The sequence below is a fragment of the Hetaerina americana genome, unplaced genomic scaffold, assembly GCF_022747635.1.
Source record: "Hetaerina americana unplaced genomic scaffold, ioHetAmer1.1.p SCAF_12, whole genome shotgun sequence".
NCBI classification, from domain to species: domain Eukaryota; kingdom Metazoa; phylum Arthropoda; class Insecta; order Odonata; family Calopterygidae; genus Hetaerina; species Hetaerina americana.
Window position 1 is genome coordinate 14,763,372 of NW_027286292.1, and position 72,089 is coordinate 14,835,460.

Below are 72,089 nucleotides of genomic sequence, written 5' to 3' on the forward strand. Positions count from 1 at the left end.
TTAGCATTTGTATAGTTTTTAATAATATAAATCATCACTGACCTCCTAATGTGTTAGTTATACCTTCCAAAGTGATTTCTTTTTTTAGAATACAATTTTATGGACGGCATTGAGAAATGCCTTCCAATTTGCAAATACTGAATTTATTAATAAAAAGGTCAAAGTTATTATTAAATTGTCCAGAATTGTCTATGTGGCCTTGACATCTGGGGTGATTAGTGAGCAGTCAAAGATCAAATACATCTGTGACAAAATTTATAATTTCAGCTGAGTGCCATTTTTATAATAGAAGCTGAAATGTTTAATATCTGCCTCTTGCAGAACTTTCCTGATTAATTGTTACTTTCATGTATCATCCTCATAAAAGAGCAAATGAAATATCCTTTGATAGAACTTGTTACTTCAAGTCAAAATTGTTTGAAATTATTATTATTATCATCAAGGATGAAGCTTAACTTATTCTTCCGAGTTACAAGTGAGAAGCTCTGCTTTTCCTTTAGAATACTTACAAGTATTTTTGGAAACTTGATCATTAGCCTTAGAGATGGATCATTGATAAATATGATTGAGTGAGAATAATTCTCTTACTAAATCACCAACATTTAATTGCATCTCATTTTCACTTTAAATGTGATTTCAACATATGGCAGGCTGTAGTACCTCAGAATAAGTTAATCTTCTTCAATCTGATTAACTTTGAGAAATTATTTCGAAAAAAGTCCTTTTTATCTTATCATCATAGTTTTTTCCACTCAGAAGCTTATACCCTCATCTATACTCACTGTAATATATTTCTTGTTACCTTAGGAAAAAATAAAAATATATTTCATAAATAAACATTTCATTGAATATTTCAAGTGATGTGTTTTTTTCTAGAATGGGTGAATCTCAAGTATGGCAACTTTAACAAAAGCTTGTAGGATAACTGAAATATCAAAGCTTGTACCATTTTTGCTATTTTTAAATTTTGTTGCTTTGTAAAATAGCATGAACTCTTAGAATCCATCCTGTTACCACTCAAAAGAATCAGCGCAGTGGTAATCAACATTAAGGGATATTCCCTTCAAGTCCAATAAGTGTTATACACACCTTTTGAAGTTATCACTGCTGGGCTGTGGAAATTGTGTATTCAAAACCTGCATTATTGTTTCGATAATCCTTGAAAACAACTTTTATCAAATGAGAAGGTCATTTTCTTGGCATTCAAATTCTGTGATGAGCTCAAAATACCAGAACTTTGCCATTGAAATGTCCACCAGTAAACAGCAATAATTCCACTAAAATAGCTACTACACATCTTTTATCAAATGTTCTCTATCCTACCCTATCTTCAACTGCAGGCCCTAGACAGTACAATTATAGTTCTGTAAATTGAGCTTTATTGTCAATTTACGCCATTGTCTCAAAACTGTTGATACCCAGAGACCTTCCAGGCTAAAACAAATACTTAGAAACTCCAGCATGTCAAAACCTTCCACAAATAATTAAATGGTACCCTTTCCATTGGAGCCACCTCCATTCCAGGTTTATCTGTATTCAAAAGCCTTATCCTTACCAACCAGAACACCATAAGCAATATAGTCCCTTAATATCCCGGCATTGCATTTAGATAACCCACTCTGATTTCTTGCAGTTGAGACAGGTGTGAAACTTGTCCTATCTTGACCACTCCTTACAACCCCAAATGAGCTCACCAACATTCTTTCTCCTTGCACCTCCAACATTATCAATAATCGCATGGAATGTAAAGCCTTCCCTGGCAATGCACTTTACCCCTCAATATATGCACACGTCAACAATCAGCATGCCTGTGAGTACATTTCTTCCTCATTATACTTCCCCCAGTTCCCAAACATTCCTTTCATTAATGTTTCCCTTAATGATTTTTTCAGTGATTCAATTGGTCATTCCACCATGTAAAAAAGCAGTAGCAATACCAATGTAAATAACATTTCTGCATCATGTTATTATCATTGACCTTCATGAGAAAAAAAATGAAGACATGCTTCCAAAATGAGGCCAAATAGCCAAGATTTATTGGTTATATTACAAATTCCAGGAATAATTCCTTAGCTACAATGGGCTGTGTCCATAAGATTCCATGGGAAGGCTTCAGTGGTGTGCAGATGTTGTAGGTCTAAGTCTTCCAGAATTTACTCTTCTGTAGATGCCAATGCCAGCAAACTGTTGTCCCAGAGATATGGACCAACACAGATTAAATCCTAGAAGACTTAGATCTTCAGTCTCCGTAGGACTTGGTTTGGTAATTCCTCATAACCTGTTGCTTTCTGAGTTGGAGGTAACTTTGAATTTTGTAAGCTCATCTAACATGAACGTGAATTCTTTGGTTTCTCTACTCTGCTAATGTAACAAGACTCCCTGATGTGATATAGTTAATCACTCTCTTGATGACATCAGCAAGGTCCTCTGCCATTTTATCCAAGTGTACTACTGGCTTTTTAATTGAAACTTATTTATTAGTGAGGTGGTCAGTATTTACCTTTTAAAATTTTTCCCAGTTGGCTGAACCAAAGCAGTTTCTGAGTTTTGGCTCAATTAAAATATATGTTCCATGTATAGCATCACTAGATAATGGCCACTGCTGAAGTTATTGCATTGACTGGCCTGTTATATATTTTTTATAGGATAAATTAATCAGAGCCTTTCCAGAGATCCTTGTTGTCATTTCTGACACCACATTCTAGCATAGGAATTGATGGATCATTTGTGTATATTCTTCCAAGACTCATTTTTGGTGCAGCAATCTTTTGATAGCTTTTTGCATTAAAATCCCCCTGCAATAGCAGCTCAGGGCTCATTAAATATAGCATTGAAATCCTGTTGTTTTGCCAGCTTACTAGGTGTAAGGTAGCAGGGGTGGATGGTAATATCACTAATATCCATTTGTATTTTTATTCCAACCGCTTCCAGTTATGCTGGGTGTTTTTTTATGTGCAGAGCTAGAATGTTCCAACCACTAGACACGAGACAGCATTTACTGCCTGTAGGAAAAATAATGGCTAACAAATGCTCCTTGTATCCTCTTGGTAAAGACAATTACACTATTTTGCTTGTCCCCTGATTGATTTCATGTATGTTACATGATTTTGCTGCCCGAGTGAGAAGATTCAGTTTCCATCCTCTCCATTATCATAAGATTCTTGACTGTCAAATGATTTTTATATTTCGTTCCAAAATTTCATTTCACTAAGAGTACTGACGCTACCCCGAGGGGTTCAACCTTAAAGTGGTGGAAGAGCTTACATGTGCCAATATCTATAGAACTGTTCTTATGGGAGCATATGATAATGGATCCTAGGATTCCTATCGTCCTCCCTCGGCCGCCGGAACGGCGGGATTCACTTTCATTGGGCCTATGGGTTTAGCGGAGCGTGTCCGACCCAACGACTCGCGCGTATGTTGGACTCATTCGTCAATTTTTCAAGACGGGTCGGGTGGACCATCAAAGCCGTAGCGTCGTGAAATCAAAACTTTCGATGCCGTTCGAGGACACCTCACGGTTCGCGGACAGCCTCACGGCTGGAAAGGGATCGGACCGGGTCCGGAACCCTAGCCCCCGAGGGTGCTCGCGGAGAGCCGGACGCCTTGCGGCTCGTCGCCTTTCGCTTCCTACCGTCGGACATCTGGCATGGGATCCCGGGGTCCTTTTCCACTCGAGAGCGGGCGGGACCACCGGAGCCCTCCGAGCCAGCGTCCGACAGGTCACCCATGCCAGATAGTTTGAAGGGCAGGAGTCAGGTGAAACATAGTCCTCGCAGCATGTGGTCCCCAGTGAGGCGCTACAAAGGTATCTGACACCAGTGGGGCAGCCGCTTGATTGGTGGTGTCCCATTAAAAATATTATCGAGGAATGCAATGATTTATCCCATGATAAAATGGGTCCTGGAACTTCTGGATTTGACACTCTGAATTAAGTGTTGTCCTTGCAGTAAAGGAGGCAGGGCCTTTGCAAGCATCATCATACACAATCCATGCAAAACCAAGCAAATTGAATCAGAAAATGATAAACACAGGGAACACCATTGTAAAAATCGGGATTTAGAATGTTACAATGATGCTGAGAGTAATGAAACTAGAGATTAACAAGTGAGAGATGAGGAGGGGAAATTTAAGCATGTTAGGTCCGTGCGAGGCGAGATGTAAAAATTATTGAAATGACAGTTTTAAAATTGGGCTAAGTGGAGGGGCAGAGAGTAAACGTGGGTTAGCCAGAGTAAGGAATAGGAGACTAGGGAAAAGGCTGATGAGCGTGGAGCAGGTGAATAATATGCGTAAAAATAAAAGTACACCTTTTAGCCAATCCAGTAGTAATCCAGGTTTCCTTGTTGACAAATAGTCATTAGAAGGAAGAAAAAGATATGTCAAGCAAATTGATTGCGAAAGTACTTGAAAGAAAACAATTGAAAGTGGTGTGAGATTGAAGTGCGGTGGTAGGCAAAGGGAGGGACAGGAGAGAGAGAGAGAGAAGATTATAGTTTAGGAGAGTGAAATTGTCTCGCGATGAAATTCTTATAGTTTTTCTGGAGATACAGCTTTATTATAACTAACTTCTGATAACTCCTGGTTGCAGTGAAATTAGTTGCAGAACGCTTCAAATCAGTTTGATTTGCGGATAATCACGTGTGCGTTAGCCGGTCAGATAAAAGATTACAATCATTACTTAGTTCATTTCAGAATCAGTTTCATTTAAATTGTGTTAGGAATGAGGTTAAAATTAATCATGAGAAAGCTGTAATACTTAAAAAAGTGATTGAACGGGCGAAAGATATCTTATTTTGGACCTATTATTATATATTATTAAACCTATTATTATATTATTAATAATGATGCCTGGCCCAATGATTGGAAAAAACCAAATATTACTCCAATTATCAAGAAAAGGGATAAACAATAGCCAACATTTATAGACCGGTAAGCATAACCTCAGTTGTTTGCAAAATAATGGGAAAAAGAATCGCTGACAACATTCGGGAATGGTGGACAAGAGATAGATGGCTATTCAAACATCAACATGGGTTTAGATACTCGTGTGAAACGCAGCTTTTGGGATTTAGCCAATATATCGGCGACGCAATAGATGAAGGAAAGGATGTGAATGCAGTAATCGTTGATTTTTCGGCAGTTTACGACAGAGTACCTAACATAAATTATTGTTGAAGTTGGATTTGTTACCATTGGATTTGAGGGTAAAACAATGGATAAAAAATTTTCTTAAAGGCAGAACTCAAAAAGTAAACTTTCGGGATACATTATCAAATGAGACGAGCGTTTTAGCAGAAGTTCCACAAGCCAGTGTTCTAGGGCCATTCATTTTTATTATTAGGTAATCTACCGGATAAGGTAGGTGTTCGGATGGTCACAGCTACTAAATAAATACTTTGTGAATCCCAGCAAAACACAGCGTCCTACTCTACATCAGGTCCCTCTTCATCTCTGAGTACTTCCTTCCTCCCTTCACCCCGTCCAACATCCCTATCCTGTTCCTTCCTTTTCCTGCCTAATATTCTCCCCTCTACCACACTCTTCAACATCCCACTGCCGGTCAATACCCCCTTCATCCACTTTTCCTGCCTCCATAGGATTTCTCCCAACAACCTCCTCTCTTCGCCCACCATTCCAAATACTTCTTCATTTGTTTTCTTCTCTGTCCATTTCACTTTCTCCAGTCTTCTCCACACCCACATTTCAAAAGCCTCCAATCTACGTCTATCCTCCTGCTTCAATGACCACGTTTCCGCACCGTACATAGCTACGCTCCATATCAAAGTTTTTACGAGTCTTTTCTTGACATCCTTACCCAACGTCCCTGTCATCAACTCCCTCCTCCTTGTGAAAGCCTCTTTGCCTAACGCAATTCTTCTCCTTACGTCCCTACTACTTTGACCATGTTGGTCCAAAACACTTCCGAGATACGTATACTGTTCTACCTGCTCTAGTTTTTGTCCTCCAATTTTAATGTTTAGCTTAGCCTTTTTCTTTCTAGAAAATCGCATAACCTTTATTTTATTAATATTGATTCTCATCCCATACCTGTCGCACTGAATTTCCAATTCACTCAGCAATGTTTGCAGCCCCTTGGCTGACTGACAAACAAAAGCTTGGTCATCACAAAACCTGACTGATTTTACGAATTCCCCGCCCACTTTCATTCCTACCTCCAGTTCTTCCCATACCTCTTTAATCATTTCCTCTACATACAGGTTGAACAGCAACGGTGATAATGGGCAACCTTGCCTTACACCTCTTCCTAACACTGCCCATCCGGACTCCCGGTTCCCCACTCGCACCTGAGCAGTCTGAGACATGTACAGGTTGAGGATTAGCCTACTTTCCCTCCAATCTAATCCTATTTTCTGCAATGCACTCATTAGTTTTCCCCATTTCACTCTATCAAACGCTTTTTCGAAATCTACGAAACAGGCAAATACCTCCTGGTTTTATTTTATATTCCTCTCGATTAATAATCTCATTACTGCAATGGCATCACGCGTACCTCTCCCCTTCCTAAGCCCAAACCGATCATCCCCTAAGTAATCATTTGCCCTACTCTCTATCCTTTTGTTTAAGATCCTGAGAACAGCTTTAGCTGCGTGGGATATCAAACTTATTGTCCTGTAGTCCTCACATGATTTAGCCTTTACCTTTTTGGGAATAGGAACTAAAACTGATCTCACAAAGTCTTCCGGCCAGATTACTTCCTCCTAGATACTACGAATCAGCCCATATATCATCTTCCTTCCACATTTTCCTAAGCATTTCAATAGTTCCGCCGTAATGTTATCCACCCCCACGGCCTTGTTTGGCTTCATCTCCCTTAATGCCCTTTCTGTCTCATCGTCGAGTATGCCTGGACCTAAGCTATCTTCCTCTACGTCATGTTCCTTTTCTATGTCTAACTTTGTTGGTCTAAGTTCTTTACTATACAGTTCTTCTATATATTCCATCCATCTCTCTTGGATCTTTCCTGTGTCAACTATTATCTTTCTCGCCTTATCTCTAACTGTTAGCATAGATCTTCCTTTCTTACTTCCCGATAACGATTTAACTTTGCTGTACAGCGCACCAATTTCACCCTTCCTCTGCAGACGTTCCATATCATCACACTGCGTCTTCCACCATGCTTCTTTTGCTTTATTTGTTGCCTGCCTCAATTTATTGTTTAACTCTTTGTACTTCATTTTGCCTAACTCTGTGCTTACAATCTTCCATTTTATCCTCTCATCCATCTTTGTAATCATCTCATCAGTGATCCATGGTTTCCTAGTCATTTTCTCGTTAACGGTTCCAATAGCATCTTTTGCGGCTTTCGATATCCCTTTCTTGATATTTTCCTATTTTTCTTTGATAATACTCAGCTTTTTACCATCCCCCATGATTTCCTCTACAGCCCGTTGGTAATCCTTCTATTTCAATCCATTTAATGCTTCTACATTCCATTTTCTAACCCGCCGCCCCTGCCTTATCTTTTTGAAATGGACGCTACATTTCATAGCAAAATTCATAGCGAATTCATCACACTGTTCCTAAACCTGCAATTAACCAGAATATAATCTAGCTGATACCTTTCTGAATCACCTGGCATTTTCCATGTACACCTGCATCTTTTATGGTGTCTAAACCAAGTGTTGGTGATGACTAGCCCCTGTGTCCTGCAGAACTCAACTGCTTTCTCCCCGCGGTCATTCCGCGTGCCTAAACCGTAGTCCCCCACCTCATCACCGTCTCTCCCTTTCCCTACCGTCGAATTCCAATCCCCTATCACTATCGAAAGTTTCCCTACAGGAACATACGCGATTTTGTCCTCTAATTGATCGTATAGCCTATCAACCTCTTCCTCCGTATGGTTACTCGGTGGCATGTATACTTGAATAATAACCAAGTTCGTCCGTTCTGCTGTTATATCTACTAGTAGTATTCTATCCGTTACCTGTTCTATGTTGACTACGCTTCTTCCTACCTCTTCATTTAATACTAACGCAACCCCACGTTGGCTCTCGTCCCCGCCGCTGTATATTATTAAATAATTATCACTCCAGTAATCCCCGCTATCTTTCCATCTCACCTCGCATAGACCTAAAATATCTATTTTTCCCCTTTCCATCTCTCGCCAAATATTCTCCAATTTTCCTGTCCTCATCATTGTCCTAACATTCCACGTTCCTATTCTAACTAATGTGGTCTTCTTCTCCTGCTGCTTCCGGTCTTCCCTTGCAAGGGTTTCGTGGGATGACGACCGCAGAAGCCTTGCCTCCCCCGCTGCCGGTCACGACACACGGCCGATTGGGCCGAGCCCCGTAGTTGCCAGGACTCATGTTCTCTGAAGTGACCATCATATTTATCCTGGGAATGATAATTGAGTTGGTTTCCCGTCTAGGGCCATTACTCTTCCTAATTTACGTGAACTATTTACCAAACAATTTACATTCCCGAATAAGACTTTGCTGATGACTGCATTATATACAGACGGGTAGATCATGAAATGAACGCGTAAAACTACAAAATGACATCGATCGCCTTGGTGACTGGGTTGCAAATAATAATATGGGCATTGATGTCAGTAAGAGTAAACATACATTTTTCAAATAAAAAGAATGCAGAAAAGGAAATTTACACCCTCTTTGGAAAAAAAATCCCATATAGCAGTCATTGCAAATATTTAGGCATTTAATTAACTAGGGATCTTGGGTGGGGAGTCCAAGTAGATAATTTGACACGGAAGACATTTAAAGTATTGCATTGCGTAATGGGAAATTTAAAAGGAAGTAGCGTAGCCACAAAAGAAAAAGCATATAAGGTACTGGTTATCCATATCCTAGAATACTCCTCCATAGTATGGGATCCATATGAGGTGGACATATTAAAAAGATAGAAAAAGTTCAAAAAAAGGCAGCAAGATATGTACTCGGAAGGTACAAAAGAACAGATAGTTCCACAGAAATGTTAGTTATACTGAAATGGGAGAGTTTGAAAAATAGAGGAAAAAGGAGTAGGTTAGGCGCGATGTATAGAATTGTTAAAAAGGACGAAGCGAGGGAAGATTTTTGGAAAGAGATGGAAAGCCTAACTTTAAGGGAAAAAACGACCATAGTTTCAAAATAAAAATAGCGACGCAAAAAACAAATAGGAAAAAATACTCTTTTTTAAATAGAACTATTATTGATTGGAACCAGCTGCCTGGAGGTTTGCTTGACCTTTCCATCCAATTTTAGGAGTTTAAAAAATAAATTTAAAGCAGCCACTGGGTGATAAACTTCATTGTAGTTATTAAAATATTGTTTGTATGTGATGTGGACGGCATTTTGTACGTGATGTGGAAGTTTGTTTGTATGTGATGTGGAAGTGTCATTGTATGTAAGAATATTTTGTCTCCTATCTGTTTTTCTAGTGCGTGTATGTATGTATTTTTCGTTGTAAGAGTGATCATTGGCCAAACTTGACCGTTGCCACCAGGAAAATCGCCTTATCGCAACGTAATTCTTAAATAAAAATGAAATAAAATATCAGACTTCTTAGGTGCCTTTCGTGGATGGTGGGTTGGGACTGGCAGTGCTAGACAGTTGTTTCCATTTTATCCTCTTCTATTGAATATTTTGGTGGAGAGGCCGGGGAAGATCTGGAGGGAGAAATGGAAACATTTGAGTAGTTCATGCAAACGAGGGCGTGTTTACAATCAAGATTGGTGCCGACTTAACACGTATGCGTGGCATTTTCAAAGTGTTTGAATACACTTCGTCACTCTGTGCGAAACTTCAGCAAAAATAACAGTGATAATTGCTCAGTAATTTTCACAACAATTTATGAGTTTCCAGGGGTTCACCGTGGATGCTTAATGTTCCAAAGGTATCATACGTCATTCCTTTTTACATTTTCTTCGAACTTTTCTTAATTTTCCCTGTCGTTTTTGCCTAAACAGAATTCCTCCCTGTCGTTTCCTCCTAAAATAAAATTCACCGGGATCGTCTTTTTCTAAGCTAATATTTCCCCAGGTCGTGTCTGCTGAGGCATAATTTCACGTGGTCGGTTCTTCCATCCACAGGATATTTGTTTCTATGCCGAAATTTACCACGGTTTACGCCCTCCAATAGAAAATACCCCGGTTTCTTTTCCCTGGACAAGTATTTCCCGTTGTCTTTTTCCTAAACCTAAATTTGCTCCCATCGTTTGCATCCGAAACCGAAATGTCCTGTAATTTTTTTAAGCCAACATTTCCTAGGCTCATTCTTTTCTATGTGAAAAACCCCAGCCTCGATTTTTCCTTAGCGGAAATACCCCGATCTTGTTATTTCATAAGCCGATATCTCCTGACTTACATTTTTCAATGCGGTAATTTCGCAGCCTCTTGTTTACCTAAGCCTAGAGTTTCTCGGCCTCCATATTTTCTAAACCGATACTACCCGGCCTCAATTTTTTCTGAGCCAAAATTTCCCGGCTTCGATTATTCCTAGAACGAAATTTCAAAGCCTCGATTTTTCCTTAGCCGAAATTTTCCTCATCGTTCTTTCCTATAGCCTTCTCCTAAGCCGACATTCTCCATCGTTATCTTCAAACCCGAAATTATTGCCATTTTCTCGTAGGACGAAATTCTTCCTGTCGCTTTCCCCTAATCCGAAATCCTCCTTGTCGTTTTCTCCTAAGCCGAAATTCTCCATCCTATACTCTTAGACCGAAATTCTTTCTCTCGTTTTCTGCTGAGCCCAAATTCTCCCTTTTGATTTCTCTTAAGGCAAAATTCTTCATGTCCCTTCTCCTATGCTGAAATTCTCCGTATTTTTCTCCTAAACCGGTATTCAACCAGTCACTTCTCCTGGCGCGAAATTTTCCTTCGATTTCTCCTGAGTTGAAAATCTTTCTGTCGTCTTTTCATAAAACATTCGCTATAAACTGAGCCAAAATTTTCCGTTCTCATTCACCAAGGCGAAATACTCCCTGTCGTTTTCATCTAAGTCCAAATTCTCCCTGCCATCTATTCTTTATCCAAAAATTTTCCTGTCGTCCTCTCCTAATCCGAAACTCTTCCTGTATCGTTCACTTAAGCTGAAATTCTCTCTGTCGTTTTTACATAAGCTGTAATTCATCTAACTTGATATCATGGCGTTTAAGTTTGTGTAACAATAAATTTTTACAAAAACTTACACGCTATGGTATCAATGAAAAAATAATAAATGGGATTACAACCATAAAATACCCCACTAGGGTGAGGATCAGTTTTTGGTTGTAAATTTCTTTAAAAGATCAACGAGATTTGTTTACGAACTATGTGTATTTGACCTAGAAGTTTATACAATAAAATACCTATCGTAGGTGTTACTTAATTTGACCACTTAAATTGGATCCCCCACTTAAGTAAGATCTGCTGAAAAGCAAATACAAAATTGGGATTCATTAAGAGTATCTACATAAATACCCTGCGATCCACCATAAAGGCGTCTACTCGTAGCAGAGGGTGCAAGCTACAGGTGGAATGGGTAAGGGAGAACAAGAGAGAGGAAGTGAAAAAGAAAATAACATTTACTTAAAAAACTAAAACGCATAAACACACTATCGCATTGTTTCAGGAGTGAATATAAGTTCAAGGAACGTTACCACCATGCTCTTGTAAGGATATGCAGTAGTTAGTGTATGGGATTCGACTGAAAAAGGCCTCATTCGAGAAATTTAGAAGGTTCAACGCAGGGCAGGCATTTTCGTTATAAAATGTTTCGACAAAACGAAAAGCGTCCCGAAATCCTTTTGGAATTTGGGTTGGGAATCTATCCTGCTACAGGTGACTTGTCCGGCAATCGAACCCGGGACCCTGCGGTTAGTAGTCCAACGCTCTACCCCTGGACTACCGCGACTCTTGCAAATCGAGTGTCTTAATATTAGTATTATGACTTTGCTTTCTGACTATCATGATTCCTGATAGCCCGAGGAAAGAACGAATATTTGTATCGATCTGCACTGGAGTATATCTCCCTTACTACAGGGTTCGTCCGGAAAATAAGTGTAATGAGCTCAGGAAAAAAAATGTATTACACTTTTACATATCTTAAGCTAATATAGTATTCCTCAAAATAGGACCCTTGTGAGTCGATACACTTGTTCCAGCGGCGTTCCCATTCCTGGAACGCTCCCGCGAAGGCATCATCGGGAACCTCTCGAACACACGTCGTCACGGCCTCTTTGACGGCGTCCAAAGTCCCGTATCGCGTTCCTTTCAAACTCCTCTTTATCTTCGGGAACAGAAAGAAGTCCGGTGGTGCCAGGTCCGGGCTGTAGGGCGGGTACGGCAGCGTTGCCACGCCGTGCTTGGCCAAGAAGTCCGACACGAAAAGCGCGGTGTGAGACGGCGCATTGTCGTGATGCAGCCGCCAGATGTTTTGCATCTGTAACTGCTCCCTAATAATCTCGTGCACTATTGTTTTTGGCACATTACACTGCTCTGCTATCATCCGAACACTAAGACGACGATCAGAGTTCAGTACATCGCGAACTTTTCGCACATTTTCGTCGGTGAGTGTCGTTGATGGGCGTCCAGGCCGTGGTTCGTCGTCGACCTCTTCTCTGCCCTCCACGAACATCTTGTGCCACCGAAAGATCATGTTTCTGGACATGGCTGACTCCCCGTAAGCCTGGTTAATCATACCGACAGTTTCGGTAGACGATTTCCCAAGCTTTACCGCAAATTTGATGGAATAACGCTGCTCCAAAAACTTCGGCATCGCGTTCCGTGACGTGGGTCGAGCGTGGAGGTTCGCGTTAACAGAGCTCCTCACTACACCACAGCTCAGAGCCGACTGCCTTTTTTAGCGTCGCTTGCCAACATACCCCCCTCCAATCGCAGCCCGTCAGAGCGGTGCTGGGCGCGCCTGGAGCGGCGGGAAAAAATCAGTACACTTATTTTCCGGACGAACCCTGTATATCGTAGAAGTGTGCTATTAACATAATCTGGAAAAAAACAAAAAACATTTCAAATTAATATTGGGCCACAAAACACATACATAAAAATATAGATACGTCAAATAAATAAACTCTACATGTAAAAATGCGTCATATTTAAAGTATAAATAAACCTAACTAACTATTTTGGAAAAAGGAAGTAAGTATCTCTACCGACAATATTTCTCCAAAAGGTCAATAATAAAAACATCAAAAATTACGTTTACAAAAACTTTTACGCATAAAACATATTGGCGAACTTATTCGAGCTCGTATAATCGGAAAGATTAATTTCGTTTTCCAAGTTGATAACTTGGGAACGCAGGAAGTTACAGAATGCAATGGCGGTATGACATACATACCGGAGTCATACCTGAGTTGGTAGAAAACCGGTCGACACAGCCAAAAAGAACGAGCACCATTGAGAAACGTCAACGAGAGCGCACGACGGCGCAACACTGGAATAGGTTACAATCTAATATTAATGAAAATTTAAATTTAGTGGGTAGTTTGAAGCCTACTCTCAGTGCCACAAACGATTTGCATTATGTGTAGCCGTTTCCATCAACAAAAAACCTGGTAATTTTATTAAATTGGCAGTCAAATACTATAATCCCACGAAACAACGGCAAGCTCGATATATAATAGTTTTTAATAAAATATCAACCCTTATAACTATTTTGTGAAAGTGTTTTCATTCGAAATCAAATTGCATCATACTTGTACTTTTTCATTTATGAGCTTTTGTTTGTTTTACAGATTGTAGAATAGGAGGAATTGTGGAAAAAAGACGCGCATGCCTATGCGTATACTTTCCTTGTATGTCTTCATGGTCTAACCAATCGAAATAGTGTGGGCGATAATAATTCCCTTTGCATCACGGTTAAACACGTGTGTTCTGAACCGTGCTTAAAGTCTAAGCCTCGCTTATTCCCTTCGGTTCTCAAGCAGCTCCCAGCCTAATTACCCTGAAAGCCTTTTCACAGTTGTAATTTTATCGTAACAATTTTTGACGAACCTGTCAAATTTTATTTGTATTCTATCTAATTCTTTCAGCAACACTTTCTTCCGAGGATCCTAAATACTTGCGGCGTTTTCCAAATATAGCTTAACTATAACAAAATAACACGTCTTTAACTTTTTCATTGTATTTCCCCACCACCCGTTTAATGAAGCCGAATTTCTTTAAGGAGGTCCCGCATATTCTCCTTATGTGTTCCCATAAAAAGCGTAGTGTTAGAACTACCCCCAAATATTTAACTTGATCTGCCGTAGTTAGCACGGAACCCTCTATATTATAATATATGTCCTGCTCATCACTTGTTTTGTTCCAACATTAAAAAACTAAGCATTTGCCTATGCTATTTACTAATCCCCATTCCTTTCACTTATCCGATAATGTGTCTAGGTCTCGAGAGTAGCCCGCAATCTGCTGGGGTCCGTATTTCCCTGTACAGGTATACTACCGTGTCGTCTGCAATTAATATAAGTTTGCTACTAACGTATAAGCTTAAGTCAATAATAGCGGCCTTATTACACTTTCCTGGGGTACGCCCGAAGTTACATCTATCTCTGTTGAGCATAACCCATCGATGACTACTATTTGCTTAGGATATGACATGAAGTCACAAATCTAATTTATTATTTTCTCATTTATACCTTAGCGTTTAAGTGTGTGTAAAAATTTATTGTGCGGGACTTTATCGAAGGCTTTCTTGAAATATTAAAATACTTCATCGACTTGTTTGTTCTTTTCTCCTGATCTAGGTGTCGGAATAAAGAGGCCTACTAGGGTTTCACAAGATCTGCTCTTCTTAAATATGTGCTTTTTGTGGCTTAGTATCGTCCTACTATCTAGAAATCTCATAACTTTACTCGCAATAACATGTTTTAATATTTTACATGATATCAATACTAAAGACATGGATCGGTAATTGGTTGGTTTCTCTCTATTACCGCCTTAATATGTGGGAGTTACTCGTATTCGAGCTAGCTTCCATTTGCTAGGTACTGAGCCTTCTTCTACCGGCTTAAGAAAAATGCTTTCTAAAAATGAGGCAATATCTTTAGCTGATTCCTTCAACATTCTATCAGATATTTCTTCTGGAGCTTTGTCGGCATCGATAGTACGGAGTTGATGTTCTATTCCTTTCTTGGTCAGTATTATGTCGCTCATGTTAAGGGAATATCTTGAGGAAAATTCAAAGCCATTATGGTCTCGTTAGAGAAATACAGTGTAAACTTCCAACTGTACAGTATTTGAAGGTGGAAAACGGCGAACTTATTACGGGCGCGTGAAAAATGCGAATATTTAAACACGTTTTTACAGTGCGTCTACAATAAAAAAACGTGTTTAAAATATTCGCATTTTTCACGCTGCCCGTAAGAAGTTCGCTGTTTTCCACCTTCAAATAATGTACAGTTGTACGTTTACACTGTATTTTTCCAACGGGACCAGAATGGCTTTGAATTTTTCTCCAGATATTCGCATAGCATTTCAGTTTTGAAGGAGTGTAGTAGGGCTTTGCGCATGATGCTTTTTTTGCCTCGACATTCTTTTAGCTTCTTTTTGCATCTTTAGCGGCAGGTGGTAATGACGCGTAGGCCGGTTAGCGACAACAGTTGTTTATTGTATATGAGGTACAATGTGGTGCCGCAGGCACTCTGACAATGGAACCGTACTCTAGCGCGTGCGTAGAAGGGACTGCCTAGGCTGCCCGCTCCGGCGTTCACTCCACCCCCATTGAGACCTCTGGTGGGTGGTTACAAAACTACGCCAACAAGTGAGGCATCCATCGCGCAACTACGCCAACAAGTGAGGCATCCGTCGCGCGCTCGTCTGCCGCCACATCACCCCCCTAGCAGTCATTTACCCTGAGGGTAAATGAAAAGACGTTAAAAACATATATTCGAAGAAAAAAAAAAGGAAATGCATACATAAATGAACAAAAAAAAATATGTGAAGGAATGCCAATATTAACAAAAGTATGAAGTCATGGCGATAATCTAGGCATCAAAATCCTTGAGGTGGTGGGGAAACCGAACTCTTCGTCCAGCTTTCGTGGTGTACCCTGGGGAAAAGGGAACAGGGATCTGCTGCTGCTGTTCTGCTGCTCCACTTCCTTCTGGGCAATGATGTCCCGCAGTTTGTGGTTCATCACCGGTGGGCATATATGCTGGTTTCAACCGGTTCAGAGAAATCACGGCGTTCCGCCCCCTTATGTTGACCACGAAATCCTTCGGCAGCCGGCTGACTACCGCAAATGGACCCTCATAAGGAGGCTGAAGTGAGCCCCGGACCGCGTCATTCCGCACGAACACATGAGATGTCGTCCGCAGGTCTTTGAAGACAAAAACGGGATGGTCCCCATGGCGGGAACCTGGCTGGGGTGTGATTCGTCTCATGTGGTCCCGGAGCTGTGAGGTGAAACTCAAGGGGTCGTGTGGTGGTGCCTGGGATGCTGGGGCGAGGAAATCTCCGGGCAGGCGTAGAGTCTGGCCGTAAAGCACCTCTGCAGGGGTCGCTTGGATGTCCTCTTTCCATGCGGAACGGATGCCCAGCAGGACAGCGGGGAGGCTGTCTGTCCACCACTCCGTCGCATGGCACATGATCGAAGCTTTCAGCTGGCGATGAAAACGTTCGACCAGGCCATTCGCCGCGGCATTGTACGCGGCGGTTCGTAGGTGAGTCACTCCGAGGAACTTCGTCAGCTCCTTGAAAAGATGCGACTCGAACTGTCTGCCCTGATCCGTCGTTATCCTGAGGGGCGTGCCGAACCGCGCTATCCATCCCAGAAGGAGTGCCCTGGCGGTGGATTCCGCGGTTATGTCCTGCAAAGGATAAGCTTCCGGCCAACGGGAAAAACGGTCCACGCATGTCAAGCAATATCGGTACCCGCGGGATGGCGGTAGCGGTCCCACTAAATCGATGTGTACATGCTCGAACCTAGCGTTTGGTGGGGTGAACGTGCCGACCGGCGTTGACACATGGCGAGTCACTTTCGCCGCTTGGCACGGAATGCACTCGCGAGCCCATGTTCGACAGTCTTTATTGATGGAGGGCCACACGAATCGCTCGGCGACGAGTTTTGCCGATGCCTTAACGCCGGGGTGAGAAAGGTTATGCACTGAATTAAAGGCTTCCCTTCGGAAATTATGTGGAAGGAAAGGGCGGGCTCTTGGGGTCGAGACGTCGCAAAAAATTTCCACCTGCGCACCGGGTAGCATGATCTTTTTCATAGAGAGGGACGAGTTTTCCGTCAGGAGAGTTTGCAGTTCGTCGTCCTTCTCTTGGGCTATGCCTAAGGCCTTGTAGTCGATTGCGGGCGACACTGCCTCGACTCGGGACAGGGCGTCCGCGACGACGTTGTCCTTCCCGGAAATGTGGCGGATATCTGTAGAATACTGCCCTATCATGTCGAGATAGCGGAACTGCCGTGGGGAGCACTTATCCGCCTTCTGTCGAAACGCGAAGGTAAGGGGTTTCTGATCAGTGAATATAATGAAATGCCTCCCTTCGATCATGTGCCTGAAATGGAGCACTGTACTCCAGTCAGCCAGTAGTTCTCTGTCGTAAGCACTGTATTTTACTTCCGCGGGGCTAAGCTTTTTCGTGAAAAAGGCAAGGGGCTGCCAACCCTTGTGTGTTAACTGTTGGAGGGCTGCCCCCAAACTGCTGTCGGATGCGTCTGAAAATAACGCAAGGGGTAGCTCGGGGTTCGGGTGGGCGAGTAGGGTAGCCTGCGAAATCGCTAGCTTACAAGAAGCGAAACACTCTCTTAGGCTTTCCGACCACACCAGGACGTCACTGCCCTTTACCTTCCCCCCCAGGACATTATGGAGTGGGGCTTGCAGTGAGGCTGCATTGGGAATAAACCTTCTGTAAAAATTAAGCATCCCCAAGAATTGGCGTAACTTTTTTACGGTTCCGGGCAAGGGGAAATTACAAATAGCTTCCACTTTGTCTGCGAGAGGCTGAGTACCCTCGGCGGAAACACTATAGCCTAAAAAGGTAACTTTTTCGACACCGAAAATACACTTGGCGGAGTTTATGAGAACGCCGCTATCGCTGAGCCTCGTAAAAATTTCATTGAGGTGCCTGTTATGCTCTTCCTCGTCGGCTGAGGCAACCAAAATGTCGTCGAGGTAAACATAACAGAAGTCCAGCTCGCGTAACACATTGTCCATAAATCGTTGGAAAGTTTGCGCAGCATTGCGCAAACCGAAGGACATGTAGGGAAACTCGAAAAGCCCAAAGGGGGTCATAATAGCAGTTTTTGGAACATCCTCCGGCGCAACCGGAATTTGGTTGTAAGCCCTTACCAAGTCAATTTTGGAGAAAACTGTTTTCCCGTGGAGCCCAGCGGCGAAGTCTTCGATATGGGGGACTGGATAGCGGTCGGGAATTGTCCGCGCGTTTAGCGCGCGATAATCCCCGCACGGCCGCCACTCATCACCTTTTTTGGGAACCAGATGCAATGCGGAGGACCAGCAACTGTCAGAACGCCGCGCAGTACCCATCTGCATCATGAGCTCGAACTCCTTCCGTGCGGCGGCGAGCTTGTCTGGTGCCATCCTCCGTGGTCTGCATGAAACCGGTGGGCCAGGTGTGGTGCGGATGTAATGCACCGTGGAGTGTTTTAGCTGCTTAGGGGTCCCCGCCGGTCGGGTGATGCTGGGAAAACGGGAGAGCAGGGCGTGGAACGGCGTGCTGCCGGCGATGGACTTCACATGCTCAACCTCTCCTTTAGCTAAGTGCCCTCCGACGGAAAGGGACGTGAGACCGTCGATGAGGCGGTAGTTGCGCATGTCCACCAACAGGTCGAAATGCTTAAGAAAATCGGCGCCTATTATAGGTTTGCCCACGTCAGCGACCACAAACCGCCAGGAAAAATCTCGCCGTAAGCGAAAATTTAAACGCAGCACTACCCATCCGTAGGTGGGGATGACGGAGTCGTTTGCGGCGTACAGGTCATAGTCCGTACGCACGCGGGGGCCCTTCAACAGCGCACGGGGGAAAACACAAAGCTCCGCGCCGGTGTCCACCAAAAACTGCGTCTTGGTGGCGTCGTCCGTGACGTAAAGGCGGCTGGAAGAAGGGCAGTGGTCGGCGGCCGCGTCTACCGACCTCCCTGTATGTTTCCCGTAGATGAAGTGGAAACGTTGGAAGATGCAGGGGTAGAGGCGGTGCACGGAGGAATACACTTTTTGGCCTTGTCGCCGAAACGCCAATGATACCAACACATACCGGAGGCGTCAGCGTGGTTGTTGGAACGCGCGCGGCTACGCGAGCGGCTGCGGGACCTTGGTCGGGGGTAGCGTGGCCCCCCTGTGGTCAATGCGGCAACATGGCGAGAAAGTTCCTCGACGCGTTGCAGGAGTTGCTGGTGTGATGCCTCAAATCTGCTGGTGATCGACGCACTAGCCACTTGTGCACGTGGCGTGATCTCACTCAGTTTGTCTGCCATACGTGCCAGTTCCTCCAATTTGGCGGAATCTTGACACGTTAAGATGGCATTCATATCCGATGGCAACCGATTTTGCCAGAGAGTTTTGAGGAAATCTTCCGAGACGCTCTCGTCGGCCAGCGTCTTAAGATGGCGGAGGAATGCCGACGGCTTCCGGTCGCCAATTTCCTCGTCCTCAAGGAGTTGGCGGATACGCTGCTCCCTGGATGTGGTGAGGCGGCTAATTAACTCCGTCTTAATGGCGATATATTTACCCGTGGAGGGAGGATTCGTAATCACATCCTCGACCTCGATCGCGTATCGGTCCTCAAGTTGATTGACCACGTAACCGAACTGAGTGTCGTCACATGTTATGCCGGACAGCCTGAATTGAATTTCCGCCCGTGAAAACCATAATTCCGGTCGCTCGGCCCAAAACTTCGGCAACCTAACGGCAATGCGGTCAACGCTTAATGGCGGAGTGTCCTCGCGGCATGGAGACGCCATGACCACGTGCGCGCTAACTTTGAGGAGAAAAAGAAAACGTGAAAAGAAATTCGCGTTCGGGGTCACCACTTTAGCGGCAGGTGGTAATGACGCGTAGGCCGGTTAGCGACAACAGTTGTTTATTGTATATGAGGTACAATGTGGTGCCGCAGGCACTCTGACAATGGAACCGTACTCTAGCGCGTGCGTAGAAGGGACTGCCTAGGCTGCCCGCTCCGGCGTTCACTCCACCCCCATTGAGACCTCTGGTGGGTGGTTACAAAACTACGCCAACAAGTGAGGCATCCGTCGCGCAACTACGCCAACAAGTGAGGCATCCGTCGCGCGCTCGTCTGCCGCCACACATCTATTGATATAAACTACGTCTCTACTTTTTAAACTCTTTGAATATCTGAGTGCAGTCTACATTGCTTTCAGCTCTGACCTCTTCGTACTATCTAGGTTCCTTACTGTCGCATTAAAGTTGAAATGGAATGTACCTCCTCATTCCTTCACGTATAACATATAAGAAATATTTCCAAGTGTTCTCTGAATCAGTTGTTTGGGTTTTTTCTTGAATTCAGGTACTTCGTTTTTTAAATATTAAACCCGTCAAAACTTGCCTTCTTACCTTCCAGTTCTGCATGACCCGTATTAGTATGGTGGAGGTCAGTCGTATAAATGGTTGTGGTTCATTTTTCTTCCCTTCCTTTTCGTATAATAAAGAACTATCTTATTGAGTGAAGTTGCCACTCGTTTTGAACTAAGTTTTTGGAATGAATTTAAATATAAACGCTTCTTGGAAATTTTTATTGAATATTTTCCCCCCTTTCTTTTCATCTTCCTTATTCTCCCTTATCCCTTACCCATCCTACCTGGTGCCTGCACCCCCTGCCACACACCTTTTTGGTGGACCGCGGGGTATATATATATATACACACGTAGATGTAGATTTCCACAGCAACACTTCAGTATACTCTGCAGCTGACCGATTTTTTATTGAGGACGATATAGCTAGTAAGGTTGATGTTTTCAAATTCCTAGCAAACGTATTCACCCCATTTTTCTAGATTAATCGATTCACATGAATACGATTTACATTTCTCAGTATGATCATTTTGAGCAGGATATCGTGTGTCTTAGTAACTTCCGTATTTTAGGCTGGTTCTGGTATTAGTACCTGGCAGTAGCTGATACCTTGCTTGGTGGTCCCATCGTATATTTCTCTCCTGGTTTAAATATGACGCAAATATTTATGACAAATGATCAGCCTTTTCTGTAACACTCAAAACAAGGTAGGAAAATGATTACTTGCAATACCTCGACGGACAATGATACAGGGCAGACCTCTGCGTCTGATTAAGAAAGAAGACGACAGTTTGTACGTGATTTTATTAATTTATTATTATTTCAGCTCGTTATTTTACAATGCTAAAATATATATATGTTGAATTACACCAGTAGTTTAATACATATCACTACGATATATAACTTCATTTATTTGATCTAAAAAAGGATCAGTATGCTTTCAACTTTCGCATCGACAGCTTTACCAACCTTAATTATACCAGCTTTCCTGCAATTGGTTATTTGTTATGAAAATGCAATCAAATCTTAACTTTAATACTAACTTGTAAATATAAATATGTGAAATGTCATCAATGTGCTAGACTTTTTAAAAGTCCTTGAACAAATGAAGTGGCTCCAATGACACTTGACGAAACCTAACCGCACATATTGCTTTTCCATCCGCTAAGAGCGCGTCCTTTTGTTTATATGCTAATTTGATGAGTATTTTACCGGCAATTATTAATTTTCTGGACACATTTGGAAGTTTCTTCGTTTTCACATCATCGTTCTGTGTTATACGGGAGCCTTCTATCTTCCATTGCCTGGCTTCGATATGCCCTCAGAAATATCCGCATTGAATAGAATGTTTCCTGTCTTTTGTAGAAAAATGAGCCCTTGGGGTACGTTTGTTATACTCATGACAAACAGTGATATAATCAAAATTCAAACACGAATTAGTGCAACATTTCATTATATGCTTAAGTCACAATCGTGATACGGAATGGTGTCTGCACAGTGCTTTTAGACGGGGTTCCACCATCCTTATGTAGTATAATCTAAATGTGTTCTTGGAAGTCATTAGAAGATAATGGGCACTATTGGATCCCTCTTCGGATATCAGGATTTGTATTCATTGCTGAATGAATTGTAAATTCAGTGCAATAGATACAGGATGATAATGAATATAAAAAACAAAGGTTATGCGATTTTTCAGAAAGAAAAAGGCTAAGCTAAACATTAAAATAGGAGGGCAAAAACTAGAGCAGGTAGAACAGTATACGTATCTCGGAAGTGTTTTGGACCAACATGGTCAAAGTAGTAGGGACGTAAGGAGAAGAATTGCGTTAGGCAAAGAGGCTTTCACAAGGAGGAGGGAGTTGATGACAGGGACGTTGGGTAAGAATGTTAAGAAAAGACTCGTAAAAACTTTGATATGGACTGTAGCTATGTACGGTGCGGAAACGTGGTCATTGAAGCAGGAGGATAGACGTAGATTGGAGGCTTTTGAAATGTGGGTGTGGAGGAAAATGGAGAAGGTGAAATGGACCGAGAAGAAAACAAATGAGAAAGTACTTGGTATAGAGGGCGAAGAGAGGGGTTTGTTGGGAGAAATCCTAAGAAGGCTTGAAAAGTGGATGAAGGGTGTATTGATCGGAAGTGGGATGTTGAAGACTGTAATAGAGAGGAGAACGTTAGGTAAACGAGGAAAGGGCCGGAACAGGATAGGGTTGTTGGACGGGATGAAGGGAGAAAACACTCAGTGATGAGGAGAAACTTGATGGTGACTGGGTTGCTGGATTGTTTTTCGATAGGAGTAACGAAATATTTATTTGGGCGTTGTGTCCATCCAATACCTGACAGATTACTTAATAAATAAAATTCGGTCTCCGATCAAGTTTCACTAGTAATTTTTGAATTGAAATATATTAATAGAAAACTGGATATATTTTAACTTGCAAAAATTGTATGGTCGTTGACAAACTACATTGTTTAAACATTATAATTAAATTCGTTTTCCCGAGAGCACGAAAATCGAAGTTTCGTGATGTTCTCCTGTTTTATTTTATATTTTTAGGATGGATTCAGGCAAACGGAGAAAACATCACGTGAAAATGGTCGTGGCAAGAATAAGAAGGAAAGAAGACCTTTAGAATGACAATTTATTCGGTGATCTTGATTTGTTGGACGCATGGCATCAAGAGGACCAGATAACTTCATTTTATCGTTATTGCTGCATCTCGGTCTTTTCGCCAAGTGTTTTGGAGAAGGAAAACGATGGATGAGGGATTACACTCATCTTTATTAATTTCCCACCATTTTTTATGTATTTATATGCTTCTACGATTGCGTGTATGCAATTATGCGGGGAGGGCCGACAGGAAGGGCTTCATCCACTGGGAATATCGGCGAATGTGGGAGACGAGGCGATGATTAGGTCCCGAGGTCCTTTCTATCCAAGAGCATGCGTTGCCACGAATCAGGCCTGCCTTGGGGAGTGCAAAACAATACTTTCATTATTATACTTTTATTTGCCCAATTTTGACATTCCCCTACTTTTGACCCTGATTTTCGGGAACGCATCGGGAGGTACATTCCATTTCAACTTTAATGCGACAGTAAGGAACCTAGATAGTACGAAGAGGTCAGAGCTGAAAGCAATGTAGACTGCACTCAGATATTCAAAGAGTTTAAAAAGTAGAGACGTATTTTATATCAATAGATGCAAAAAGAAGCTAAAAGAATGTCGAGGCAAAAAAGCATCATGCGCAAAGCCCTACTACACTCCTTCAAAACTGAAATGCTATGCGAATATCTGGAGAAAAATTCAAAGCCATTCTGGTCCCGTTGGAAAAATACAGTGTAAACGTACAACTGTACATTATTTGAAGGTGGAAAACAGCTGTTTATCAATGCATTTACCTCCTCCCACTATTTCTGTCGCTTTCCGCAAACCACTTCGTCTCTCGCCCGCCCACCACATTTAAAACTTCATCGCCTGTATCTTTCCTCTTTGCTCGGTGTATTTTCTCGATTTACTGCAACTCCTTATTTTCAAAACCCTCCAATACGGAATAATCCTCTTCCCTCAATGAACAACAATTGAGGAAGTATTAAATTATTTTTCTATCGACATTTATGTTGGTACGATTGCTTACATAATTTATTTATCTTCTTTTCCATTATTCATCTTCTATTTTCAATACATACCCATTTTATGGCAAACACAACATATAGTAATAAGAAAGATATTTTCTACTTAAGGAGTTTAATCCGTGGTTACTTTGCTTTTCCCCATACTTACTTCAGTGGATTACCTCACCGGCTGTTTTAATTCCATCCACGAGAAATGTTGATTATTAAGTTTTACCTCATTCCATGGGATTTAATGCTGCGAAGTCTACATTGCATTACGCCACCCGTCAATTTGTGAGTGTAGCTGCAAAGCGCAGATTCCACATGTATTTATGCGTAGATGGATCATGTTTTCAAGTAGTAGTTTAACAGGAGGTGTGTTCAAATCACTATTAGTACCCTCAAGTGGTAAAGGAATAGGACTTTAAATGTCCACTAAGTACTGTCAGGCAGATAGGAGTAAAAAAATTTTCTCCATTGCATTACCTGTCCAAGAGTGATGTCGTCGGTGGCTTCTACCTCTCTCTTTACCAATGAGACTTTTATTCTGCTATTCATACTTCCTGAATATGAAAGGACCTCAAAATCAGAAATTGTACGTTTTCCCCGACAAAGTAAGCTGAATGTTTAGTGCTATCAATAATCGGTAGTCTACTGTTTTGATAAGTTGCGGATGGACCAAGGCTTAACATCACTACATTTCTTAGTTTCGTATGACAAAACTGAACACTGGTTTGCTCTCGACGACTTAGTCAAATAGAATAGCAATAATGATGTCATGTGTCGGAGTCAACAGAGTTATAATTGGAAAGACTGATTAGAAAATATAATGTAGAAGATGCATTAAAAGGATTGAGAAAAAAATAGTACGAGGAGACAGAGGAAAAATATATGCTCGTAATTGAGAAAATAGACAGATGCGGTTAGCGAAAGATCGGAACATCAGTTAAGAAATATCTAAGTCCGCGAACTAAACTATTTTTAGAACAGTTTATGGGAAAACGAAAAGGAAACCATGGACGGCAGACGACACGATTAGAAAGTTAAATTAGATTAGGAAATGGCAGAATGTTGACAAAGAAGTATTTGGAAGAAAGAGCAAATGTTTGAAATGCAAACTTAGGCATGAATCTTAAAGGGCAAAAGAAGCATGGTAGAAGTGGTAAAGTGAAGCACATGTGGAGTTTAAGGGAGTTTTGGGTGAAATACAGGTAGGTGGCCTGTAGAGAACAGTGAAAGCACTGCCAGGAAGTAAGAAAGGAAATCCGTGCACATTGTCAAAGAAACTATAAATTATTAATTGAACTAGGAAAGATTCAAAATAGATTATTGCATTTCAATTATATGAGTAAGGTACTATTCCAGCAAATTTAAACCATATCTAAGTTAAATGGCGTGGATAGGGATAGCTTAGGTCCAGGCATACTTGATTGTGAGATACTCGTATAATGGGTATTAAGAGAAATCATGCCAAAAAGCTGTGGGGATATAAAAAAATTCCCGCGGTACTAATTTAGAGCTTAGGAAAACGAGAAAGGAAGAGTATGGATTAAGTCGCAGTATTCACGAGGGAGGAATCTGGCTGGAAGATTTCATTGTAGAGTATAGTTAGCTCGTATTAGAAAAAAGGAAAGTGGAGCCGCATATGAGGACTCTAGAAAAATATTTGACTTCACACGCAGCTGAAGTGGTTCTCAGGATAATCGAAAATAGGATGGAGAGAGTGACAAATTATTAATTCGGGGATGATGAGTTTGGATTCAGAAAGGCCCGACCACAAAACGACGCCTACACCAACAATGTGAATGATTTAGTGCGTGCAAACCGTAGGTAAACTGCCTAGAAGATTGCCAATGAATCTGAAGTGTTGGATCATGTTTCACCAATTGACAGAAATTTTGGGTATGCAACACGTCGCGCCCAAATTCGTGCCGCAAGTGTTGACGGATGAACATAGGCGAAAATGTTTTGACACCAGCCAGAAAATGTGCGATCATTCAAACGAGGACCAAAAATTCTTAAAAATAATCGCCAAAAGTGACGAAACCTGGGTTTATGGTATTGATACAGTAACCAAAGCCCAGGCTTCACAATGGGGCCATCTTTCCCACGTCCCTAAAAAGCTCGGATGTCGCGATCGAAAAGAAGGTATTGTTGATTATTTTCTTCGATTTGGAAAGGATTATTCACTATGAATTTGTTCACAAAGGACAAACAGTGAATGGGCAGCACTATATAGAAGTTATGAGTTGGTTAAGCTACGCCATGATGCGGAAGAGTCCACAAGTGTGGAAAAACAAGTCTTGGTGCTTTCATCACGATAACGCACCAGCAAACATATCATTGATTGTCTGAGTTTTTGGCCAAAACCAACACGCCACCCTACCCTCCGGATCTTGCACCAACGGACCTTTTCATATTTCCTAAGTTGAAGTCCACCTTGAAAGGACGCCTATTTGAAACTATTAAAGACAAACAACAAAATTGTACTGCGGACTTAAAGGCTATCCCGAAAGAAGCGTCCGAGGTGGTATTCGAAAGCTGGAAAAATTTTTGGGAGCGTTGTGTTGGCAACCAAGGGCTGTATTTTGAAGGCGATAAGCATGATTAAAGGTTAAATAATAAAGCCAAGTAATTATTCAAATAGTCTCATCTTTTTTAACAGACCTTGAAGACCTATTCCGGTTGGTGTAATATATTTTATGTTGGATCTAGGTGTAGAATATTAACATATATGTTACATCATGAAAGAAATGAGCATATTCTATTATATTTTATTTATTTTCTTATTTTGATATGGACCAGTAAGGTACAGATTACCTCAGTGGTCAAGGTATCTAAAAATTAAATTACTACTCGTACTACTACAGAGGATGTGGGAATTGCAGTATATCAAGCAATAAATGGATAGAGGAAATAAATACGTTAGTCCTGTGAGATTTGAGCTGGGCAAGCAATCATAGGGAGGCAGAAGTATGTAGCGATTGCATATGATCGTTTATATGAAAGGAATCCGAATATACTTGGAAGATAACTCTTGAACTGCTGGTGGAATGAAATTCAGTCGTAGACTAAGGTGCGGATGAGGTAGGAGTACTTTAGGCGAAAGAAATGGCTGTGGGTAAAAAATTGCACAGTTTTACAAGATAAATATTTTAATTATAATTAACAACTGGTTTAAACACCACATGTTAAATACTTGGGGTGATATCAGTTAGATAATATTATGGTAAGGTATAGATTTAAGAATAGGGTGATCTTCTAAGATGGTAATGTATCAAACAAGGGATAAAGAAAGCAGTGGATGAATAATGGGCGCAGTAAAAATAAAAAGGCTTAGAAAGTCATGTATTTCATGGGGAATGATTAGGACGCTGAATGGAAGAAGAAACGGAAAAACATGAGCACAGATGAGGCAATAAATGATTACGGTAAATGAATATGGTGACAAGAGTAGTGAGAGAATATTAGGAATTTACGGAGTCGGGGTGAAATGGGGGATCTTTACAGTAGGGCGAAGCTACTGTGTGTGATTACTTTGGTCATGTTACTATGGAAATGTAACGAACTAGTTAACCAAGTTAATTTTTATTTTTCTGTCTCTAATCGCTTTTAAATGTTCTATCGAAATCGAAAAATATAGCAACTACATGCATCGATCATTTTTAGCTATCATGTCCATTAACGCCAAATGGGTCTGTATAGCCCGTAATACACATTTCGTCTTCACGCAAAATTTACCACGGCGGCTGGCTACTGTTTGCCGTAGCTGCTGGCATTGCCAGTTACATTGAAAAAATTCTGGGAAATGAAAATTAAGAAAATTAATTTGAAGACAGGAAGAATTGTGGCTGGGTTAAGGGATATTATTTACTCTTTAAGGAATCGGAAAACAAATTTCTTAATCACTTTTGACCTCATCGTATTGGGCATTTAAATGCAACTCAGTTGCAACATAAACATTGAAAATATAAAAAAAATATTATGATTGGTAAACCTCGGTTCGGAACATGTTTATACGAAAAGAAGGAAGAGCTGAAATTAATTTTCTCATACGCCGAAAGATTATTTTTACGATAAGGACTCGCCCCAGCGAAAGTATCACAGTTAATTATTCTTCCTCATTGACCCAGTTTAAAATAATATTATTACCATTTCCTGGGTAGTTCCTTTACTCTTAATCATTTCACAGCGATCTTCGAACAGCCGAAATTGGCCGCGAAGCCAGCGTAAATGTTTGGTGAGCGGGAGCCTAATCGATCAAGCGCGGTGCCTCGTGTGAATGATCAATAGAATCTCCATTTTCACTCTGGGGTGAATAAATTTGTTTCCAGGCAACGCGGTTGCGGGGAAATATCCTCAGAATGTTATGCCCCAGATTTTAGGTAGCGTGCTCAGTTAAATGAGAGCTCCGAGCATGAATAGACATGTGGTTATATTTTTGAAACACCTACACTGTTTTTGAGAGCCTACGATCAACCTACTTTCTAGATGAAAAATGTATCTCTGGAACACGACTGTATGCATTTACGATTGACGCAATTATGATTGTAAGGTACGTGGGTTTAATATTAGTTTCATGAGGTAGATTACGCACATTCTTTTACCCTTTGACCTATATCTTAAAGGCCTAGACGCGGGAAACCTCCTCCTTCACGTCACGTCAGGTGTTTCAGTTGGCCCCTAATTTATGCCTTCTTACTTACGAAGTGTATGGCAACCCTGGTAATCGTCACTTCGCGGGGAGTATTATTTAATTAAAGTAAAATAGTACCATTTGAACTAATGCACATAGTCCACATAAAAGTGGCATCGATTTGAAAATACCCGCATACTATCTTCTTTCGGCGGGTATTTCCATGATTATGTTTTGAGCAGTGATATAGCTTTTAATTGCATATTTTCTGTGTCCATGTCACTTGAAGTCACCTTAAATTCGCGCTACAACAGATGCATATAGGTTGGACTGATATTTACGCCTTAAGTGAGTTTCGGTCACGGCTCCACGGAAATGGGAAAACCTGAATTGAATTTATTGAATATGGATGCTCATTTGAAAAAAATTGAGTCTATCCTAGAGACTAGCATCCTAAAACGCAGTAAATTAAATATTTTTCCGTTAATTTCATGAGGACAGAGGAGATCTTCATGGCGGGACTCTAATGTTATCTGGAGGTGACTGATGTAAATAGCATTGCATGAATGTAAATTATTCATGAGTCTCTACGGGGTTTATTACAAAATACCGGAATGCATGAGAATCATCGGAATAATCAATCCCTATGCGGTAATTGTCAGGATAGGACACACCTCTTATCATATTTATGCTGATAAATTGAAGCATCGATGGAACTTTTAATCAGCTTTCCCGTATTTTAAAATGTGCCGAAAAATGATTAACACTAATAAAAAAATATGTTGAAATTCAAGTGGCCAACAATACCTGCAGTGCGTGGTTTTACATATTGATTACATTTTTGTGTGTTTGTACCATACACATATATTACCGGACTCAAATATTACCGTTAAATATTATTTTTGAAGACTTTGTATGTACATATAAATACCAAGAACATTCTGGTCTTCACAATATTTTAGTGAAGAAAGATGTAATCAAACTTATTTTTGTGGCAGAAATAAATTAGTGAAGTATTTCTGCCACAGCCGTTATTTTTTAATTAGGATTCGTTAGAAGATAAATCCTTCCTAGGAAGAGAGATGTGCTCAAGCAATGGAAAATATTCTCTCATACAATTAGCTGAACAATTATAATTGTTTTCAGAGAAATTCTGATTGAGTAAGACAATTATTATTTTAATATTTGATTGATTAAATTACACAAAAGTGTGCATAATAACTATTGCTTTATTCTTCAAACTGATAAGTATTCTGGCACACAACTTCTTCCCTACAAGATGTGGCATTTATGAACCAGCATTGATTTTCTCTTTCATAACTATTGGAACAAAGGGAAGTCCCAATAAATTACTTTTGTCGAAGGAATACTTATTTTCTCTTAGATTATGAATTATCATCTATAAACACATTCCTGCTTCCATGTTACAAGCTTTGGAACTCTTATGGGATGTGCTACCTTGACCATACCCCAATGCAAGTTTTCATTCAAAAAACTATTGCAAATGCAAATATATTATCCCTCCCTCCATCCCTCTGAGTTGCTTTTCTGCCATATATCCTGTTGAAATTATTGCAATCTTCTTTCCCCTATAAAATATGACCAATTTGTATGCAATGGCTATGTCTAGAATGTGCAAGTATTTTGTAGTTAACTACTGAAGGGTGAATGGAAAATTCACAATATTAATGATTTAAATTTAACAATACTCCCAGAAAAACCTTAATATATGTATGTTTAGCAATCTTGTGTTAAATATGCTTCATTAGTAGAATACCATGTGTTTGCTGCATTTTATGCTCTTTATTCAATTAATAAGGTCATGTAAGCATGAACGGAAAGATATTTCAATAATGTGATGCTGCGAGATGTATACCCATTTTACAAGTAATAAAGTTACAAAAAACAGAGCTCTCTAATACAGATATTTTCATCAGCCAGGTCCATGACATTGAGGAGAGAAAATATGGTGACAGTTTGATACAGAAGAAATGGGTGCCTATTCATAGACAATCGAAGATTCAAGTTAGGATATGTTGAGGAGAACATGTTTTTAGAGGATGAAGGTGGTTGGGTGCAGGGGCCAGGGAATGAGGGATGGAGAAAGTGCCCATTGTTATTTTTGTGCATGAGTCTTTTCATTTTTCATTTTGAAGTCAAAGCAATAGTCTACAGTTAATTACCTCAGAATCATTGTTATTATCTATGAAAAGGTACATATATAGACCTTGATTTGCAAATTGGTTGGAATCTATGTTTGTTTAGGGTACAGAATGTGAACCATTTTAGAGTACTGTGAATATTAATAGAAAGAAATATGAAATATGATCATTCATTTATTTCCAGGAATATGAAAAGGCTTGATTAGAGTAGATTGGGTAGCTCTAATGTAAACAATAAAAAATTATAGGACAAGAGGGAATTGCATCCAATGAAAAACCTTTATATGAATTTCTAGGCAAGTAAGTAAGTAAAGAGATGGAAAGGGATAATATCAAATTTAGCACACATAAATTTAAAAAAAAGTACTGAAGATTGAAACAATATACATACATGTAAAAACTGGTATTAGAACTTGAAAAAGGATACTAATACAAGTCTTAATATTTTGACAGCCTTGATGTTCCTCAGAAGATAGTTGCACATTGCTTTTTAGGTAGGGGATTAAAAAATGGAAAAGAGAAAGTGAAAGAAGTATGTAAGGAGCAGGGGTGGGGAGGGAAGAGATATCAGGGTGGCCTTTTCAGTCCAGAAGGTTTGAATCACCATAGAATCCAAAGTTCAGTGATCTCTAAGGTTCTTATTTCAATGATGTTTGTACTTTCAGAGAGGACTTTTCATGATTTAGAGTTAATAGTGAGGTCTCTCTCCATCTCCCCATCCTAAGAGTTTGGGATGGGGAGATGATATGTGGGGAAATGGGATGATTGGGGAATATGGTAGAATGGTCTAGGTTATTTATGAGGACAGAGAGAAAGGTAGTGCACTTAACCATGCAGAAGGCTAAACAGAAACTGCAGTAAGGGCTGTAATTATATGCTATATTTTGAGATATAGGTCATAGAAATCCTGGTTACACCAATTAGTGTACTTGATAAATGAAACAGTTTCTGGCGTCACTTATTTCAATTAGTGTACTTGTAATATATTTATTAATGTGTCCTATTTAATTCAATTAAAGTGTCTTATTCCCATATTTCATAAATTCCTGCCTTGCTTCTCTGTACGATATTATATTTGCAGCCCAATCTATTCAGTGTCCAGTATGAAATAGTTTTCCTTTTTCACATATTTAATGTTATTAAGCATGTAAATTTATTTTCAAACATTTTATTGATTAAAACCAAGGGTACTTGCATAATTACACCATGTAAGGAAGCCATTGATAATACATGGTTTTTATAAAAAGTATCAGGAATATTTTTGGAAAAATAGATTTATTTCAGATATTGTTACAATAACTAAAAACTTTTCAAAGTACACCCCCTGAGTGTTGACACACTTTTGCCAACGGCTTTTCCACAACTCAAAGGCTCCCTGGTAGGTGGATTATGGAAGGTCCTTAAGGGTATGTGTGCCAGCTTCTTTGATGGCACTGAAGGTCCCATGGTGGTGTCCTTTGGGGGAGGATTTCACTTTTGGGAATAGGAAATAGTCTGCTGGTGCCGAGTTAAGATTTAAAGGGACTTCATCGCGATGCCATTTCAGGTCATCACAAGCGGACACTTGACTTTGCTCTTGGTTATCCATCAAGATCTTTGGGATGAGTTAGCACAGGCCTTTCGTGTATCCAAATTTTCAGTGGTAATGGTGTGCCCTGTCATACTATCAATGTCAATACAATCTGCAATCAAGTGCACACTTAACCGATGATCTGAATTCAGCACTTCACGCACATGCCAGAAAACTGTTTACCGATACTTTTTATACAAACCTTGTATTTTACATATATTGCTATAAATATTGATCAAAAAATCCTGGGTTGGATCCATAATATTCAGTTGCATGCTTATCACTAGATTTAAATTATCTAAATCTTCAAAAAACTTGCCTGTGCATTCTTAGAGGCAATGGTATTTTCCATTACGTTGTCATAAATTCACCCAAATGTTGGGAAATGTAATCTTTTGCAGGGGAAAGCTGTAAATGGAGGCTACTTTACACTCTGGCTTGAAAATTATTGAAGGTGCATCTGATAAGACAAGAAAAATAATATTTTCTACACCACCATCATCAAACTACAGCCGGTTATCAGAAGGATTGAGAAAAAATATTCCCACTGAAATTCAATGTGCCCTATTTTGTGGAGGGAATCGTTGCAAATATGAATTATGTGACTATTGGCCAAAGAATGACATGGCTATTGAAGGAATTTTCTCTCATTGGTAAGAAATAAATACATTTCCTGAAATCTGTGAATGGAACTTAAAGAAGAGTAGTGAACTTTCATTTGTGTGCAAAATTTATACGTACTATCATTGTGTTTATGCGATCATCCCATCTTCACATTTTGGGTGATCATGCTCCTCTATATGTGAAAACAATTTTACTATCTGGAGACTTTCCAACAAAATTTCCAATTGTGTAACATCATTGAATATTACAGGGTTGTTCCATGTTCATTACTGGGAATTTTCTAGTGATTATGCATTTATTACACAAAATATTAATGCCAAGTAAATTCCTCTTATCACTTCTCTGTTTTCTATTTAAAATTACTCTCGATTTCAGTATAATGATTGATATATAATTAATATAAATCTTTAAAAAGTCTCCTTTCAGAGGACTTTTTCAGATTTATTTCTACGCAACAATTAATTTTCACTCAAATTAATACTGGAATTGAATAATAATTTTATTTTTCATGAGGTTCACATTAGATTGGGTTTTAGTGATAATTAATCGTGTGTTCATTACTTAATGTACCCTATTGTTTTATTTTCATTACAGGGTTACTGATGAAATTTTAGCAATGGCTAGGCCAAACTCAGACACAATCCATACAAAAAATGTAATTGATCAGTTCAAGAGGTAAGAAATGTGAACTCAGTAAGGTTTATCATTAGGAATACCTTGCATATATTAAGATGTATGTTATTTTCTCTTCAGGCTAAGTATACAATCACTGATAAACCTCCAGCAGCCTGGTGAACATAGTAAATGCGGGCCACCATTAGAAAGTTGTGGTTTTTCATATGACCCAGAAATATTCATGAAAGAGGGAAGTAAGTGGTATTATCTATTCTCATCTAACAAAATTTCTTTGGAATGAAAATGGGATTGCAATGATTTTAATCCATATTTGATTACATAAGAATGCCTTGACATAAGCTCTAACACGTTTTCTTAAATTGCTGCATGAGAACACAATGACAAAACTGATTTAACCCCATAGTGATTAGGATTCCCTAGTTTCAAGTGCTTCAAAAGTTTCACCTGAAGAAATGAAAGTGTCTCACAAATTTAGCCATCCCCAAAGATTTTTAAGAAACTAATTTCATTATTCATTGTCAATATAATTTTAGGCACAATGAGCTCTAAAGTCAAGCATGTATTGTAAAACTAATTATAATAATCAATTACCTTTTGTAATCCCATGCTGTGCTCAAATTATTTCTTAGTCTTTTAAGAGAGATGGCATATTTTCAGCATATGGGTTCTTACTCCAACTTCTTAACCTCCATAACTATTCCACAAGAGGTAAATCGAATCTAAATACTACTTATTGTAGATTGTCATCAACTTACAACACATTTCACAATATGAACATACGACTGTATAACTATCTGCCTACTCAGTTGAAATCAGATGGTATCCAGAGTTTCAAGAATAGGGTATATACCTGGTTACTTGCTCACCCACTTTACTCATTGGATGAATTCTTTTGTGACAATCTTCATCACATTTAAGAACTTATGTTTATATATTAAGTAATATTAAGATTGACGACATTTAATATGGTTGTACCATTTTTAAAATGAATAAAGTATTATTATTATTATTATTATTATTATTATTATTATTATTATTACTCTAATTTATTTAATGGGTTTTTACTATAATTTCTATACTTAATTTTTTCTATTACGTAGTACTCCTTTATTCAAATACATAGACTTCACGTATACGTAGAGTACGTCGTATTAGATACACGTACGTATAAATATATGATAGGATAGGTAGAGCACTCGAATTGAATTGACCGCTGATACTAACAAAGCGAAGTAAAGCAAACAAAACATGAAAATTCCATTTCATTCATTCTCTTATATTTTTTGTATTTGATTTGCTGAAAGTTAATTTATATAGCAAATAAAAGGGCACACACAAACCTATGTCTCGTTTCAACGTATGAATGATAGCAAAAAAGCAATAAGGCGACATATTGTGTTGGCTTGTAAATATTGTTTATTTTTTATCCTTCTGTTGTTTGCAGTTAATTTAAATTGCCTGGCTCTAATCTTATGTTTACTTATGGTAGATACAGCCACACGTAATTACGATTTCATGTATTCATTGGTTGTTACCCTTCACTGGTCATTGTTGTATGGATATAAACAAATGTGCGGCATCTATACACGTTCAAGATAACTATTAAGCCCTGGGTGTGCGGTATCTATACAAATTCATGATAACTACTAAGTTCTGGGTGTGCGTTACCGATGGGAAAATGCGGTATTTTTAACAGAGGAACCTCCATGAACATTATTCTTTATTTTACAAAAATAAGACTTTTTTAACTAAATGGCTCTTATTTGGATTAATTTTTACTCTATTTTACTCTGCCTTAATATGTTCATTTATAATATCTTTTCTAGTATATTTCTATAACTTTTCAATGAGAGACTATGGAGAAGCAGGAGAAAGCAGAATTTTGGACATGGTGAAAGTTATGTCATTTGCTCTCAATGAAGGAAAAATAGCAATTCACTGCCATGCTGGTAAGCCATTTTTCTCTGCACTCACAAAATCAGTAGTATTAAATATGTTTTAATAAATAAATATATAATCGTGTGCAAAACCCAACGCTTAATAAATTTTAAAGAGAAAATTTTCTATCCCTTAAATTGCTAAACCCCTAGTGTATCTCTGCAGCCTGTCTCTGTCAGAACGTATTTGTCCAACATGCCTGAAGTTGAGCACATTTCTACTAATTCACAAAAAGAGCAATGTGGACAAATAAGGAGCCTACAGACCAATAAATTTGCTCTCTGGTTCTTCAAAAATTTTTGCAAGGCTAATGTTGACAAATATTATAAACTTCCTTGAAAAACGTTTTGTTTTTTCAATGAACAGCCTGGCTCTAGAAAAGGTATATCAACATCTACAGCACTCCATGAATTTATTACAGCAACACTACATGCTATGAACAATAAGTATCTTTCCCTGGGGATATATCTTGATCTTACTAAGGCTTTTGACACAAAATCAATAGATTTTGTTCAGGAAATTATAAAGTGTGATATTGTGGGCATCTCAAATAAATGGTTTAGATCATATCTTCAGGGAAGGCATCAAGTAGTTGAAATATCCCATCTTTACGGATTTACAAATCATAAATCGAACAAAGTGAAGAGGTTAGATTAGGTGTTCCTCTAAGCTCTCTACTGGGTCCCTTGCTATTTCTACTGTACATAAATAATTTGCCAGGTTGTTTCTTTGATGCCAAATCCATTCTTTTTGCTAATGATACTACCATTTTAATAAGTGCCAAAACCAGTCCTTAGCTACAACAAAAAGTAGATCCACAGTAATATGCCTTCAAAAAACAACTTGATGTCAATAAATGTACAATAAAATGTACTTATGAATTTTAGCAAAAACCTATGGCTGTTGGTTAAACTCTATAATAAGGCCCTAATTTTTGCTGACAGCATAGATTTCCTGGATGCTCAAATTGAATCATCCCTAAAATGGTCCTTGTATATTAACAGCTTAAAATCTAAACTTAATAAAACTCTCTTTCAGCTGAAATATTTGTTTGTTAGTTCTAGCTTAAATATCCTAAAATGTCTTTATCATTCATATTTGAGATGGTGCGGGGGCTAACGTACTGGCTTCCCACCCAGAGGGCACGGGTTCAAATCCCGGCGGTGTTTATATTTTTCAGAGGTATCTCGATCCCTATTGAGGTGCCTTGTGGAGGGCACTTTGAGTGAGTACGCCATCCATCGGATGGGACGTTAAACTGCGGACCCCTTGGCGCCTTTCGTAAAGAGTAGGCTAATGCCGACGCCGGGTTTCTCTCCACCCTTCATCCTTTCCTGTCCTTCCCCTATGGCGCAAATGACCTTAGCTGTCGGTCGCCTCCCCTAAAAACTACTACTACTACTTTGCAATCTCGATTATCATATGGTATTATATGCAGGAGTAGGTCAAGCCGTAGCAAAATGGTTTTTCAAGTTCAGAAACAAGTCATCTTAATCTTATCTTTCCGACACTCCTGCAAGCCTTATTTTCATGAGCTTCAATTATGCCACTGGCTGCTCTTCATGGATACAACCTAATCTTATTTGTTAAGGCAAATATGCATGTATATGAACAAAACCAAAATAGCCATCATCATGATACACGTACTAAGCTTGACATAGATATTGAGGCAAAATCATCTAAATCGTGTAGTGAGGGACCATAACACTAAGGAGCCAGATTTTTAACCTGCTTCATCCTGACTTGAATGCATTCCCTTTAAATGCTTTCAAGCATAAACTTAGAGCATACCTGCTTATTAAACCTTCGTAATTAGTGGATGAATTGTGTGCATGAGGTGAAGAGGAATCTAAAATGTTGTTTTGTTAAATGTCCCTATGTAAAGGTCATTTTTCTTGTGATACATACTGAGAAATTGATGTACATTTTTGTTTTATGACAAAACCATGCTGAATCTGCCCATTATTATTATTTCATTTTCTAATCCAATTGATGTTGGGAGATATTTTATTCTTGTAATATAGGCAAAAATGTCTCTTTATCATAATTTTTCTCAGTCTAATGGTTCAATTTGATGTTCCAGAATATATCTCTTCTATCACCTCCCAACTCAAAAATCCTGATGATTAATAAATTCGCGGTGGCAGCTTAAAGGTCTAACTCCAACATATTTGGTGATCTATAATAGGGTGCCATAACCCAAATGTAATATATAAAACTTTACCAGGCACAACAGTCCGAGAAGTTATTCAGTAACTTAAAGAAGGTTATTTTTGAGTTATGATGCTACATTAAAAGATGGTTTTCATTGGCACTATATGAAATTAAATAATTATTATTATTATGCCCTGGCTCTGTATTTACTTCTAAAATACATATTTCATGAAGTAAATCTGTGTTCCATTTGCAAAAATGCTTTTTATTCCCTTCATGCTCAATACCAGATTTCAGGATATTTTTTTGGGGGGGGATAAGGATGATGTGGTAAGCTAGATAGTAGCTAACGAGCTGGCTTCTCACCCAGAAGGCCCAGGTTTGAATCCTGAAGGCGACAAATATCTTTCACAGGTATCCCGATCCCTACTTGAGGTGCTTAGGGGAGAGCACTTTGAGTGAGCATGCTGTCCGTGGGATGGGACATTAAGCTGCGGACCCCTGGGTACCTTTCGTCAAGAGTAGACTAATGTCAACGCCGGGCCTTTCTCTCCACCTTTCAGCCATTCCTTTCAATCCCTAATGGTGCAAACAACCTGAGATGTTGGTCGCCTCCCCTAAAAACTACCACTAGGATATTTTATAGTTACTGGGGGCATGTGAAGCTTTGCTGTTATTGATTTCCATGTGAATCAATGAAAATTCAGCTAAATAAAATTGCGTCGTAAAAGATGCATTCATTGTTGTTGCTAGAAACCTGGTGATTATAAATTGCTAGATGATAGCTCAAAAGGTTATGCATAAAACTCTTTTAAAAGCTCTACTCACAACTGTTAGAATCCATTTACTGCATGAGTATGTAGTTCTTTGAAAAAAGCAATTTATTGCGGTTACTTGGAAATTAATTTTCTAAAAAAGGAGTTATATTTTGAAGGTGAAGTCTCTTGTGGTAATTTGCATCTAATTGAGACGGTTGAAACAGAGTGAGATCATTTTGTAATTTCAATTTATATGAATTTAATTTTCTCATCTGCTAAAAACACATGCATACAAGGGTTTCAAGCAATGTTTTCTTGTTTGGAGATTTTTTCACCAGTTTGAAATAAATATTTATCAATATTTATCACCTATTATAAAATAAAAACAGAACCTGTGCAAAAAATTAAACTTATTAGGTAAGCCATAAGAAGAGTGGCCAGTTCTTAATGAAGAACGCTAGTTAAATATTGAACAAAAATACAAAAGATCCGATTCCAGTCTTTTGATCAATGAGGTGACCATTAAGGAATGTTGTGTGAAGAGCACAGAGAAGACAGCTATGATGAAGTACAGTTCATGATTATGAGCTAAATCCTGCTTTGCACACCCCTAATGAATACATAATCACTATTGATTGTAATTCTTGCCTTCATTATTGACAGTAATGTAGATTTTATAGGAGAGGCTATGTCACATCTTAAGTTCAATCAAGAATAAATCCTAAACTTTCAAATTGTGTAGTTTCAGGTGTGATGAAGTGAAACCAGAACATGCTGACCAAATTATTGGGCTTAACCACAATATAAAATTTTAATGCCCAAAACTTTTATTCCAAAAGCAGCATCTTGAACATTTGGGTTAGCTGACTATTGTATAACTCTCCCAAGTAAGATGGCTTGACCTGCTCTTTCTCTCAATCAAAAAAACTTATTATTTTCTTCCCCATGACTACTTTTCCGAAATTCATCTTCCTATATTTTATTAAGCATGCCATTGCTTTTTTCACCGCCCCTCCAAGCCAATTTTTCTGTCAAGTTCTAATTTTAGTTAGCCCTTTAAGTGCCTAAGTTGTTGTGAGTAAAACTGATAAATATTCCAAAATATACCAGTGTGGCTGTAGGTGACTCATGCATGGACTTACAATTTTTATACTAATAAAAGCATAGACAAGTTATAAAAATTTACATGGGTGTTGATTGAAAATTTTGACAGCAAAATCACAAGAAAGCTTTCCAAAGGAGATACAAGGAAGTGGAAGATGAGGGAAAGAAAGAGGAAGGAAGGAAAGAAATCTCATAGGAAATCTAAGCTTAGCTCTATCTAGGGTTACTGTACTTTTTTATTTTTTTGTGGGCAGGTACTCATCTTACAAGTAAGCATTACATCCACAAATAATTTAAAAAATTCACATCAATGTCCATAATTTGTCATTTTGAGTAAGATTAATATATTCTTAGCAATACTATTCATATACTTATTACTTTCAAAACAGTGGGAATAGCCCTTGAAGCAAAACCAGCAATAAACATAGTTGAATAAAACTACCACTTTTTCGGTCATTTTTTCCTATTACGATGTAAAATAATATATGATTTCTGGCATTGTGTTGTGGTTCAATTTTCAGAAAATTCTATTGAAAAATTGTCAATAATTTTAAACCAATTATTGTAACCTTCTCAGCAAAACAAATACCAACAGACAACCCAAGTACTATCAGTTTTTCTGTTGTCTCATCTTTAATTGTTTATCAGGACCAACCTCATGTGAAAAGCCATTTACCAATAACAGGGTCAAATTCATAGACTAAAACACATCATTATTTTGGAATTTGATGCTTCTTACTCTAAAGAATTTCAACATTAATATCTATCTAAATTAGGGTCTAGTAATAACTTGGTATTTATTTTCAGGCTTGGGAAGGACTGGTGTATTGATTGCATGCTATTTAACCTTCCATTTAAAAGTATCAGCCAATCAAGCAATGCAATTTGTAAGATCAAGAAGACCAAACTCTATTCAAACAAGGAGTCAAATCCAATGCTGCCAGCAATTTGAGAGATATATCCTTTCTCTCTGCGATATATTCAGTAATAAGTGAGTCTTGACTCCTTTGGAGACAGAATATAATGATTTTTCTATGTCATCATTGGTGACTTAATTCCTCTCCACTCCTTTAGGGAAGGAACCCAAGAAAAAAAGAGCCCAGAGCTAACTCTCACAAGCTACATAAAAAAGCAGCAGTTGATTCTCCATGGTAATGAAACAAAGCATTTCAAATACATTCCAAAAGTAAGTGTATGTTGGGGGCTGAAGTTGAATACTATTAGGGAAGCATACTTCCAAATCTGATTGTATCAGCTCATTTTATGTTTCCATGGAAAATTAAAACAAACTTTTCTAATGCTTTCTTCCTTAATACTTTCACAGATCATTTTCATTTTGGGCGAAAATCTCCTTAAATTAGCCAATGGAAATACAATCCAGCTAAAATATCACTGGCTACAGTTTACAGAAAATTATTTGGTGGCAGAGCCACGCCTTCTCAATATGGAAGTTATAACAAAGCTATCGGAATCAGAACTCATCACCACTCCATTAGAAGGTGAACAATGGATAAATATTTTGGATAAAGTTTTGTCACAAGCTAGTTCATAAAAGCAAAGTCAATCATTATTTTGGTTATTTAAAAGTAACAATAATGAGAAAAAATAATTCACAATCTAATAAGTCAATTGATTAAATTGAATATAAATTGAATATAAATTGAGTGAAATAAATGATTCCATTTGAATCAGGTATCCATTCATCCAGGATCAATTAGACTACTGCCATTCCCTTGCTCTCAAAATTCATGTAATTAATCAGTTACATCTTGTAAAGCATTGACAGTTAATTTTTGACTATTTGAAGAAAATAAATTTTAGCCAGTTAGGATTAATTTTTGGGTACTTTTAAATTGGATTCCTTTTGAGAACATATATATAAAAGATATAATGTACTGATTGCTGGAAATTTGGAAAGATTTGCGATTCAGCTGTGGAATTAGGTGGAGAAGGTGAAATGTGTCGACAAAGTAAGGAATGACAAAGTTTTAGAAAGGATAGGAGAGGAAATCTTTTTGATGAGAAGTGAGAGAAGTAGGTGTGGAATGCTGAGGGACATAGGTAGGGGAATAAGATATTACTAATGATAAAGGATTCACAGGATAGAGATGAGAAGAAGAAAGCATCCAGCTGATAACTGTTTTAGGACAGTTTCTCCCTAGAAGATAGTGACCATGTAGAACTATCACTATATATTCATTAATATTGCTGCATTCTATAGTGCTAGCATATATTTCAAGTTCAATTAGAAGATGTTTCATTTGCAACGATAAATGTTATTCATTCATCATAGAATTTAATGGAATCACTTTCTGCATTGTGAAGATGAAAGAATTGGCTAATAGATTCTCCTATTCTCAGATGCTTGGCTGCTTCTTTCTCCTGACTAATGTTCCTATGTTTCAAGATCCAGATTTAAAAAAGATTTATTTCTTGTATTGCAATCAATTGTATTGTATATGGGGACAGCAGTGATTGATGCCTCCACTCATGCATTGGGTGTTAATCAATTACATAATTTCAAAAGTGACCGCCTACTTCCTGAAAGCATCCTTCATATTAAATTTGAACCTTCATGTCAACAATGCCTAAGATCCATGTAAAAGATAATTTGAAACCTCTTCTATGGAGAGAGGAATGTGAGCATGATGTTTTGTGCCGATGAATGAAAGGCAAATGTTTAAAAAAAATAAAGGATTCAAGGAATTAATGGATGCATTTTTAAAGAAAATATATAACATATGACTCTCCATAATAAATATGATCCATTATTACCAGAGAAATGCCATTTTAAGTTCTGTCAACTGAAGGAATCGCACTAGCCCTACAGGATCAGCTTGATTTTGATGAATCTGTGAGTGGGTGGTTGGATCCTTTATTTGTTTCAAGAGTTTCTGAAAATCAATTCCTATTGTTCCTCATCCTGGCATTTTTTTACACTTTTAAAATTTAGTCATTCTTTTAGAATTGGAATTGGCTGAGAAGAGCATGAATCAAAACCACCAGGGAAATTGCTAGGCTAGGAAATCTCAGCTCTGTTAATAAAATATGTAAAAAACACTTTGGGGAAGTGTGACCCCAGAGTAATGATACAATAAATCAACATGAACTAGACATGGTCTAAATCCAAGCTAATAAAGTGTGATTGCAGAGATAAACCTATATTGTTGTACAGTTGGCTTAAACTTACCAGAAACCAAAGCAGACAGCACATTTAAGAAGAGAAGCACTTTTTAAGCAGATCACTTAACTCATGGTATATTGCCCCTCATTATTTATTATTATATATAGTCTATTGGTTAAGGTAGGTTTAGGATTGACACAATTACAAAATAAATACATACTATCCAATAACAAAACACAACCCAACATCCCACTCTACAACAGGCCACTTTTTTCTCCATACAATTCCATCCTCCCGTAATTCCGTCCAACATCCCAATCCTATTCCTGCCCCTTCCTTGTTTGCCTAATATTCTTCTTTTTATCACAGTCTTCAACATCCCACTGCCAATCATTATGCTTTGCATCCATTTTTCCTGCCTCTTTATGATTTCTCCCAACAATCCTCTTGTCTCCCTCACCATGCCTAGCAATTCCTCACTTGTTTTCCTTTCTGTTCACTTCACCTTCTCCATCTCCACACCCATATTTCAAAATCCTCCAATTTATACCCATCATCCTGGAACAATGGCTATGTTTCTGTTCTTCATAAAACCACACTCCATATCAGTCTTGATGAGACATTTCATGACACCCTTACTCAATGCCCCTGTCATCAATTCTTCCCACCTTGTGAAGGCTTCAATTTCAGAGTGTAAAAATCATTCGCCTTGACTGGGATTCGAACCCAGATCCCTCAATATCCGGTCGAGTGCTTTAGCCACTTAAGCTACCGAGGCGTCCTCTTAAACTCTGAAATTTTGGGGCTTTTAAAGGAACAAGATGTTGTTACGAAATACCGTACATACAATGTCACAGGCATTCGTAGTCGTGCGCGAGGCGCCACAGTCCACTTACCATCTTGAAACTGGAATTTGAGCATGATGGGTATTGATTTATCAGGAATGGCTAGCTCCTGGGAACTTGCTGATAGAAAATTCCTGTGCTAAGTAGAGTGGACTTTTCTTATGCATCTGAGAAAGGAGTTATGCCTTAACCACCTGAATATCCTCCCCCTTTGGATATCTTGGTATGGAAAATACCTGAATAGATTGATTTCATGTGAAGTTAGTACGGCTGTACATTGACTGTGCAGATGCTACCCCAGCTGATGTGGACATATATTTTTACAGATGCCTTCATACTCACTTATTCACCTCTTTATGGCATTAGGATAGTGTGTGAGCACATTCCATCCTCCTAACAGCAGAAGTCTGTTTCATGCATGTACAGGAAATTTTCATTCATTTAAACATGTCTTTTTGATAATCATTCTTTTAACGTTATACCGATGAATTGGTTATTGTGATTCCAGGAGGCAAAGGAACTAGAGTAGTTGAAGAAAAAGGCAGCAGTACTAATCCTGAAACACAGGCAAAATTACATCACCAAGTAGGAAATATGGCATTAGAAGAAGAGATCCCTATGAAGAGCAGCCATGTAAGTATGATTGCAATTAAAGCATATTTCACCTGAGAAAAAAGAGATATTAATTGCTTAAAGTCAAATTGTAATACCACTGAGCAATGGAGCATTCCCCAGAATCTTTTATTTCATTACGCATGTTTAATTTCTTTCATAATTTTGGGGCATTTTAAAGAGGAAAATCTTCCATTTGTGAATGAATGATTCATCCCATGAAATAATAGACACTTAAGACCTTTCCTCAAGTCAGGTTATTATAACTGCATTCATTGGTGTGATTTCTCATTTTCCTCTTCTAATTTTCACTTCCATGCTTTTTTACTTAGCTAGCCACAGATAAAAATTCTTATCATACTACAGCACACTTCTTCTATTACTAATTTGTAAAAATTCCTCGGTAGAGTGCAAAATGGTAAGCATTACCCAAGGCAGCATAAAAAAATATTTACATTATTTTTAGATTTTAAAATGTGTTTTGAATAAATGTATCCTGTTACCTAGCATTATTTTTAGCATTCAAACAAAACTATATTTTGTTATAGTAGCAAATTTCAGAGGAAATAGGAGAGCGATTCAAAAAGTAAGGTCCTATATTTTTTATGAAAAATCAAACTTATTCTCAAATTTGCATACATCATTGGAAAGGTAGAGCATTTAGCTATTTTTCTACTTAGTCACCCTGACGATCAATCACTTTTTGCATCCTTGTAAGCAGCTTTTTAATACCGGCGTCGTACCTTTCTCCCACCATGTCGCGAAGCCAACTGACGACTGCTTCTCCGATATAAATTTATCGCCATATAGTGGAAGTGTACGGTGAGAAGTGTATGGACATCAAAAACGTATGGAAGTGGTGCAGGGAGTTTTTGATGGGTGGCCGAGTTTGCCGGAATTAATGGTGGCTTCAGAGATGGTGCACAATGAGCGGAGAATTACCCTTCATGAGATAAAGGAAGGCCTAAATGAAGAGAGTGGCTACTTCTTCATGCAGAATATTGTGTTGGAGGTCCTCGGTTACAACAAGGTGTCTCACCAAAGGAGTGTGTTTGCATCATGACAATGCACGTCCACATGTGTCACATCAAACGACCACCCTACTCAATAAATTCAGCTGGGATATTATCGACCACCTACCTTACAGCCCGGATGTTGCCCCCAGTGACCAACACTTGTTTTCGACACTCAAAAACCACCTTGGCGGACAGAAGTTCAAGTTAGATGAGGAAGTGCAAGAAGCAGTCGTCAGTTGGCTTTGTGACGCGGCAGGAGAATGGTATGATGCTGGGAATAAAAAGCTGCTTACAAGGATGGAAAAAGTGATTGATTGTCAAGGCAACTATGTTGAAAAATAGCTAAATGCTCAGCCTTTCCTATGATGCACACAAAGTTGAGAATAAATTTGATTTTTCATGAAAAAAATTGAAGACCTTACTTTTTGAATTGCCCTTGTATTACAAAAATACGTATGGAAATATTCTTACTATGTATATTATATATAAAACTACCAATATGCCCTAAAAGTCAGTGACAAAATGGTTAAAGCTCATGCAACATCACAGAAAGGTACTCAAAATTTGGCTAGGCTGTGGCATGGAGGAAATAGGAGAGCAGTCCCTTTTTCTGTGTCATTTAATTATTATCAGTGGTAGTCAACTGCTTAATGATCGGTTTTTTATGTCCTTGGCACCACACACTACTATATACCTAAGCACTAACTAAAATTACACAAAACATCCTTATAATCCATATTAAATGTAGCTCATTCTTTAGTTCTGCATACTTTCTACCTCTACTTCCATCACAATTACCAAACCTTTTTCTAAATCCAAACTGATCTTCTCCTAAGTACCCATTTGCTCTCTTCTCCATCCTTTTGTTCATGATCATAAATAATGCCAATAATATGAGTGATATTAAATATTTAGTCCTGCAGTACTCACTTACTGCTGTTTTTTGCCTTTATGAGATGAATATGAATACTGATAAAACAAAGCCTTCTAGCTAAATTACTTCCTCATGAATAACAAGAATGAGCAAATAAAAACTCTTCCCTATTTTCCTAAATTCTTGAGTAATTCTGTAAGGGTGTTATTAATTCCCTTAGATTTCTTTAATCTCTTTTCCTTTAATGCCTTTTCCATATTTTGTACTACCATTTTGCCCAAATAGTTTCTTGCCTAAGTTTCTTGTTTACCTCTTTATGCTTCCTTCTCCTTAATTCTGTGTTCATGTTCTCCCATTTCCTTCTTTCCTCCATCGTCCCAAGTATTTCCTCTTCCATAGCATCTTAACCTTTTTTCTATTTACCAGTTCTATTGTTTCAATTGCCACTTTCATTAATCTTTGTATGAGATATTTTAAACTTTATTCTACTGTGCTAATCCTCTGGTCCTCACTTTTTTATCAGCTGCCTCCTGACACTCCTTCCTTTTTTTCCCAGTAAAGAATTTTATGAGGCATTTCCGAAAAGTAAGGGTCATTTTCTTATATTTAAATATTGGCAGGCCAGAACTAAGTTGTAGGTACGAACACCACTATTGACTTTTTTTCAATGCCACAAGTTATTGTTTTGATTCAGTTGCAATTTGCCTTTTGGTAATAATGCCTGTGAAAATCATAGTTTCTGCCAGTTGCAAAGTGCGGTCAGCTGTTCGATTTTTGTGTGCAAAAGAATTATCAGCAGATCAAATCCATCAAGTCATTGTCTAGTTTATGGACATATAATTAATGAATGAAGGAAAGGTTAGGTAATGGTGTCAAGACTTCAAAAATGGCCGTCCAAACAAATATGCATGATGAAGAGAGGAGTGACAGGCCCAGTATCCAGACAGATGAAATTGTTAAAGACGTGGGCTAAGAACTGGGATCCGGGTCACTGATTGGCTATTAGTGCTCTGGCTGTTGAATTTTGCACCACTATTTACACAATTGTAGGAGAAAACTTGGATAACACCAATTATGTGCAAATTGGGTGCTGAAAATGCTTATCGGCCAGCGCAAAAAGCAAAGAAAGTTGAGTGGACAACCATTCTTGGATCACTATCAACATTCCCAACCTTGCACGTATAAGCTATTTCCTCTTCTTTCACTTGAATTAATGGCTTTGGGGATAATGGTTTGAAGATGATGAAGAATTTAAGACTGCCATTTTTAACTGGTTCAATTCCTAGGTGACAAAATTCTATGGAGAGGGATTAGAGAAACCAAACCAAAATTATTTGTGTAGTATTCCAAAAGTACCTGAAAATGGATGGCATTATATAGAAAAGTAAAGTAGGTTTGTAGGAAACTATACACATCATAAAAAACCTCTTTCTAGCAAATACATTTTTCTTATAACCAAACCACCATTACTCTTTGAATATGCCTTGTATGTTCCATTTTATTATACTCCTTTCCTCATTCTCTTAAATTTAACATTACACTTCATTAACACCAAACTGTGATCTGAATCCACATCTGCTCCTGGGAAACTGCTAATTGATCACACTATTCCTAAGTTTATGTCCAGCCATTGCATAATGTGAATGATATTGCCTAGTGTTTTCGAATTGTACCTACATACCTTGATGTCCAAACCAGATAATATTTAAAATCAAATTAGTCATCTCCAAAACTCTGTGGTTTCCTTCCTATGATCATTTCTTTCTCCTAAAGTGTCCATCCTATTTCACTACAGTCTCTACCTGCTAGCCTACCACTAAATTCTAATCTCCCATCACTATCAAATGTTTTCCTTGAGATACATTCACAATTGTTCCATCTAACTAATTTTACATATACACCATCAATTTTTTCCTCTCTATGACAGCTTATTAATAAGCACACTTGGATTTCCACTATAATGACCTTATATTCCCATTTCTATTCATAAGACTCTGTATTCACTTGTTCCTCACTTATTATCCTTCTCCTTAGTTTCCTATTCACTATTATGACTGCTTCACATTGAATCTCAAACTCACCACTATAAAAACCATAAATTCAGTAATCAACACAAAAATTGGTTTGATGGGTTATGGTGGAGTTCACCCAATACTAAGTCTGATGGCATGTAAAAGTTACATATCAGGGTATGGGCTCACCACTACATACAGGTATCATTTAAAACCATTGCTCCAATAATACCCACTGTCTTTCCATCTCGCCTTACATAGGACTAATAAGTCTATATTTTCTCTCTCACTTGATATTTTACAGCTTCCCTTTTCTTGGATTATCTTATCATTCAAAATTCAACATAAAGTTTTGAATTTAAGATGAAAGCTAAGGCCTGATGCCCGGATTTAGGCAAAAAATTAGAAGATTAGAGATTTGTTGAGGGGAAAACTTTGTGATGCATAGCGCATGACAATAAATTTATCTCACCTTGCAAGAAGTTCTTTTAAAAATTAATTCTCATACAAAATGAATAAGTAAATAAAATGATGGAATGGAAAATGGAGATGGATGGATCTCTCTTGCTGAATCCAGCAATGTGGAACTTTTTACAAATAGAAGAATTTTGCTGTAAAATAGGAATAAAAATAACTAAATACTTTTAACCTTGTGAAAATTGACAATGCTCTTTCCTTAGTCATGCAGCCAGGAAACAATGATGGAGGCAATATTGTCTGACCACTCACAATTGATTGAAAAAGATTTAGCCCTCTTAACAAAGTTCAAAGCAAGGCTCACCCATCAGCCATTTTCTTGGAATATGTTGATTAAAGAAAGCAATAAAGTTGTTCTGACTGGCCTGCTATTTGAGTGGATTGAACATTTGAATAAACCTCTACTTGGCAAGGATGAGCTAAGTTATATCGTGATATTAGGACATAAGCCTCTGATGTGTTTGAAAAAATTCTCATTGGTAAGTTTTTCAGTTGATAATTATTAGTCTGTAACACACACAAACCCTAGGAAAAATGTATATTACGAATAAAACTTTGTTGTTGCTCAATCATTATTTTCACAAAAAAATGTAACTTTTTCAGGAGCTTCAATATACTTTAGAGTATTTGCTTAGGTTGGTCCACCGTATGTTTCCAAAGAGTGAAGAGAATCAGAGCAAGTTTCTACGGAGGCTGATGGCCTCTTTAACCCATCAAGCAATTACAATTGATGGACATTTGGCACCTGGAGGTATGTTGAATGATTAAAACTAAGAATGGGGAACCCTTTGAAAAATTGTTGGATCAGGAAGAAAAAACATAAATTATTAAGAATAACTTTTTAAACTCTGAAAAGGGTTGACCATAGATTGGTATATAACTCCGAATTCATTCCATTAAATCTAAAAAAGTTAATTCTCCATTAGTAACATGGCATGAAATACTGCTCATTTGTGAAGAGACATTTTAGTGCTAGAAATTATATTTTACTGTTTGCATTTAAGCTAACTGAATTCAGTGTAGAAATATGAATATTATACAATATAATCTCAGAAATATATATATATATATATATATATATATATATATATATATATATATATATATATATATAATATTTGGGCGGCACAATAGAACACAAATAAAATAGTAACACTTAAAAGGACCCTCACATTGTTGACTGCTTGAGCTTTTGGCCTTCTCAGGGGCCTTCTTCAAATAAGACTCGTAGTCTTACTGAGAAGGCTGAAAGCTCATAGTCATATATCATAGTATAGCTCATAGTCAACAATGTGAGTGTCCTTTTAAGTGTTACTATTTTATTTGTGTTCCATTGTGCCATCCAAATATTATATGGCTCGTGTGAGTGTTTCTATATCCTCGATATATATATATATATATATATATATATATATATATATATATATATATATATATATATATATATATATATATATATATATATATATATATATATATATATATATATATATATATATATATATATATATATATATATATATATATATATATATATATATATATATATATATATATATATATATATATATATTACACAATATAGAAACACAAAAAAAGAAGAACACTCACACGTTATTTCTTGATATTTCGACGGAAACAATCCATCTTCATTTGAAGATATAGAAGTAATGACTGATTGTGAATGAATGAATGACCAGATTGTTTCCGTCAAAATATCAAGAAATAACGTGAGAGTGTTTTTTTTTTTGTGTTCCTATATTGTGTGTTACTGTGTATTGTACTATTCGGCACTTCCGTGTTACGTCTACGAAAGCATATATATATATATATATATATATATATATATATATATATATATATATATATATATATGGATATGTATATATATATGCATGCATATAAACCTGTAGATATATATGGATATGGATATGTATATATATATATATATATATACATATACGCATATGATGCAATCTTATGATTGCATCATATGCGTATTGCATCGCATCGTCGCATATGATGCAATGCGATATACGATCTTACTTGAAGAAGGCCGAAAGCTCAAACAATTTACCGTATGAGTGTCCTTTTAAATGTTACTATTACAGGTATATTTGTGTTCTTATGTGCCATCCCAATATATCATATATATATATGTATATATGTGTGTGTGTATACGCATATGATGATATAGAAGCACTCATGAGAACTCATGTGAATATATATGTATACATATATATATATATATATATATATATATATATATATATATATATATATATATATATATATATATATTATTATTATTATTATTATTATTATTATTATTATTATTCTAAGGTAATCTACCGGTTAAGGTAGGTTTTAGGATGGACTCAGCTACTAAATAAAACATTTTGTGCCTCCTAACAAAACACAAAATCCAGCATCCTACTCTATATCAGGTCCCTCTTCATCTCTGAGTACTTTCTTCCTCCCTTCATCCCATCCAACATCCCTATCCTGTTCCTTCCCTTTCCTCATTTGCCTAACATTCTCCCCTCAATTACAGTCTTCAACATCCCACTGCCGGTCAATACCCCCTTCATCCACTTTTCCTGCCTCCATATGATTTCTCCCAACAAACCCATCTCTTCCCCCATCATACGGAGTACTTCCTCATTTTTTTCTTCTTGGTCCATTTCACCTTCTCCATTCTTCTCCACACCCACATTTCTACGTCTATCCTCCTGCTTCAATGACCACGTTTTTGCGCCGTACATAGCTATGCTCCATATCAAAGTTTTTACGAGTCTTTTCTTAACATCCTTACTCAACGTCCTTCTCATCAACTCCCTCCTCTAGCCACTTGAGCTAGCAAGGGAACGTATTTTAAACTGATATCTGCGGGGGATTTATGCAACCAAGTCCCCAATGCTTTGATCAAGTGGTGGTATGGAGCAGTTTACCACGCCAAAGGAGAAATAGATGACACACAAGAGGAAAGTACAGTAGGAAAGGTGTTTCATTCTCCACTGCAAACAAGAGCAAAGGGCTATTGAAAGTTTATCTGTCAATACACCACTTCCTATATTCCTGTTAAATTGGCATTTGAATGCATTCTTTCAAAAAACACGTTTCAGAAATGGGATAATGCTAAATAAATACGAATAAATGGTAATACTTAATAAAAAATATAACATACATATGCACTAAGAAAACACTATTATTAACGGTAAATGCTTCCGAGGATGATTTTCCAGACCTGTGCAATCAGCTCCTGAACGAGGCCAGACTCCGCAGTAGTTTAGGCGCTATCATCCTCGATAGTTTATTATTTTCGTGTATTATAGTAACATCTTACAGATTCATTTTACTCCTATTATATCTATTAAAAATCAAACACTTACGACTTCCATCCCTGGAATGAACACTTCTGCTAAGCACCGCAAATTATTAATATACAACTTAAATGTTATCCTTGACAATTATGCCACACGCGCACGAGTAACGGCTTACCCTTTTGCCTATCCACAAGGGTGCATTAACACCGCGCATACACTACCATAGAAAAACAATTGGAAATTACGGCATAATGCATATGTTTGTGTTGTCCAACGAATTTGCGCTGAGGTAACATATAATAGAACATGTTATGACGTCTGCTAAATACCTAGGTTCAACAGAGACATCGACGTTGCAAAAGACAGGAGTATGCAGCAAAGTGCTCATTAAAATAGTACTTTTTGCGTATGTTTCGGATTGAACACTAATCCTTGCTGCTCGAGTCGCTGCCCACTGCTGACTGGTTACGGTGTTGATTAGAAATTTGATTTAGAAATTTAATGTCTTTAAGGCAGGCCGAATCCTACCTAGAACGCAAACATTACGTTTCCCCAGGGATTAGCATCTTATGCCACAGAATGCTATATACGAGTATTATTATAGTATTATCCTTGGATCAAAACCTTTTTACGCTTGTGATCTGTTCGATTCCGCCTTCCCCAAATCTCCTGTATTTTCCTTTTATGTGTGTTCCCAACCCTTTTCCTTATATCTATTTCTATGTGAATGAATATTTGTTCGCCATATGGCGGGTTTTCGTGTTTGAATGTGTATTTGGCCAAAGTGGCTTGTCTCCTTCTTCTGGCTATGCATACTACGAAACGCACTATTCCCATCCTTTATGGTGTTGCATGATTGCTTTCCTACTCTCCATTCCTCTTGTCGTCTATTTCTCCTTTGGTGGGTGAAACAGCTTCCTAATACTATCTCTTGGCCAAAGAATCGGGGCACTTGGTTGCCCAACGTCCCCCTGATTTCAGTGAAAATTACGTTTCCTCGATAGTGCAAGTAGTTAAAGCATCGGTCGGGCAAGTCGAAAGATCTCTGGTTCAACTTCCGATCAAGGAAATATTTTTACACTTGTGATCAGCACGATTCCGTCTTCCGCATATTTGTTCGCCATAAGGTGGGTTTTCGTGTTTGAATGTGTGTGTATATATATACACGTATACTTATATGTGTATATATACGAGGGTCATCCGGAAAGTAGTACCCGTTCGTGAAATAAAGACACAAAAGTAAATATTAACAAACATAAAAAATTTTATTTGAAAGAGGATACTTTAAACTACTTCTCAACATAATCTCCAAGCAAATTAAGGCATTTGTCATAACGTGTGACAAGTTTCTGTATTCCTGCTGCATAGTCCTTCGCCGCCAGCTCATTGAGATACGCGAGGGACCCATCTTGCACAAATTTTTGCATAATGCAGATGGTGTTTAACAATTTCATGAACAATTGTTCGAGAAACATTGGGAAAATGCTCACAGATGTCATCAATTGTGACGCGCCGATCGTTCCTCACGAATTCGTCAACTGAGCTCACCAGTTGGTCTGTAATGACAGACGGTCTCCCCGAACGCTCATCGTCGTGTGTGTTCCCCCTCCCCATGTTGAAGTTGCGACACCACCGCTGAACAGACGACTCGTCCATTACATTGTCTCCATACACCTCCTTTAATTGGCGATGAATATCACATGGGCGAACGTTTCTTGAATTGAGGAATTTAATCACTGCCCTCACTTCACAACTGGCGGCGTTCTCAATTTTTTTAAACATTGTAAACAATCACAGAAACAACACAGGCAATGCTAGCGTCACGCAACTTGGCTCAGAGAAGGCAGACAAGCCACTGAAGCTATCTGACCTCGTCCAGCGGCTACTCGCGTCGTCAGCACTTCATGCGGCACGAACGGGTACTACTTTCCGGATGACCCTCGTATATACATATACGAGGGTCATCCGGATATATTATATCATTATATATATATATATATATACACATATATATATACACACACACACACACACATATATATATATATATATATATATATATATATATATATATATATATATATATATATATATATATATGTATATATATATATAACCATAAACATAGTAATTAACCCGAAGGTCGGTTTGGTAGGTGATGGTAGAGTTTACCCAGTACTAAGCGGCGTGTGAAATTCACACATCAGGGTAGGGGGGCCAGTTCCTTTCCCTGTGCCAGTTATCTCATTAGCTAGCTATTCTTTATCCTCAACCCCTACCTCTTCTGTTCCTCTCCCACCCCCACCCATGAATACACCTAGAGATTAGTCCATAATGGGCCTAACTTCTCTTTTTCTGAGGGTTACATGGCTGCCAAAGCATTAGTAAACCCCATCACTTATTTTTATTCATCTGTTAAACTCAAATTTATTAACAGTGTTAGAGATAAAATACACAATTTAAATTGTTTTTGGGTTAATAATTTACCTCAAGTGTGCCCCTGAAATTTTAACAAGTTAAAACCTACCTTTTGTTACAGGTAAAAACTTCCCTAAATTACGAGAAGGTACTCTGAGAAAAGTGATGGAGTTTGGAATGGCTTTTATGAAGCTACTAAATTAATGAAAGATCATGAACAAGCAAGATGGCATTTAAAAAGGCATCATTTAAAGTTATGTGTACAACTCAAGCAATAATTATCATTCTTATGATCATCACCAAATGTGCCTGTGTTTTTTATATGTTATTTATGAATTAAAATGTACAAATCATTTTTATATTTTGGGCTTTATTGTAAACATCTGAGGAGAATAAAATTCTGCTATGTATAAATAATATCACTGATTTCAACACCCAAGGGAAAAACCAATAACACAATAACACAAGGTTATTTTTATTGTCCTGACTCATGTACTAGTTACTAAGACTACTAGCGGTCTAGAAAATAATACTATTCTATCCTTGATTACTCTGGATAAGGGTGCAATGGTGTTTCTGGTAATGATGGCACATAAGCAGCATGGGAGATATCATTACAGAGACTTTAAAAATGTACTCAAAGGCAATATGCTGGGAAAAGTTCATTTTCCTCTGATTGTTTAAAGGCTTCCTCAGCATTTGTTTATTTTAACTCAGCATTTATTTCAGGTTTTCATCATATTCATTGGTATTCTTGGAGGAGAGTATTAATTGGATTCCAGAAAGACTCCAAATATTGAGGAGGTATGACAAGGCCATAAGTAATGGTAGGCAACACAAGATATTTTTACAACAAAGTGAATTGAAATCAAATAATAAATGATTCTGGATTAAATAATTGAATCAGGCCATTTTATTCCAGTAAGAGCACATTTTTATTCAGTCCATAAATGATCAAGTGTACCTACATGAGATCCAAGGATGATCAGCTTTGTTCACTTGAACATAGATTATATATAATTATGAAAATCACATGAACAACAACTAGGACTAACAGTCTTGAAAAATTCATTTTCAATCACAAGCTAAAATTTCAACAAAGCCACACTCAGTAACTCACAGGGGAAAGTCAACCATCCAGCTGCCCAATTACTGTCACTTTTAATTGGTGCCATTATTCTTCAGAGTTGCTTAATAATAACATCAACTCATAAAAGAGTTACCATACTTCACTCCATTTATTCATGGATTTCTGACATATGGATGGAGAAATTGCTAAAATAGCTATTAAGTACCAACAACTCATCTGGGCATGCCGTATATATACGTCATGAAGAGATTATCCCTTGGTGGGTATGCCGTTACGTCACACTGATTGACACACTGTTCATTTTAAATGGTAATGCCGTGATATTGTCACGCAACTGCTGCCACTCATAGATTTATCCAATGAATTCACTTTCTGCTTGGTAGATGGACCTTCAGACATTTTTTTGTGTACCTATCCGTCTTATAGCGAAGCTATGTCTCTATCTTGCGGGTTGCATTCTAATGGCCCCTTTTTGTGATATGTTAAAATGAGTCAGGTTGGAATTTTTAGATTTATACGGGAAAGGACACAATGTGTTCCAACAAATATAAAAAAGAGAATGCCACTGCCAGGATCGTCCTTGAATTAGCAGATAATCGGCTAGGTAAGGGGCACACTATATATTTACACAATTGGTACACTAGTCCTAGATTAGTGGACAAGTTATCCGAGAATAGAATGGATGTGGCTGGGACGATGGTGTCAAATAGGAAGGAGTTCCCTCAATCTGTAAAAGCTGCCAAATTGAAGAAAGGAAAATGGTGGTGGTGTTTCAAGGGAAAAATATGGTGATGAAATGGAAGGACAAAAGAGGTGTGATGATGGAGAGCACATTTCATTGAACTGAAATGTGTGAAATGGAAAAATGGGGGAAAAAGTGGTGAAACCAATTGTGGTACAAGAATAAAATAAGAAAATGGGTGGGGCTGATAGAAGCAATGGACCCATGATTATGTACAAAATTGCGAGAAATCAACCAAAAAAATACTATCAAAAAATATTTCGGCATTTGATGGACATGACAATGTTGAATGCTAATGCAATTTATAAAAAGAATTAGGGGAAACTGAATCGAAAAGAATTTCTAATCTCCCTTGCTGAAATATTGATAGCAGAGATTACCGCCGAAGCATCTGAGACAGACGATCGGCTGGATTCTCGGCGGTGGAGATGTTTCCCGCCTCCCATTCCCAGTAATGGGAGGCGGGAGTATGGGCAAAAGCAAGGCACTTTAATAATTTTGCCACACAAATAGACGTTTTCACGGACGCTACGCCCTTTCAGGCAGCATGGACGATCCCGCAAATGCAACTTACGGAGATTTGGGCCTTTGACACCGACATGCCCATTTTGGAAGCCGAAGGTTACGCCGCATTAATGGGACTCACACATGCACTACAGTTATGTCCACCTTATTGTAACATTACTATGTACACAGATAATATGAATGTATTGTATAGCATGCGACGCGGCAAAGGAGTATTGTTCCGCAATGCCGAACTGAAACGCTTATATATTGAATCAATAAAGGAACAGTCACAAGTTGTGACCTGGCAGTACATCTCCACCGCCGAGAATCCAGCCGATCGTCCGTCTCGGACCGTCCTTCCTCCCTATGCCAGATCGGCCGCCAATTCGGCGGTCGGATGGATATATAGGAGGGATGAAGCCTGAGGCGGCAGTCGGTTGGAAATTCTTGGTGTGGAGGTGCGCTGCCAGATCTCTCCCTGACTGGCTCGGACGCCAAATCCTCGCAAAGCCTTCAGCAGCACCATATGTCTTTAAACCAACAAGGACCAACCCTGAGATTTTACACTGGATAGATATATTGGTGCAACGAGGTGTGCTGGCGATGGCCAGGCCTTCCTGCGCTTTTCCCCTGATCGCGATTCCAAAGGCATCAGGGGGCGTTCGTATTATTCAAGATCTGTCCGATTGGACGCAGTTTTATAATAAGCCTAAGTTCACACTCAAGGACGCCGCCAAGGCACTTGAAACGATCCCGGACGGCTCACTCCTCATTAAATTAGACCTCAGGGATGCATTCTGGCAGATACCCGTGCACCCCGCTCATAGGCATTTCTACGGTATATTCGCTAACGGCGAATATTTTCAATGGACCCGGCTACCCATGGGACATGCCCTGGCCCCCGCGATTATGCAAAGATGGGCAAGGGCGGTGGCACACGAGATTTACCACAGATTCCGTGTGCCGATGATCGCCTATCTGGACGACTGGCTGCTCGTTTTCCACCCAACAGGTCCCCAGCCGGTAAACGAGATTGTTAAATTTTTAACGGAAAAATTGGGAATATCCTTGAATTTAAAGAAAAGTGTATTAAATCCCACCACGCGGATCAAGTATTTAGGTGTTAACATTAACACCATCAATAGACAATTGTCCCTCACCAAGGGAAGTCTGGCCCGGGCTAGATACATTCTGGATGTCATTCCCCGGCTTCGCCGGAAAGATTTCCCTAAGGCGCTCGGATTTGTTTCCTGGTGTGCTTATATTCTCCGCCTTCCATATTTCCTCATGACAGACCTTGCCCGCAGACAAACATCTTGGGCGGAGGAACTATGGGAGGCGGGAGTATGGGCAAAAGCAAGGCACTTTAATAATTTTGCCACACAAATAGACGTTTTCACGGACGCTACGCCCTTTCAGGCAGCATGGACGATCCCGCAAATGCAACTTACGGAGATTTGGGCCTTTGACACCGACATGCCCATTTTGGAAGCCGAAGGTTACGCCGCATTAATGGGACTCACACATGCACTACAGTTATGTCCACCTTATTGTAACATTACTATGTACACAGATAATATGAATGTATTGTATAGCATGCGACGCGGCAAAGGAGTATTGTTCCGCAATGCCGAACTGAAACGCTTATATATTGAATCAATAAAGGAACAGTCACAAGTTGTGACCTGGCAGTACATCTCCACCGCCGAGAATCCAGCCGATCGTCCGTCTCGGACCGTCCTTCCTCCCTATGCCAGATCGGCCGCCAATTCGGCGGTCGGATGGATATATAGGAGGGATGAAGCCTGAGGCGGCAGTCGGTTGGAAATTCTTGGTGTGGAGGTGCGCTGCCAGATCTCTCAATTGCACAAATAGACGTTTTCACGGACGCTACGCCCTTTCAGGCAGCATGGACGATCCCGCAAATGCAACTTACGGAGATTTGGGCCTTTGACACCGACATGCCCATTTTGGAAGCCGAAGGTTACGCCGCATTAATGGGACTCACACATGCACTACAGTTATGTCCACCTTATTGTAACATTACTATGTACACAGATAATATGAATGTATTGTATAGCATGCTACGCGGCAAAGGAGTATTGTTCCGCAATGCCGAACTGAAACGCTTATATATTGAATCAATAAAGGAACAGTCACAAGTTGTGACCTGGCAGTACATCTCCACCGCCGAGAATCCAGCCGATCGTCCGTCTCGGACCGTCCTTCCTCCCTATGCCAGATCGGCCGCCAATTCGGCGGTCGGATGGATATATAGGAGGGATGAAGCCTGAGGCGGCAGTCGGTTGGAAATTCTTGGTGTGGAGGTGCGCTGCCAGATCTCTACCGCCGAGAATCCAGCCGATCGTCCGTCTCGGACCGTCCTTCCTCCCTATGCCAGATCGGCCGCGAGAGATCTGGCAGCGCACCTCCACACCAAGAATTTCCAACCGACTGCCGCCTCAGGCTTCATCCCTCCTATATATCCATCCGACCGCCGAATTGGCGGCCGATCTGGCATAGGGAGGAAGGACGGTCCGAGACGGACGATCGGCTGGATTCTCGGCGGTGGAGATCTGGCAGCGCACCTCCACACCAAGAATTTCCAACCGACTGCCGCCTCAGGCTTCATCCCTCCTATATATCCATCCGACCGCCGAATTGGCGGCCGATCTGGCATAGGGAGGAAGGACGGTCCGAGACGGACGATCGGCTGGATTCTCGGCGGTGGAGATGTACTGCCAGGTCACAACTTGTGACTGTTCCTTTATTGATTCAATATATAAGCGTTTCAGTTCGGCATTGCGGAACAATACTCCTTTGCCGCGTAGCATGCTATACAATACATTCATATTATCTGTGTACATAGTAATGTTACAATAAGGTGGACATAACTGTAGTGCATGTGTGAGTCCCATTAATGCGGCGTAACCTTCGGCTTCCAAAATGGGCATGTCGGTGTCAAAGGCCCAAATCTCCGTAAGTTGCATTTGCGGGATCGTCCATGCTGCCTGAAAGGGCGTAGCGTCCGTGAAAACGTCTATTTGTGTGGCAAAATTATTAAAGTGCCTTGCTTTTGCCCATACTCCCGCCTCCCATAGTTCCTCCGCCCAAGATGTTTGTCTGCGGGCAAGGTCTGTCATGAGGAAATATGGAAGGCGGAGAATATAAGCACACCAGGAAACAAATCCGAGCGCCTTAGGGAAATCTTTCCGGCGAAGCCGGGGAATGACATCCAGAATGTATCTAGCCCGGGCCAGACTTCCCTTGGTGAGGGACAATTGTCTATTGATGGTGTTAATGTTAACACCTAAATACTTGATCCGCGTGGTGGGATTTAATACACTTTTCTTTAAATTCAAGGATATTCCCAATTTTTCCGTTAAAAATTTAACAATCTCGTTTACCGGCTGGGGACCTGTTGGGTGGAAAACGAGCAGCCAGTCGTCCAGATGGAGAGATCTGGCAGCGAGGATTTGCGAGAGATCTGGCAGCGCACCTCCACACCAAGAATTTCCAACCGACTGCCGCCTCAGGCTTCATCCCTCCTATATATCCATCCGACCGCCGAATTGGCGGCCGATCTGGCATAGGGAGGAAGTTAGATGTAAAAATTTTAACCAAAAATTTTCATTATTTCAAACGACTACTCAAAATATTTGTTTACTACTTCAAAAAATAATAAAAATTTTGTGTTTAATCATCCTACAACAAAAATAGAAATTTGGGCTATGCTAAATTAAATACCCACCATGGGTTAGACATGGAAAAATTAAATACCCAGATGAGTGGCTGAACCTTAAATGCAGAGTGATCATATGAGAATACAGTGCTTGCAGATATTACCAGTATATGTGCAAAGTAGGTAGGTAACCAAAATTGGTGAGTTCTGAAAATACTCTAACCCAAACAACAGGACTTCCACAAGCAGGTTTGTTTGCAGTTGCATTGGATGTTTTAGTAAGATGAGAGTTTCTTTCTTAGGCTTTTATTGCAAATAAAAATTGTCTATATAATTTTCATCATGAAAGTGAACAGCAATGCTGTGGGTGGAAATGCCCAGCTTCAGAGAATGAATTTGGAAGGAAAATACAAATCAAATCGGGGAATGGCTAGTGCGCTGGCTTCCCCCCCCCCCCCTCCCAATGGGTTAAGGTTCCAATCCAAATAGTGGCAGGATTTTTTCAGATGTAAGCCAATCCCTAATTTGTCTCTTTTGGAGGGCACTTTATGATCACTGTCGATCAGATGAGCCTAACAATGGACCTCTTGGCATTTTTCATTGAGAGGTCAATACTGACACTAGCTTTCCCTCCACCCTTCTCCCTATCCTTGAAAATACCACTTCAAACAAATCCCCACCTATCCCTAAGGGCACAAATGACCTCAGCTGTGGTTCACCTCCATTAGTAACTAAAATTATCACTACTACTACTACCAAATATCAAACTGATATTAAAATTGTGTCACATGTTCAATAAATGCTCTACTGTAGAAAATTAGATGGGTTTGCTAAAAAGAGAACACATATTTTTATCAAAGATGAACTTTTCGCTGTAGCAGAGGATTGAAATAAGAACAATGAGTGTAATACCTGTTGCTATTAAATGAATGCAACATGAAAATTTTATTAACATATATTGAGATTGAGAAAATATTAATAGCTTCACACAACAACATATGGGCACATAGAGTAACAGACTCCAACCATGAGTTTCCTTTAAAGCAACATAAAATTCAAAAGAAATGTCCAATATTAAAATTTCAAGTAAAACAAAAGTATGAAAAAAATGAAGTACCTTGAATACATAAATAAGTCAAACACTACACATTTAAAATATCTTCTCCAAAATACGAATACATGTTGTAAATCCCTTTATGAGAAAATGAATAAATGAACACATTATTAAGGAAAACTTTTCCAGAGAAAGTGAGGTCTATCAAAAAACAGCTTTACTTAAAAAATGAATTTATACCTTGTTCTGGAAAAGATACTTGGGGCTTTTGCTCTGCCTCAACAATGCAAGCCGTATGAAAAGACAGATGGATGTTAAACTCCAAATGTTACATTTTCATGGGCTGAACAAAGTGGAACTGACTCACAGCCTCAGATGAGCAATTACTCCTTTATTTACACATTTAAATTGTTCATACTCTATTCATTTCATTACAGTTTGATTATCTTTTTTCAAAATTTTATAAAATTTCAAGGTTAATATGCATCGTTTTGATTATGATACACTTGGGTTCATGCACAACAACAAAAAATCCATAATTTAAAAAATTATTTGCATGCATGCTAAAAATAGAGTGAAACTTTTAATTTATGCCTATGGATGGACCAGAAAACAATGTAAAATTAAAGTTGGGAGATAAAGAATGTTAAAGTTCATTTTCATCTTTTACTCATTAAATATCACAGGATTTTTTTCAACAAAGAACATAAATACCTCGTTCAATTTATACAACCAGGTGCAATAATTGTAAATAAGTAAGTGTTAACACTGAAAATTTCAAGTACAACCTCTCATACAGGGTTAAGAAACCTATGTGGCTCTCTAAGACTACACATTTATATTAAAAGTAAGTGAAACAGGAACACCATCATTAAGTTTTCAACAGCGCTGGCAATACATTCCATCAAATTTTCCAATCCATTAAGAATTTCATGGAAAGAACAAACATGTTTTACTTTTTCATGGCCATCTTAGCTATTTCACATGTGTACGAGTTTATTTGATTGCCAATGTTTTCATTGAATCAATACTTTGAAAAGTGCTCTTTTCTTCAGAGATAAGGAGTGGAAATATGCATATTCAATTTCCTGGCAAGTATCCTGTATTCAAGTCCACTTTTAACAGAATTTCCAGCCACTAACTGGATTTATTTTCAACTTTTATCCATATTAAAATGAAAAATCTAATTAAAACCAGTCAAGAGGTGTGGTGCTATTTTTGATGATATAAAAAAGTAATCTCTGAAAAAACAATGCTCACACAGTACAGATTATCATGCCAGTAGATAACTTTCGCATGACCTTTCAAATTTGATTAACATACTCCTTAGTAACACACTTAATTGCTAAATCTAACATTGTACGTGATACAATATGATAAACCTAAAGAGAGCACATTTATGAACCAAACCTTGGAAATAATACATATAACAATTCCTGTCATTCACATTGAGAGTCAGTGAGATTTTACATAAACTCTGCATCAAGAAATATAAATTTGTGGTTTATATTGCATTGATTTATATGCAGATAAACATACATCATGAACAATAAGAAGACTCTTTTATATTGGAGGATTAAGTAAAACAGGGTATTTAGATTCGAAGTTTCACTGTCTGTTAATGATCACATAAAATTTCACAAATATGGCAACATTTCAATAATTATCTTTGGCCACGATTTTGTAAATGCAATAATTTCCAGGAACACTAACCAAAGAAAACCTTACTGACTACTCCAATAAGAAAATCCTTCATGGTGTTTTTGAAATGTTTGTACCACAGTATAGTGGTGACTCTTCGTTGAACCTTTTCATCTAAAGTCAGCTGCCTTTCTTCAGACAACAGACCAGGAAGGTCAGACCAGTTTTTGATGTATATTAATGGAGCACCATGATCTTTCAGAAGTCTAAGTGGAGCGACATTAAGATTGTGGTCACAGTTACCAGGGGTCACCACATCTTCTACAACTGGGGTGCTTCCAAGGGACAGTGACTCATAAAGTCGGTAACACTCAGTGTTCTCACCAACAGGGTTCAGAGTGAGATCTGATTTGTGGAGTGCTGATATATACCTCTGTAGAGTGAATTTAGTTTCTAAAGGACTCCACCTGATAAAAAAAGAAGAGATAATTTTACTGCCAAGCTTTGGAATAATTAAAACACAACTTGGAAAGATTTGAAAAACTATTCTATAAAACACATGTTCTTAAATACTTTTCTAATGAGTAACACTAATTGTGGTGATAAAATGCACTGTCAAATAAAAATTCATATCAGTTCAAAAGGTATTTTAATGGGCTTCCTATGAAATAGAGAATCACATCTTTCATCAATTAACTACCCTATGTTAATGAGCTATCGGTGAAATATAAAGTGCATGCATGTACAAGTGGATTAAGTGTCACATGAAATTCTCCTTTCAAATTCCACATGTTCATTACTAATGCATCCACTTTTTTGTTAATTAAATATATTCCTTTGCATGGAAATTTTAAAGAAAATTGTTCATAATAAAAACACCCATCCACCATGAGTTGAATAATATTGAGAATGTATGTACAAAAAATACTCCTTTACACTTATGGAAATATCATGGCCACTAGCAAACACATTTTTTCCATAAGCAAACTACCTAATGCTACCTGCTGGGGGTAACTTCATAATAAATGTGTTGTGTACCACTCTCATCTCCATATACTGGAGGGTTTTGACCCTTACTGAGTGAATTAATAGCTTTTTGATTTTTGAGATACCTAACTTTTTAAATTTCCTAGTTCACAAATGCACTTATATGATTTACTCTTACTTTATCTATTACTTTCTACTTTATCAAGGGAAATGTATTATTTTTCTTGAAAACTCAAAATCCATTATCATTATGGAAATGATTAGAATTTCAATCACAGGAGTGCAAGGTGAAATAATGAATAATGGTTCATCCGCTGGACTATTTATAGCAGCAAACAGAACACAGGCTTTCACTTGGGTTATTTTTCTGGGCATTTTTCATTTGTTAGCATTGAGTATGTTTCTCATTTTTGCAGTAGTGTGTCATTATTTATTGTGAGAACATACATTAACCTTTCCTTCTAAACCTAGATTATTTAAAGGAAATACTCAAGGAGGAAGATAACTTTTAGGATCAGTAGGGTAAAAAAATTAAAGTTTGTGAATCCAATGCTGAAGTGTCCTCATTCTCAAGAGTTGCAATTTAAGTAATTGTTAATACAGAGGCATCACAGTACAATAAGGAAATACACACTGAAAATCAGCAGGGTGAAAAAGTAATGCTCAAGGGTATCACAGAGAAAATTAAATTGAACACAGAAGCCAAAAGGTAATCAAAGGCAAAATAGATTTTGCCTTTGACATCCTTCCAGAAATTCAGCAAGATAGGAAAAATCAATCCATTCAGTATAGTCTTGGAGTTACAGGGTGGCACTGAAATTAAATGGAAAGAAAACCTGTGCTGCATATATCAGAGAAACAAGGCATACCTTAACGTCATGATTGCATAGCATGATGCATAACCTATACTGGGCTGCAAGGTTGAGTGTCGCCTAAATTAGTGAAATGAGTTAAATCCTAATGAAAGATTTGTGAAAATGTATGAAGTGTATCTAATGATTTGGGATGCTTTCCTCAAAAATGTACCCTTGTCCCTAAACTGGATGCTGAACCTGCAAGTAGGCTCCCCTGGAAGATGGCACTCTGAACTCTACGCTTGACTGACAGCTGAATTGAATAGACTAGTTCGCTAGAAAATTATTTTTAAGATTAAATAACTGTTGGTAGAATGTGTGCAAACAACCTAATAATATCAAAAAAAACCAAATGGAAACATTATTCCTTGATTCAGAACATTTAAATATGGACTTGGTGAGACAATATTACTATGTTCCAACGGACACTGAAATTAAAGAACAACCTTATAACATTGTATACTACTCAGTTTCTGACCTAAGGGGGGTTTTCATAAATTAAACTTGACCGAGAATCCTCTTTGAAGTGTAAATTTGACAGCCATTTTGACTGCTATTGATTCTAAGAATGCCATATTGTACTCATTATACCTCCAAAATTTTCCAAGAAACAGTAGTAAAAATGCCTAAGTGACCATAGTTAGATCATTTCTCAATGATTCAACTATGGAAAAATGAATAGAAATCAAAATGAATCACACAAGAATGATTGCTAAAAAGAAATAAAGGTCGGTAAAAAATGAAATGAGGCAAAAGTAGAACCTCTGATTAACTCTAAGTTTAAAGAACGAGGGATGAAAAAGTAACATAGGAAATTTATACAAATAATTTAAGGATGGATAAATTGACTAGGAAAGTGCAGGGCAGAAAAAATAGGGAAGTTGGTCTACTGAGGCCGCCTCCTCTTTCAAAATTTCACAGTTGTAAATTTTTTCTAAGAATCAACTTCGGAAAATTTTCATTGCGATAGAAGTGAACATTTTTCTTATTTCTGGTGATGAAGTATTCATTTTAAAAATTTAAGCTATAATACAACTGCCATTACTATAGTCTTGTTCTATAATTCTAGTTATGATTTATGCAAATGTATGTCATGATGAGTTATGATAATGCAATCCTTCATAAAAAAGTTTTCCTTGTTAATACTTACTTCTGCCTGCCCAATATGAAACATTCATCCTCCAAGTTATTGGTTTTTACAACTTCTAATAAAGTCTCCCTTGATGAGTTTCTGTACACTGTTCCCAGAAAATTGCATAAATATGGTCTAGATGAATGTATGTCGACTTCATCTTCTTGTAAATTGGGAAAGCCACGGTACCTAAGAAGACAGAGAGAAGCAATGCAATTACATCACTGTATAGGGAAAACACAGTTTTAATGAAATGAACACATTCAATATTTCAATGTAATTTAACCATAGCTCACTTGATATCAAGTCATACAATAATACATTAGCATATTTTCAGAGTTGTCCCTGATTCACAAATGAGTTGTTCATGTTATATGCATGGGAAAGCTAGATAATATTAGCATCATTAAATGCTAAGAAAAAAATCATGTTTTCTTCCTGCAGAAAATGCCAGATCATCAGTAATCTGTTCAATAACAGGCTACAGGTGGCTTTTTTTCGATTTGCATATCAAAATATTATAAAACATTGTACACACAACTATCTACCCACAGGTTGATTTTTCTAAGCGGGGATTAGAGATCACCTGTAATCAAGCTCTGTGAAATTTACATGTTTTTTGTGAATGGATCCTTGTTATCACATAAAATTTTACTTTGACTAGAACTGAAGACATTTTTCACAGGAGTCAATAACTGTCCTTACCACACTAAAATGTCACTTGAGGATTATAAATAATTATCTTTTTGTCACACAATGTTTTACTAAGCATATGAAGAAAACCTTAGGTAAAATGATGCTCTGCTTTATGTACGCATATATGTATGCATGTATACATGAGGAAGAACAAAGTATTTTCTTTTCTGATATTAATCGCTTCCACAAAGTGATGCCTAAAACCATTCGATGCTCTGCTTATTGTTTTTGCTCTATCTCTAAGCTACTAAGCATATTGAAAGTCTCTGAAACTAGTCATTTTATGTCAAAATCATGTACAGAAAACTCTTTGTCGATTTACATTTTAAAGGATGTCATTTACATGGAGTAGTACCATTTATAGCTCTTTTTAGAGAAAGTTTAGATGGATTTGCAGTTTTGAAAAATGGAGCCCAGAAGTTTTCCCTGTTGAACCCACTCATGAAAGGATAGTGTAAATCCATTCCAACATTTGACAGCTAGATATGGTTCTAGTTTCAGTCAGATGTAAGTATGTTTCCGGCCAGAGCTTTGCTTCCCTATGGTGGTTTGGATTAAAAAGAGTGAGTATTCAAGCCAACTTTGAAGAACTGCCCAGGTATTTAAAAAAAATGCTTGAAAATATGACTTTGCGGAATAAGTTTTATAAAGAAGGGGATTGGCACATTTTTTTCTCTTTAATTTTAGAAGAAAAACTTGTTGAATCTATATTAATGAATTCCCTAAAACTGATGGTACACAAATGAATAAATTCTGAATGAATAAGACCTGAAATGGTACAAATATGCTTCCCTATTTACGCTGTCATTATTAGAGCCAATTAGGATCTGAATTCCTCTGAAAAATGATTTAATGGCAAGTAGTGTACATTAACATTCGCAGAAAACAACAAAGTTTTAACAGACTTAATCATTTGCTACTTACAATCAGAAATTGAGTCAAAATTAACAGGGGAGGTAAACACATTGAGTTAGTAGCACTGATTCTATTCAATATAAAATGAAATAATTAACATAAATCTTCCTACTAATTTTCTTTAACGATACCCCTAGGTAATGAACTTAAAATAATTTTCTAGCTGTAACTATTGCATTATATTCCATTTTAATCATTAAAGTGAAAATATTCCATTCAATATGTTGTCTTCTTGAAGTACACCCTACCAATCAGAGTTTCCTCTGGGACCATTAAATTTCAGAAGAGCTATGATTTTGATTGGCTGTTACCAGTGATTTTTTAATATTAGCAAATAGAAGTTTGGTGAATGCTTATGAACAAAGAGTGCATATTGTAGCAATAGAAACTTCACCAATTAAAATATTCCCTATTACTTTAAAGCTAGACATTGGTATAGTTGGTAGATGTTAGTGGTCAAAATTTAATATTAGGGCTTTGGATTTCAAATTACGGCAATGCTGGTGGTTAAAGCTATTCTCTCTTCCACAAGGATGCACAATAAGACGTAAGTGACAATATCCAGGTGCGTAAGAACCTATGAAGGTTTCTTATAACAATACTCCCTCTAGAACACAGTTCTCTAGAAAATATTACTACCTTAATTTCTCGATGCCAGATAATTTTAAAAAGCATCCTTTATTTAAAATACATGTTTACTATACAATAATAAATGTTCCATGGTAACATATGGAGAAAAATTTCAAAATGTATAAATTTCCATTACAAGTGGCCACTCGCTAGCTGCAGAATTAAAAAATTACTGCATAGTTTTTAATAGCAAGCACTAATGATAGAAGCTGTTATGAAGCATCATGAATGTAATTAATTGGTTCAATAAACCAACACCAAATGTAAAGCTAATCTTAAAATTAACAACTCAAATATAAATGAACTTACGTGGCTACCCCTAAGGGCCATTGAAAAAACTCTTGGTTGTCTATTAAAGTACTATCGTACACTAGAAATGCTGCGTTAGCCTTTCCTCCTCTGGATTTCATGTAGGGTAATAACCACAAGTTATCACATTTTTCGTTCCCTAGGACAACTAATATAACTTTTTTAAGGAGACCGTAAGAACTTAGACTTTCTAACCAAATTTTTGCTGCATTAATTTTACTTTCTGATCGCCCATTTATAACTAAAATCAAATATTGTACGTTACGGGGTACGGTACTTGGAACGACTCCTGGTCCTGAACGGAATACAAATGACATATTGCCCATAGAAAGGGATCCGTAGCTATACCAACTATTTCCACTTTCTGTAACTTCACCGCCTAGTATGTGCTTCCATAAATAAATTCCGATCGCAGCTTTGCCCCAGATTTCTACGATTGGAAGGGAGAAATTAGGTTGATTATTTTTCACATTCTTTGGAATGAGAAAAGGATTTACTACGCTACTGGATTCCGGTTTCAGCTTATCCCGTTCTCGGTTACCTGGAAATGGAAAATGTCATTAGATACAGCCGACTTAACTTACAATACAATAATGAATATTTTACATGAAATGAATAAAATCGTACTCTGTAGCTGGACACGGTCGTTATAATACAATTTGAACGCAGCAAAACCTGTCAAAGTTAAATACAGCACTGGAAAAAGTACTAAGGCATTTCTCAAAGAAATAAAAGACTTCTGCTTTACTGGCATGCCTCGCATACAGTTGCTTCCATTAGATTACATATTTAATTCCTCGTAAATTCAGCCTTAAAATGCAGAAATAACACTAATAAGGCACCGGGAACACTCGCACATCAATAACAATACATTGATTCTTTTGTCTGCTGTTCCTAATTAATGTGTCAGGTAGATATTTAGATATCTTTACATCGCCTACATATATGGCCCTGAAATTCAACTACATTGCATGCCCATAAATAGTCATGGCCCCTACGATTACGAAAGTAAACACAATCACATGTCTAACCAAAACTCGGTATTGATGTGACTGGCAGTGATTAAAAAAAACATCTGACTGTTCTAGTACCAACTGATGCCGTTTTCCTCAGACCGCGGGTATCGTTTGTCCGAATGCTTATCATGTTGGGTCACTTAATTGACATAAGTACATGTGACGTGTCTACATGCTTTGTCTGAAAATACTCTACGTTCATGGAAATATTTGCGATGGTTTTTGAGCGCGTAAATGAAATACAGTTCCAGGACTGCAACCATATGTTGACCTATAAAGGCCCATGACTCAGAGGTCAAGAATTTATGACGAAACAAATTTGTTCACTATAAATTCACTTTGAAATGATACGATCTTTTTAATAAACCAGCACGAATTTAATTTGAATGTGATGAAGAAATTGATTCTTTTAAAAGTCCATTAAGAAATGTGTTCATTCTAATACCTTTAATGCCTCGAAAATCTATGAAATCTGATTGGCTTACTGCTTATGCCTTTTATGGACAACAAGCCCCGCCTTGGGAGCGGGACGGGTTATTCAGCTGAATCCCGTAAACGACCACTTGTTGTGAGTGAGAAGTGAGTACGGTGCAATATTCTGGACCAGTTTAATATGGCGTCTCACGGTCCATCCTATGGCCTAAGCAGGGAATGTCAACTGAAGGTAAGTTTTAACCGATGGTCTTAAAGCAGTGAAGTAAATTGGTGTTTTAACTTAATTACAAACTGAAGTGCCGTGAACATAGCGTCTGTAATTGCTGGAAGGATATTTATGTAGTAGCACACTATTTGCTTGTATTTAGAGAAATATTCTTGAGTTGTTTTGAAGTTTTGGTCTGATGAATGTGTAAAACCTGTATAATTCCTAATTGTAGACTGCCGTGAAGGTAGACGCCGCAAAAGACAAGACCGAAATGGCATACAGATAGACAAACTTTCATTTACCCTCTGAGTAAGTTACCATTGCCTTGAAAGTTTAAATGGCAGAGTGGTCTACTGGAAATTTTCCTTAGTCAACTCATCTTCATGAAATATACGTGTTCTTTGAGATTTCCCAGAAGTAAGGCCCACTATGACTTTGAAGGGGTACATGGTGTAAGAAATGGAATTTTAATCGATGTCTCTCGTTAATCTTCCGCTCTATAGGTGAATATGTAACCTCAATAAAATAACTAGTATTCAATGTGGTTATTTCTGTACTCGCGTATATTCCCGTAAACTTAAGGTATATGATGTTAAGAATTTTGTGATGTCATATATATATTTTCGAATATTATATAGCTATCTGATCAATTTTGCCTTCCAGTTTCATTAATCTTCTAAGTAGCGACTTTTGACAGTTTCAGTGCCATCACTTAGTATTTTGTAAGATTATTGGAGTGGAATATATGTGGAGTTATATCCTCTACTTCATTTATTGTCATTACCTGAAGCACAATGTTCTTGTCAATACCATTCACCTAATAAGGAAATGTAAGACAATCATCTCCATTTTTCATGGTCAAAATCTTGAGGAGTCAGGTGATTAGGTAAATGATTATTAAATCATGGTATTTGGGGTTGATTAAAGTTAGCCGGTCATTAGCCACATCTGATAGAGTAAATATTGTCTATCTTGATAGCTTTGAAAGCGTATGTCACTGCTTCCCAAGAGAATTTTAGATGCATTAATATCATACATTTATGGAAATCATTGATAGTGTACCTTGTATTTGATATATGAGCTTGCCAAAACATTTTAGAATAGTTAAATATTGGTTCAGAGATAAAATCACACCGGTTGATATCTGGCAGAAGAATTATTTTTCCATTGGTGCTGATCCTCTACACACTATTTAATAGAACAAAATGGCATATTTTCACGTTTCAATACCATTTATGAGGATTTATGTGGTTGACCAATAGAAATATTTTGCAGGGTAGAGATAAGTTAAGGTGAGAAGATTGTATTTTTAATATTAAGCTAGAGTTGACCACCTGTTTTAACCTACCAACCATCATACTTCCAAACCTAAAGTTCTTCATTTTTGGCTTTACACGTATGTGACTTGCTTTCAGCCTGTAGTGTTTGGATTCTGAATACTACAGCCCAATACCACCTTTCAATGTTAAATATTCGAATAATTATCCATGTATACCAAAAATGGAATGGAACTCAGAAGTATAGTGTAGGCATTATTGCTTTGCCTTTGTTGGTAATTTACAGTTTGAAAAGTTAAATTTTTTGTCTATTCGAAGTCATGTTGAGATAATGTGCTGCAAAAAAATTTCATTCTTCCCACGTTTAGGCAAATTGTGAAGTATCATTGGTGTGTCTACTCAAGTGGATGTGTTCAAAACTTAAAGGGTTTTTAATGTTAGCAACATTTCATAAGATTATTCTTACTGATTTTTTTAGGTTCTCGGAATCGACAGGTGTTGAAGAATAGATTGGTATAAATATGTAACCTCCATTTACTTTGTTGGATTTTGCC

General features: G+C 38.1%; 6 protein-coding genes across 17 annotated transcripts in view; 3 read left to right on the forward strand and 3 right to left on the reverse strand.

The window, feature by feature from the left end:
- Window positions 1-825, forward strand: part of Ca-alpha1D (Ca[2+]-channel protein alpha[[1]] subunit D) — a 391,248-nt gene extending 390,423 nt beyond the window's left edge. For all 11 annotated transcript variants that reach the window (XM_071582710.1, XM_071582711.1, XM_071582713.1 and 8 more), the window contains one exon: window positions 1-825. This exon is cut by the window's left edge and continues 1,796 nt beyond it. The gene's annotated coding sequence lies outside the window, so the exon portion shown is untranslated.
- Window positions 826-15,945: 15,120 nt separating this feature from the next.
- On the reverse strand, window positions 15,946-16,548 carry LOC139685812 (uncharacterized). The gene has a single exon (XM_071582929.1). It carries the CDS (start codon window positions 16,546-16,548, stop codon window positions 15,946-15,948), a length of 603 nt encoding a protein of 200 aa, XP_071439030.1.
- A 2,510-nt stretch (window positions 16,549-19,058) lies between these two features.
- On the reverse strand, window positions 19,059-19,892 carry LOC139685813 (uncharacterized). The gene has a single exon (XM_071582930.1). The coding sequence runs from the start codon at window positions 19,890-19,892 to the stop codon at window positions 19,059-19,061; it is 834 nt and encodes a 277-aa protein (XP_071439031.1).
- An 8,495-nt stretch (window positions 19,893-28,387) lies between these two features.
- On the forward strand, window positions 28,388-54,723 carry LOC139685871 (protein tyrosine phosphatase domain-containing protein 1-like). Its single transcript, XM_071582996.1, has 12 exons — window positions 28,388-28,629; window positions 32,844-33,095; window positions 33,661-33,741; window positions 33,820-33,935; window positions 35,529-35,651; window positions 40,464-40,647; window positions 40,731-40,842; window positions 40,981-41,155; window positions 44,134-44,258; window positions 48,820-49,095; window positions 49,220-49,367; window positions 54,482-54,723. The coding sequence occupies exons 2-12, from the start codon at window positions 32,857-32,859 to the stop codon at window positions 54,562-54,564; spliced, it is 1,662 nt and encodes a 553-aa protein (XP_071439097.1). The 5' UTR covers window positions 28,388-28,629; window positions 32,844-32,856; the 3' UTR covers window positions 54,565-54,723.
- A 6,564-nt stretch (window positions 54,724-61,287) lies between these two features.
- Window positions 61,288-69,996, reverse strand: LOC139685702 (ribitol-5-phosphate xylosyltransferase 1-like). The gene is made up of 4 exons (XM_071582715.1): window positions 69,227-69,996; window positions 68,600-69,140; window positions 66,068-66,238; window positions 61,288-63,543 (listed from the first exon to the last, which is right to left on the reverse strand). The coding sequence occupies exons 1-4, from the start codon at window positions 69,360-69,362 to the stop codon at window positions 63,144-63,146; spliced, it is 1,248 nt and encodes a 415-aa protein (XP_071438816.1). The 5' UTR covers window positions 69,363-69,996; the 3' UTR covers window positions 61,288-63,143.
- Window positions 69,997-70,107: 111 nt separating this feature from the next.
- The window catches only part of LOC139685703 (myophilin-like), a 32,242-nt gene continuing 30,260 nt past the window's right edge, over window positions 70,108-72,089 (forward strand). The window contains exons 1-2 of one of the 2 annotated variants that reach the window (XM_071582717.1): window positions 70,108-70,279; window positions 70,491-70,567. Coding sequence is in view for 1 of the 2 variants with exons in the window: in XM_071582716.1 (XP_071438817.1) it covers window positions 70,229-70,279 (51 nt within the window). In the remaining variant the exon portion in view is untranslated. The remainder of the gene's footprint in view (window positions 70,280-70,490; window positions 70,568-72,089) is intronic. The other variant, XM_071582716.1, reaches the window with a different exon arrangement.

What these genes read in the sequence shown, in the direction of transcription:
- LOC139685813 (XM_071582930.1), bottom strand. Translation starts at nt 19,892, where the DNA reads ATGGCGTCTCCATGCCGCGAGGACACTCCGCCATTAAGCGTTGACCGC.
- LOC139685702 (XM_071582715.1), bottom strand. Translation starts at nt 69,362, where the DNA reads ATGCGAGGCATGCCAGTAAAGCAGAAGTCTTTTATTTCTTTGAGAAAT. An exon ending in CGACCGTGTCCAGCTACAGA is followed by an intron (nt 69,141 to 69,226) that starts GTACGATTTTAT and finishes TTCCATTTCCAG; the next exon opens with GTAACCGAGAACGGGATAAG. An exon ending in TTCATATTGGGCAGGCAGAA is followed by an intron (nt 63,544 to 66,067) that starts GTAAGTATTAAC and finishes TTTTTTTATCAG; the next exon opens with GTGGAGTCCTTTAGAAACTA.
- LOC139685812 (XM_071582929.1), bottom strand. Translation starts at nt 16,548, where the DNA reads ATGTGCCATGCGACGGAGTGGTGGACAGACAGCCTCCCCGCTGTCCTG.
- LOC139685871 (XM_071582996.1), top strand. Translation starts at nt 32,857, where the DNA reads ATGGAGGCTACTTTACACTCTGGCTTGAAAATTATTGAAGGTGCATCT. An exon ending in TCCCTATGAAGAGCAGCCAT is followed by an intron (nt 44,259 to 48,819) that starts GTAAGTATGATT and finishes CTCTTTCCTTAG; the next exon opens with TCATGCAGCCAGGAAACAAT. An exon ending in TGGACATTTGGCACCTGGAG is followed by an intron (nt 49,368 to 54,481) that starts GTATGTTGAATG and finishes CTTTTGTTACAG; the next exon opens with GTAAAAACTTCCCTAAATTA.